The 72,089-nt window shown below is 47.6% G+C and overlaps 1 protein-coding gene across 1 annotated transcript; it reads right to left on the reverse strand.

The window, feature by feature from the left end:
- Window positions 1-2,691: 2,691 nt before the first annotated feature.
- Window positions 2,692-47,999, reverse strand: TMEM47 (transmembrane protein 47). Its single transcript, XM_061574900.1, has 3 exons — window positions 47,476-47,999; window positions 21,013-21,153; window positions 2,692-11,644 (listed from the first exon to the last, which is right to left on the reverse strand). Exons 1-3 carry the CDS (start codon window positions 47,675-47,677, stop codon window positions 11,457-11,459), a joined length of 531 nt encoding a protein of 176 aa, XP_061430884.1. The 5' UTR covers window positions 47,678-47,999; the 3' UTR covers window positions 2,692-11,456.
- Window positions 48,000-72,089: the final 24,090 nt, after the last annotated feature.

A 72,089-nucleotide genomic window follows, 5' to 3' on the forward strand; every position in this document is an offset into this window, starting at 1 on the left:
CGTCAATATATACATGTGTCGTTAAACCCACGACCACCCGACACAGCCAATGAGTAAGGTTTGTCACGTGAACAGAACGTGCCAATTCGTCACTAGTACAGCACACCGGTGTGTGTTGGAGAGTAAATCCACAACATTTACAGTCTGAGTACGACGTTTCGCCAGTAATTACAACCGGCATCATCAGGCGACAGCCAGATTTGCGGAGAAATCCTCGTTCCTTAGAGGGGTAGATGTGATGACTTCACGTGTGAGCTCTTCTTGTGCCAAGTGTGTGTGGGGGGGGGGGGGGGGGTAATGAATGCATATGAATAACAATGGTTTATCAATTACCGGTGGAGTTGTTTATATTGTAGTCAACGTGCATTATGCCTGCACATCATGCGAGCCCATTGTTCTTATACCGCCTGTCCGTTTGTGTGCACTAAAATAGCTGTTATTGTCATCTTAATATTCACAGTAAAGTACACAGCGAAGTATAAACTCGTATGCACAGTAAAGTATTCACACTGTAAAACTACCGGACATCTTTGAAAAAAAAAAGATTCGTAGCTCATCGGATTCTTGCAGTATAAAAAAAACATAAATTCTGAAAAAAAAAGTACAAGAATGTTTTATTTACCGGCACATCGCTTTTGTGGGAAGGAAAGTGCGTCCTTGTCAGCCCATGGCACAATCTCAATCTCAATGAAAAGGAAAGGAATTTAACGGCCACACATTCCAGGAGAAGTCCCTGCCCGAATGACACGTGACTCGGGGTGGGGGCTTTGTGCCCCCCCCCCCCCATGAACTGATCCTTAGGGCCCGTCCATAAATGACGTCACGCGATTTTGGACGATTTTTGACCCCCTCACCCCGCTTCGTCACACGGCGTCACAAAAAGTCAGACCCCCCCCTCAAGTATGATGTCACAAAGCTCTGCCCCCTCCCCAAAAAAAACCATGCTTCAAATCGCTTTAAACTATTGTCATCGTAGTGCGTATTTAATGTGGCGATGCACTCTGATGTTGTAGGAGAAAACATTTATTAAAAAGTATATGTAATTAAGTAGAACGTGTTGTCTATATTTATCGTTGATAGACGCTGCTTTTTTTTCTGGAAGACTTTGCAGTTTTTTCCTGTTCATGTTTTTGTTTTTTGTTTGTTGCGGTTGCACCCGATTAAAGAGCCGAATGGCTCACAGGGCTACACCAAATAAATGAAACTGAAAAAAACTGAATTTGAAGTTGCGCATTTTGATGTGACGTCACATTTCTCAAACCCCTCCTCGTCACACATCGTCACAAATGTGACCCCCCCCCCTAGGTGCGTGACGTCATTTATGGACGGCCCCTTATGGCGGTACCCCGGGGTACCAAATAACACTAAATGGCCGAGGCAATTAAATATTTTATTTCTGGGACACTATTTTTTTCCAGGGGTGTACTTCACTCCGCGACTGGGGCACCAATCAATCCGAAATCGGTGGTGCTACTCTGCGATGTCGAAACGCCAAACATCAGTATAACAAAAAAATCCGTTATCGAAAAATTCAACTCCGAGTCGTGCATCGTGTTCAGCTCGTCGAGATGAGCCGATTGCCGCATCGCCGACCATCGACAGACAAAAAAATTACTGCATCACGGTTCCACCATGAGGTTCACGTGTAAACGTGGAGCCCAAGGAGAAGAACGTTCATTGGGCGAGTAGCGAGCACCCCCCCCCCGCCCCCCACGACTTGTAGAACACGCGCTAGATGATGACATTTGACCCCCCCCCACACCAAGTGAACCGCCGTTCGTCACAAAGTGACGGCGACGTCACCACGTCGCCTGTGCCAGGCCAGGTGCACTTCGAGGCTACCACGTGTGAAGTGTCAGAGGCTCGCCGACACAGACCCAGGTGCCATGGGTCGGCTGAGATGACCGGTAGATGCACCAGCTGTAACCCCCCCCCCCCCACCTGTGCCACCTTGCTATGATGTATCCGGCCGGGCGCTCCGCTCGTTGTTGTGAGCGTCGCTCCTCCGTTGGTGCTGGAGGGCGACTGCCTCCTACTGCCCAGCAGCAGCAGCGTCCTTCACGAGCCTTCTCCACAGAGGCCGATCTTACCTGCACGCACTCACTCACTCCCCATCTCCCGATTGGCACGGGTGGCTTCGTCCCGTGGCGTGCGCAAGAAGAAGAAGTCGTCGTTCGAGATTTGAAGTTTTCGTGACTGCAAGGATCCATACTCTTTGGTTCTTTCGGTAAAGTCACGTAGGTGAAAATTAAATTAAATACAAATAAATAAAATAATTCACGCCGTTTCTATTGCAACACAAGCAATCATCATCAGGTGTGACAACCACAGCAATAATGTTTTTATACTGAAGTGGGAGAGATGCCGGAGTTAAGGGGTTAAACGTCGTGATTTAATTAAATTTGTATTTAATTTTTTCACCTACGTGACTTTACCGAAAGAACCAAAGAAGAAGTCGTCCAACCAGCGTACAAATGGCGCTGTAGGACGCAGCTGTTGAGGAAGCATTCGTGTGAAGAATCAAACGAATCGCCACCACGACCGCCAACCTCTATCGGTGTCGTCACAGTTTTTCGCATTACGCAGCGAACGAAATTCTGCCGGCAACACAAAATATTCATCCCGTGACGCAGTCCGTTTTGTTCCCATTTGTTCCCGTGTCGCTCAACAAAACAACAGCAACCAGGCGACGGCTGTGAAAGGGGTTTTATTTTCTCAACACGCACGTTCACAACTGTTAGGAAGCAGACAAAGAGGACGGCGACTCACTCGGGGAAGAAAGGTGGAAAGAAAAGAGACGAAATACAATGCACGACGCCTCTGGCAAGCCGTTAGCAGCTGCGACAGACAAGATCCAGTCAAGAGTTGCGCTTGTGTCGTTCACTCTCCGCCTGCGTCGTTCACTCTCCGCTTGAGTCATTCACTCCGATGCGTTTTTTTTTCCGTCAACCGGGGGGGGGGCGTCCCGACGTTCCGCGCGTTAGCCGAGCAGCAGCTCCGATCGGGAGCTGGAGGCACCGAGAACAGGCTCCCAGCACGCGGACCGAAACGTCGGACAACATCGTGTCCGTGGGAACAACGACAGCGCGGCGGACATCACGACAGAGAGCCGTGGCAAGAGGGACGAGCGCGAACACACGCAGGAAACAGCTCCGCGGATTGACTCATTCCCTCCGTTAACAGTTCAGCCACGAGTCCACGCGACCCGTCTTCCCACCGACAACGAGACAACTGCCGATCCCTCCGCGCGTTCCATCTGTTCCGCCTCTCACGCCGACCGCCGGTCATCGGCCTGGCTCCCAGGAGTGTGCGCCCGCCGTGACAATCTGGCGGCTGCCTCGCCACGTCTGCTTGGACGCTGTCACTGCGGAGGAGGCGGCGTGGTGACGTTGTAGATTTTCCCCTTGGTTCTGCGTGGTTTGTTTGTTCATTTTGCTCCGTTAGATGAAAAAAAAATCCCAATGTCGATCGGTCAAATTTGGACAAAAAATATCCGCCAATTACTCAAATCGTGTAAAAATAAACATTCCGATTCTGTTTTGGATGGCGAGTGACCACGAAGTCACCTGCCGCTTGTCAAGGCGTCTCGGGACGCGTGGCCATGTGACCCTCCCTGCCTGGCGTCACGGGCGTCGATTCGAGAGGTCGCTCTGAACGTTCAAACTTCGAGTCTTGGGGGAGCCCTGCCCTGGGAGGAGGTCGTTTCGTGCGAATTCGCCTCCCCGTGTCGGGGCCCAGTCGAGAAAGGGATACCCCCCCTCCCCCAGACCGACACGAGGACGGTGGCGTCGGCTGTGTCCGTGGGCCGTGTGGCTCTTTCTCTGCGCCATCTCGCACCCTCCCAAACTTACACACGGACAGGCAGTCGCCTCCCCGTTTCTCCAAGCAATTTAAGATCCACCGACGTCGTTCGAGTGAGCAGGCAATCGTGAGCCGTCGTCATCTCTAAATTTTTCTCCGTATTGCGAGAGAGAGGAAAACTAAAATTTACACCGCAAACTATTGCGCCCCCCCCCCCATCACCAACTTACTGGCAAGACCCGTCCTGAAGAAGAGGAGTCATGAGGCTCAGCGAAGCTTTGCGGATGCGCAAGAGTTACGCAAAAAAAACGCTTTCAAACAATCATCCCATGAACTCTTTGGCGAGACCTCGTGGTGCAGGATCAGTGGCGACACAAAGCGAATTTCACCCCCCGCCCCCCCCTCCTACCGGGAGGTGCAAGTGTTGCGTACAGATGGTGAACACACAGCATGCATTTCCGAGTGTGAAAACCAAGCAAAGTAAAGTCCCCACCACCAGCCCAGATGAAGCATTATTATTATTATTAATAAGCCCCCCATATGTATATAGTTAACACTGCAAATATATTATCCGGATAATATCGACAGCAGATACAAACTGCGGAAAATAAAGTAGCGTCTTGTGCAAAACGTAAATTCAATATATAATTCTCAACATTTAGCTCATTCAAAATTATTATGCCGCCTACACGTCACCAAAAGTGCTAAGTTGGATACTTTTGGCATTAACATCGTGGTTATTTATGTAAAGACCGTTTAGCTACGGAAATCACTTTATATATATATAAACTTTCAAAAGCCAAGACCTGAAATGGCCAAAGTTTTTTTTCGGTTATGCGGTAGGGCGATTAGAGAAGGCTTTAACACTGGCAGACACGTGGCCAGGGTGACATACTGACATTTACAACGTCGCCTATCCGACCACATGGCCACCCGAGTTACAGGTGGACGTGTGTTAAACTCGGTCATGTGAACATCGTTGCAAGATTAGTTATACAGATACGGCACTGGGTGGGTGGCGGTTAATTGGTCTGGGCGGATGGATATCCATTTCAACTCTTTTTTAAACGAAACTATGTTTTACTATACCAGGTAAAGCGCCCTGAGCTATATAGGGGTTTTTTTAAGCTTCAACATTTTTTTCACTTACGTTCTGTGTGTTTCAGGGTGGGTCCCCCCCGTTTACCGCCGAATTTCGGAACGCGTCAGCGGTTCAGCGTCGATTTTAGAGGCGCAGTAGTGGCGCCGTTGTTTTTATAGACGTTGTTACTCACCGCAGTGAACTGTCACGACACGTCCGCCGCATTCTATGATAGCCGGCGCCAAACTGCGCTCCACACCCTTCCGCGTGGCCTTGTGGGGAGCGCCTCGGTACCGATAAAGTGATTTTATTTTAGCTTTTCTTCGCGATAATTATTTTCTTAATATTTCAGCGTTCCCACTCCTTCCCAACCTGGCACCCTATCGTAGTATCGCCGCGTCAGGGAGACCCTACTAAAAATAAGACGCGTGCGGCACGGGTCTCGCATAATCCACTGGGTGTCCAGGAATAAAACGCGGCCGAGTTACTGGCCTCGCAGTGACCGCCAGCAACACTTGAGATGGGTGCAACAAAAAAAGAAGTAAAAAAAAATGAACACGCAGCCGTGGGAAGGAATCTATCTTGCGGAAGGGTGCGCGACAGTTTTTTTTAAAATACTTTGCTCCCGTGTCACCCAGACACATCTCAAGTGACGCATCTGTCCAGGGTATTTCACACCGCGTTCTAAGAAAGCCGATTCTGCAACGGGTGTAACATTCGCGCGGTGAACTCGCAATTCAGAGGGCCGCCGGTTGGAGTCGGATCTCCAGGCGTGGCGGTTGAAGCAAAGGGCCCCATCTTAAATCCCCACTCGCCATCTCTGTCCACCCAGCGGCATAAATGAGGTGCTACAGTGGAGAGATGTTAGCTACCTCGCCTGGTATACAGGAGATCGTGGGTTCGATCCCGACATTGACGCCTGCTGTATATGTGATTTGCGTGTCTCTCTCTCTCTCTCTCCCCGTGGTCGCGTGGATTTTTCTCCGGGTCCTCCGGTGTTTCCCTCCACATTTAGAATCAACGTCACGCGTTTAGAGCATTTGGCTGATATAAATGTCCACGTGATGATGATAAGCCACTTCGTTGAGCTAGCATTTGTGGCTTCAGAAAAATAGCTAATATAGCTCCGTGGGCCTTACCTGGTAAAATAATAATCGATAATAGTTCCCACCTCTTCCAAGACTGTCCGCCCAGCGTGGAAGAGTAGGCCAAATACCCTCTATTTGAGGGCCTCATGTCAGCCAGCCATGGTGTTGCGCAAGCAATTGCAGGGCTGCACCATGTACTTCTCGTACATTCATTCTATGGTCAGCCGATTCCTCTCCACAGCCCATTTGGGTCCATTGCCAAAGTCCCAATGGACGAGGGAGAGAGAGGTCAGGATTCACGTGAAACCGTCTTGCTCACTCCGCGCGCACATCTGCTCGACAATAAACCGCAAGCGTTTCACGCCAACCGATGGAACCTTCGTCCGATCGGTTCGAATGCCCTAAACTGCAAAGAAAAAAAAATTAACGGGTGTCTGTTCCGCTCGACGTCCACGTTGTGTGTGGTGCTCTACCACACAACGAAGCGGGGTGGGTGATCATTCCCGGCGACAAAACGTCACATCGCGTACTCATCACCGTCGTCCACAATCCTGTCGCGGCAAATTTCGTGCCGACATTGGGGGGGGGGGGGGGGCGGGAAGGAGAGGGGAACGAACAACCCCCCTCCCCCCCCATAGAATGTGTAGAAAGCCACCCACGCTCCTCTCCGATCTAGCCACGTTTTCTATCAATGCAATTCCGAGCACGCAGAAATCTCCACTAAACCCTCTGCAGCGTTTCATCTCTCGAAATTCCATATAAAACCACAGGCTTTCCCAACCAATATCGTCCGTAATTACAGGTGTTTTGGAGGGGTTACATCACGTAACCCAAAAAAAAACTCCATTATTGACGAAATTCCTTCGTTGATACAGCTCAACGGATGCGCGTGCCGACGACGAATGGCAGTATTCACGCTTCGACACTGACCGCACGGCTGCAGCCCCCCCCAGCCCTCATCCTTCCCTCCCTCCCCTCCCTCCCTCCGCGGGCAGACGACGCCGTCTGCCACGCCAATGGGCAAAAGGTAATTTTTTTTTTAGCAGCTGGGGGGCACCAAAACGGGCTGGCGAGGTTTGGCGAACGCCTACGTTAAGGGCCACAAGGCGTCTCCTTGTTAACTAAAGATCAAGTTAATAGTTCACGACGGTAAGGGGATGGCCGTAACATTTTTCACGCCACTAAAAGCGGTGTACATTTTCACGGTGTGACGATGCTTAAATCGAAATGTCAGTTTTCCGTAGCTTTGCCGATGTGTTCAGCATTTTTTTAATTGTGCTTTTTAACGATTTGCTGTGCTTTCATGGCATTTTACTCGGCCCAAACCGTTGCAAACTATACACAACCCTGCGAGGCCAACACAACGCACTTGGCCGTCGGTCACAGAAGAGTTAATTAAACGCGCCACAATCCAATGGTCACGTCGCAACACCGTGCCGGCAATAACGTGCCGGCAATAACTCGATGAACGTGGTTTTGTGCCGCATGTAAAATGATGTGCGATGAGCATTCATTAAAAAAAACTTACAATTTTTGTGCTCGTTGTCTCCAGAGTGTCTTGTCAGAAATATCAAAAGTTTCGAATGAAATCACACGACAGCCCAAACCAAACCAGGGGGCGGGGGGCATGACGATAAAGTGGCAAGATGTTAACTACCTCACCTGATTATACAGGAGGTCCGTGGGTTCGAGCCCGACCCTGATGCCTGTATATTTGTAGTTTGCCGGTCTCTCTCTCTCCCCGTGGCCGTGTGGATTTTTCTCCGGGACCTCCGGTTTTTCCCCCTCCACGTTTAGAATCAACCTCACGCGTTTAGAGTATTTTGCTGCTATAAATGTCCACACGATAGGCCGCTTCGTTGAGCTATAATTTGTGATTGCCAGATCGCTCTCCCCCCCCCCCCCCCCCCCAAGTGTGTGGGCTGTACGGCCTGGCACACGCTGGCTTCACAAAAGACGGGACACCCCGGGACCCCCCGGGACCCCCACCGATGTTGTTATTGTTGTTTTGGAGAGTCGCTCCACAAGTCCCGGCTTTGGAGAAAAAAACAACAACACACTTTTAAAAAGGATATCCCGCGTACGGTAGGTTTTTTTTTCTTTTGTCCCCCTAGATCTTTCAGAATTTGGCACAAAACCCCCGTACCAATGGTTATTTTAAACACGCAGGTTTTTGGGTTAGATCGCGTAAATATAAATGCGTCGTTAAACCCGCCGCCACAAGCCAGTGAGTAAGTTTGTATGTCACGTAAACAACGCGTCACGACCACCGGTGTGTTGGAATTAACCCACAACCCACGACAACATTTGCAACTCGAGCACTGCAAATGTTGTAGGTTTACTCTCCAACACAATGGGTGCGCGCTGCACTAGTAACGAAAATTGACGCGATCTAACCCAAAAAAAAACTCCATTATGAACAATTGCAATTGTTATCCGTTTAAAGGAATTTCCGACCGGCATGACCATACCCCACCCACCACCACCACCTTCCTTTCTCCCCCCCAAGGTACTTTTCCTCCACGTAATTGTAACGGGTCACAAAAAACACTTCTCGCTTTCGGGACTGCGCGCGAAAGCCGTGGTCATTAATAAGATCAAAATTAGGCGGGCAAATAAAAACACATGCACGCACACTCTCTCCGTTAACTCGTTAATTAAAAAAGGCGTGCACTTATTGTCGGCGACGTTTGAAATACCTGCTCCGTACGTTTTCCATAACCACCACAGCACCACCACCATCTAAAACCAGTGCCATCTTAACCTCCACCCCCCCCCCCCCCCAATTTGTACAGAAACACATTCCTCCGAAGGCAGAAACGTTGGAAAAAATAACAAAAAAAATACCTCTAATAAATTACACCTAACTATTGATTTAAACGGAACCCGACGCAACGTTCAAATTACTCTTGGGAGTCAAAAAATGTTTTGTTAAACATGCCTGTCTTGTAAAACCTGCCAGTAACCAAACGTAACCGCAGAATGTTTCGAGCCATCTTTGAAGTCACGAAAAGACGCCACGACACATCCGATTTCACAAACAGTCCCCCAAGGTTTCAATTACTCCCAGTATCATCAGCAAGGTCGTTGGTGCGAAAACACCCACGATGATTTTGTTAACAAACGAAAGGGACCACAAAATTATTTCGAGCTCCGAGCAGCGTGGCTCAACATTCCCGGCGTCTCGTTACAAACTCTCAAATACGTCGTCAAAAGGTGCTTTATTATTAATATCATTACACGCAAAAAGTAACCGTTCCTCCAAGCGAAATCTCCACATCAATTAGGGTGCAAAGATACGTGCCGACTTTTAAGAGACGGGGGGGGGGGGGCCCGTCGGTGTCTCGCTCACTCACATCTCTTGCAAGATCTCCACCCGCAAAAAACACGGAGAGAGAAACTTGGACGCTGCGCTAAGCGTGCGCACGCACCTCGGTTGACCTTCTTTCGCCCCCCCCCAACACAACTCCCCGTACGTAGCCAATCGGAGATGCGGATTGGGGGGGGGGAACAAAACGCAAAAACGTAGCGTCGGCCGTGGGCTGAGATGGGCACCCCGCGAACACCACCCCCCTCCTTCCCCTCCACCCCCCCACCACGTTCCCGTCAATTACAACCGACGGGCACGCACGCGCTATACCCCTAACGTGCCCCAACGGAGCCTCGGGCACACGCACGCACGCACACGCACGCACACGCGCACGCACACAAACGCACGCACACAAACGCACGCGCGTACACATACGCATCGTAGCACAGGCGCTCGCGTTCCATACCGCGAGGCACCGCTCTCTGCCTGCACGTCACCATCCACACACCACACACACCAAGACAAAGATCCCCCGTATAGCCTCGACAGACTGTAGGGGCAAGTGCCGTTAGCGAGCAACCTATGAAGGCCGGCACGGCACACGAGGGGGTGGGCGGCCAACACCATGCCCGGTCGCCTTTGTCTTCCTAGTGGCGATGTTTACACGTCGCACCAGGTACTGATTTGAGGCCGAGTCGACCTAGGGGAGGCCCGGAAACAGGTTCTTATAATCATCACTGGGCGTTGGCCGCGAGTGGGAAATGAACCCGCGTCGCCAGGTTTGTAGCGTAGAGCGCTATTCACTACACTACCGCTCCCCACACACACACCACACACACCACGCACACCAATACTTCTAAAACTCGCTTCAAGTCGAGGCTTATTGGACACCGTCCTTTCTCCCCCCGCCCGTCGGCCGACCGTCTCCCGTGTCTCTTACCCCCAAGGTGGGATTTAATACGCGCGAACGGGTTTCGGGATCCCCACTCAATTACCCGTGGACAAAATCGTAGAATTCGGCGTCGTTGGCCACGTGAAGGAAATTGAAACCGCTGAATGAACGCCACCACGGGCGCTAGGGGACAAGCGAGATATATGCTCCGGGCTCACGGAACCAACGTGCATCTTTATTCAGCCGTAGAAACGCTACGTTCACATCTGGTATCATCCCGGCCGCCGCTATCTCCGCCTCTGCTTAATAAAACTAACCCCCCCACCTCCTTCCCTGTAGTGTTACCATCATCGTGCTCATATTTGCGCCAAGTGTCACCTGATCGCCCCGCAGACCACTGTGTACATTGTCAATTGAACTGCAAATGCGTTTGTAAAATGAGCGAGCCCGAGCGTGTGCATGCACGTCAGCACGTGCTCATCGCCACTGGCCCAGTAGTGGGGGAGAGGAACGGTATACGAGGGTGATGGGGGGGGGGGTGGTCAGTACCACACCCGGCCACCTTTATCTCCCCAGTGGCGATGTTCACTACGCACCAGGTAACTAATTTGAGGCCGAGTCAACCTAGGGGAGGGCCGGAAACAGGCTCAGATAATCGTCACAGGGTGTTGGCCGTGAGCGGGAATCGAACTCGGGTCGCCGGGTTCGCCGTGCAGCGTGCTGACCGTTGAACTACACGCACGCACGGACGAACCCAGGGCCGCGCGTGAAGTGTGCACCGCAGGTTAAAAACCAGAGCTAAAAGGCCCGGCGCATGTCTCCTTTGATGAGGAAGTCAACCGCCATGCCCCCCCTCCCCCCCAAGCATGTCGAGGTGGCCACCCTCGGCCTGCAGGCCTCTCGCTCGGCACGGGCAGCGGCACGCGACCTTCAGTTTCGGGGGTTAACGCGTTCGCACAACGGGACCAAGGACATTGACGGTGGGGGGGGGGGGGCAAGTCCCTTCAGGGCAATGCGACTTTCATAACTAACAAAAAAAACACTTCAATTCACATCGGATCACGTTTAACGAAAGTTATCCCCCCCCTCCCCCACACACAGACACGCACAAGGAGAGGGCTCAAACGCGCTAACACTTTGAACCCCTCGCGACAAAAGGCCCCCCCCCCCCTCCCTTCCTCTCTCTCTGACCTCGCTCTGTTTTGGAGGCTCGCCGACGACTAGTGGACGAGGTCAACAGTTCCCACACGTCGTCGCCGCCACTGCCCCCCTCCCCCCCACGGCTCAGTATGGGTAATCGTGGTCTTCCGTCTTGGGGTTGATGCAGTAGAGCACACCGGCCCCGATCATAAAGATGACGGCACCCCAGGCGACGCCGTAGCCCCAGTTGAACTCGTAGTAGGTGCTGCTCTGAGCGGGCGCCTCCAGGAACTTGATGGGGTAGAGCACCAGGGCACACACCTGCAGGACGGCTGCACGCGTGCGGACAGAAACAGGCACGCGTGTCAAGCAAGGCCGCGCGTCTTCTCAAACACATGCAACTTATTGAACCGGAGAGGGTTGGTTTGAATGAATGAATGGTTGCATCGTCGTGCACCGATCATCATAAACGTACACCGCAGGCCATGTAAATGTCTTGGCTGGTGAAGGAGATGTTAACTCCCTCGCCTGGTATACAGGAGGTCGTGGGTTCGTTCCCAACCCTGAAGTCTGCTGCTGTATATTTGGAATTTGCATGTTTCTCCACGTGATCACGTGGATTTTTCTCCGAGGTCCTCCCGTTTTTTGTTTCACCTCCACATTTACAATCGACGTCACGCGTTGAAAGAGGATTTGGCTACCGTACATTTCCACACGATAGGCCATCTTCGTTGAGCTGTCATTTGTAGCCAGGTCACTTCTGAAATAGGAGCGCTGGACAGCTCAGAGGGCCTTACCTGGTAAAAAATAACAATAAAAAATTGTGTGACCAGAACCAGTTTTGACACTGCCCGCCACTGCGATTGCGGCCAAGAATCTAACTCGGGTCGCCAGTTTCACAGCGTGATGCGCTAACCACTGCGCCACCACTCCACTCCCACATTATCTCTCTCTCTCTCTCTGGCTTCTGTACGTGCCGTGAAGGAGGGCCATTGCCCGAAATGTATCGTACACTTTATATTTTGAAGGCGACAATGTGACTTGAATGAGCTTCAACACGTAGGCTTTCGCGGTCAACATTATCCATAATTCTAGATTTGAAGCTTTCGTGACTGCAAAGATTCATATTTAGGTTTTTTCGGTAAAGTCACGTAGGTAAAAAATGTAAATTAATAAAAGTAAAATAAAAATAAAATAAAAATAAAATAAAAATAAAATAAAAATAAAATTATCCATAATAGGTTGTTGGGTGAGATCGCGCAAATATAAATGTGTCGTTAATTCCACCACCACCTGACACAGCCAATTAGTAATGTTTGTCACGTAAACAGAACGTGCCAATTCGTTAGGAGTACAGCACACCGCTGTGTTGGAGAGCAAATCCACAACGTTTACAATTCGAGTATGACGTTTTGCCGGCTGTTACAACCAACCTCATCAGAATTCTGGCTGTCACCTGACGATGTCGAACGACGTTGTTTTTACGTTTAATACAGATCACCCCTTGCACCCCCCTGAATAATTGACAGTTTACGGAATTCCCTCTACGGGATAACGAGTCAACAGAATCCTCAAAATAGTTATTTACATATTACCATTGGCAGTATTTTGGAATGAATTAATAAATGAATAGCAGCACCCTCCTTAAGGAATTTTTGTTGTTGTTTGCTAATGAGATTGTGCGCACAATTTTAGCCATTTGGAAAAATAATTATTTACACAATTTGGCCAAACCGTTCGCATGTCGCCGTGAATTTAACAGGCAGGAAGGCATCTCGGCTGAAGATCGCTACCCGGCTGTTAAAGCATTTGCTAATTGCGTGGATACGGCACAACGCGTAAAACATAAACTCGGTTTGTTTATGAAGCCAAAACGTCTCGGATCAAAGTCTACACCGTGAACAAGAGGACACCATTGCCTCTCTTCCCACAGCCTATTCCGCACCACCTCTCTTCCCAACCGACGTTAAAGAAGATCCCGTGTGACATTATTCAAAAAACACTCGGCCATGCGTGCCAGCATCACGGCCCAAATGTGAAAAAATATTTCTGTACTATTGTTTATATTACGTTTACCAGGCAAGGCCCACTGAGCTGTCAAAGCTCTTTTACAGAAGTGACCTGGCAATCACAAATGATAGCTCAACGAAGTGGCTTATCATCATGTGGAAATTGATAGCAGCCATATACTCTGAAGGCACGCCGATTCTAAATGTGGAGGGGAAAACCTGAGGAACCTGGAGAAAAATACACGTGACCACGGGGAGAGAGACACACAAACTCCAAATATACTGGCATCAACAGGGTTGGGATCGAATCCACGGCCTCCAGCATACCGGGCAATGGAGATAACATCTCACCACCACAGCACTACTCGCTGTTTACTCAAATCGCTTGAGAACACATCACAACACAATCCCCAGCTTCCCCCTTAGCTACTAAGAGACTAATTCTCACACGTTGTTGCCACACAGGGACAGCTGCCATCAGTGGGTCCCCTAGGATAATGTTTTAGAATAAAACTGCCGCTGTGTATCGGAACGACCGAGATGGGAGATGCAAAGCGCGTTTGTATGCGTGTAGAACTTCTTTCGAACAGTACTTAGCCAAACGTGCTAATTGGAGGTGCCGGGGGAAAAACGCAAAAAGCAGTTCTCAAGAAATGAATTTTCAATCTAAATTTAAAAGTGCATGGCTCCAGTGGCCTCCTAGTTAATAATGGAAGGAAGAGCGTTCCAGACGGCCGCAGAAGCGCATCTGAAAGCATCGCACGATGCGTTGACCACCATCTCTTTGTTCGATGGCCGAGCCAAAATCCGCTGCTGCTGCCGCGAGGATGACCGTAGTTCGTGTGACGATTCACGCTCTTTAAGGAGATGCTCCAATAAATGCAAATTTCCCTTACCCTCGTCCACCGAGGGACGTAGCAGAACAAGACGGTGGTTTGTTGCGAGCACAAAGCTTGGCGAGATCATAAATCTGCATTTCCGGAGACCAATCCGTCGAATCCCCCCCCACCCTCCCCGGAGTCACTTTAGCAGGCACGCAGGCACACACGGAGGGCAGGAATATAACAAAGGTCCCCTCTCTCTTCAGCCGTGAAGTATGAGCATGGTGCTTTTTGCACTGTAAGCAAACCTTGGTCTCCCCCCCCCTCCCCCCTATGAAGGACTGGACAACGGCCTGCACGGCATGCTGATGAAGACGATGGCGGTGGCGATGGCGATAAAAAAGGAGAGTAGAAAAATTATCTCTCGTGATCCGAATTTTATTTTAGGGTTGGGCGACCACTCGGAGAGGGTGAATAGATGTGAATATTTGGCATAAAACTACCGTGTGGCCTAACCAACGAACAATTGCTGTTGGTGATGATGGGGGGATGATCCGGCGATGGTGATGATGGAGGTTGATCCGGTGATGGTGATGTTGGGGGGTGATCCGGCGATGGTGATGATGGGGGGTGATCCGGTGATGGTGATGATGGGGGTGATCTGGTGATGGTGATGATGGGGGGTGATCTGGTGATGGTGATGATGGGGGGTGATCTGGTGATGGTGATGATGGGGGTGATCTGGTGATGGTGATGATGGGGGGTGATCCGGTGATGATGGAGGTTGATCTGGTGATGGTGATGGTGGGGGGTGATCCAGCGATGGTGGCAACACTGGTAGTGGTGGTGGTCAAGAAGCTATACCGATGACGAGGAGGATGACGGTGGTGGAGAATTAATATTTTGAGAAGATTTCGATTTAAAGCTTTCGTGACTGCAGGGATTCATCTTCTTGGTTCTTTCGGTAAAGTCACGTAGAAGGGAAGTAATAAAATAATAAAAAATTAAACATAATATTTTTATTATTTTATTACTTCCCTTCTACGTGACTTTACCGAAAGAACCAAGAAGATTTTGAGAAGAGGTCATCAAAATGTTCCCGATTATCCACGCTTAACCATGCAGCTATAAGGAACAAAAATGTGAGGATTGACAGGCACAAACACACACGCGTTCACGTCCAACCAGGTCACCTGTTCAAAACAATCATCAACTAGATGAGCAGTTTCAATCTCTTATTAATTGCGAGGGCAATCAATGCATCCATCAAATGGACTACGGGGGCATTGATCCCCACTGAAGCTAATCACGAGTGGGGGGGGGGGGGGCATCCGTTTCTCCGACCGAATACGTAAGCGACGGCGGGGGAGCGGGAGCTTCCCGCACGCAAGCCGAACAACAACCCAGCCACGCCGTGTCCGTTTAAACATTTCTGTAGCTTACATTATTTTTTTGCATCGCGCCACAATCGGTCAAAAAGTAACCCGCTCGAGCCAATCATGAGCTGCAGGCAGGGAATGAATTATTCGACGGCGATTTGCGCCCGTGTGATGTCCCCCCCCCCCCGACGCAATCGCTCACGTGCCACGGTTTGTTTCTCTCGGCGATACATATATTTGCTTCGCTGCGACGCTTTCTATCACTCGCTTTGGCTTTTGATATTTTTTTGCCACCCCCCCCCCCCCCACCGTCACCCAACTCTTTGCGAACAAGACTCGGTCTCCCGACTTCTCGGCTGGTTTGAAAGACAACAGAAGAAGAAACACACACAACCAACGCGTAAGCGCCTTGTCCATCGGGGGGAGGGTGGCGGAGGGGGGTGGTGAAGACTGGACTTGCTGCAAGCCCGCCGACCATGGAATCCCGTTGACGGGGGGGACGGGAGCGATACAAGTTCGAAAACTAACGCGGCTGGCGCGTATTTTTCACACGCTGCTGTGACTGCGAGGACATTCCTTGAGTGGCGGGCGGGCGGTGAAAATGGGGAAGATGCAATGTGGAGAAAGGTATGGGGGGGGGGGGGGGTGCGAGCTGGCGGAGGCGGGTAAGAAGGGGACAGCTGCGAATCCGAGGCAGCGCGACGCACACATGCACACAAAGATAAAGATCCCCCATATAGCCTTTACAGAATGTAGGGGCAAGTGCTGTTAGCGAGCACGGTACACGAGGGGGTGGGTGGCCAGCACCACGCCCGACCGCCTTTGTCTCCCTAGTGGCAATGTTTACACACCGCACCGGGTACTCATTTGAGGCCGAGTCGACCTAGGGGAGGCCCGGGACCGGTTCAGATAATCGTCACTGGTGTTGACCATGAGCGGGAATCGAACCCGTGCAGCTGGGTTCATAGCGCAGCGTGCTAACCGCTACACTATCGCTCCCTACACGCACACACACGCGCACACACACACGTACGCATCGCGTGCACATTCATTCGGTCACTCCGAGGGCCATGCGGGAGGGAAGGACATTTTTTCTTGTTAACCCTTTCCCGTTCCCGAGACGACCGCTCCGCCTCGCCGAGCCTCAAAGACACTTGCTGAAGAGGGTCCTGCATTGGCGATGTTTGACAAGTTTCATTATCGATAATAAATTACAGGGAACCCGGCCATATGCTAAGGTGGGAGGGATGGTCATGAGAGAGTTCAAATCCCGCTTTGGGGAGGACTCAGCCCATCATCCCTCTGGGGTGCATAAACTAGGTACCAAATCGTGGGAAAGCCAACAGTGTTCCTGCTACGGAGAGGTTTCCCCGGCCATGGGAATGTGTAATTTCCACCGCTGGCTCTGGGGGGCTGTAAACATGAGATGAACGTTGATGCCTCAATGGTCTTTTGTGCAGGACGTCACTTGCACGCATACCCGTCACAAGCCAAACGGTTCACCCCCCTGCATTCTCGTACAGGGAGGTTGACTTTTCAGGTCCATACGGAAAACAGTCGTTTCAATACGGGCAAAATAATTGATCTTGTCTATTTTTGTCTATTTGTTTGTGTTTCTCCCTTGTGATGGGACTTTGTAGGATGAATGTTGAGGTTTATAAGGGGCACAGTGTGATCAATACAGTCTCAATTGGTCTGTAATAAGGTAGGGCACTGATAAGGGGTTGACAGGTAGGTGAATCTGACTTGTTCGGTTGTAAAGTATCGTTTTTGTGCCGAGTAACAATCTAATAACATCACATTTCATAACATTAAGCATCTTGCCAAGAACTCACTTCAGACGGAGTTTACCCGATATGCCCACAGAGAGAGAATTAAGTGATCTGCATAGCCAGGAATCAACACTTTGTGTTAAAGATTATATAGCACAGCGCAAGAACAAGCAGTGATGTCATTGTATCTACAAAGACAAAGATCCGACCGTACAGCCTTAAACAGACTATTCGGGCAAGTGCTGTTAGCGAGCACCTATGAAGGCCGGAACGGCACACGAGGTGTTGGGTGGCCAGCACCACGCCCGACCGCCTTTGTCTCCCCAGTGGCGATGTTTTTTTATTTTTTTTACGCATCGCACCAGGTATTTAACTTAAGGCCAAGTCGGCCTTGGGGAGGCGCCCAAGACTGGTTGAGATAAACGTCACCGGTGTTGGCCACGAGCAGGAATTGAACTCGAGTTGCGTAGCGCTAACCACTACGCTACCACTCCCCACACACGTGCACACGCGTGCGCACACACGCACCAGTGCAGCCGCGAATCTATATTTTTGCCCTTGGACATGACACTTATGGGAGCCATTTACCGTGGCAGCTCTGTGCAGCAGACTTGGAAGCAGAACGGGGGGAAAAAAAGACCCCAAAGACAAAGATCATCCGTGTAGCCTGAACAGACTGCTGGGGCAAGTGCTGTTAGCGAGTAGCACCTATGAAGGCCAGCACGGCGCACGAGGGGTTGGGTGGTCAGCACCACGCCCGGCCGCCTTTGTCTCCCCAGTGGCGATATTTAGGTACCGCACCAGGTACTCATTTGAGACCGAGTCGACCTAGGGGAAGCCCAGAACCGGTTGAGATAATCATCACTGGGTGTTGGCCGTCAGCGGGAATCGAACTCGGGCCACCGGGTTCGTAGCGCAGCGCTCTAGCTGCTACATCACCGCTCCCCACATAAAAAAAACCCACCAGGCACGCACGCACACACACACATAGATGGAGCGGACCCATAGGGTCAGTGTGGGTGGAATGATCTCGGGTGTACTTATAAAGGCAGAAGCTTGATGGTCCGCTGGCATTGCTGGGTAACAAACAACGTCTCTCTCTCTCCTCGCCACTCGTGCGCCGAGGGGTGGGAGGCCTCCGCCTAACCCCTGCAATCGGAATGCAATCATGTCTTTGGGCAAACTCGCAAACGTGGCCTCTTGAACTGCCCCGGCAGACGTGGCTTGCTGGGTTTTTTTCCCCCTCTTTTCTTTTTTACGGCCGTTTAATTTCCCAGGCGTGCTTGCTGAAAGCCCCAAAAATTGTTTTTGTCGGCCCATTTATTCATTCGCTCAATGTCCACTATTTACACAGCGTAGGCGTGTGGGCACGGTCTCGTCGTCGCACACAACGGTGTCGGCCGTACAACACGGGAGGCAATCGCATTACCACCGGAGTGATATTTCGGGTCCGAGTATTACACATCGCTGGCCGAATCAATGCTCTGTTTAGATAACCTTCTGCTGTCAAAATGCGCTCGAGTGCCATGCACCGCTGAACTCATGTGCCACGTGTATGTGCAGTAGATCATCGATCATCCAGCGGATTCGGGGGTAGTCACGAATGGTCATTGTTTAAAATCGCTTATCGATGCACATCCCTGTATGACATTCATTTTTTTGGGTGTTGTTATGTTTCTTTGTTGTGTTTTCAATTGGTTTACTGGTTGAAATTGGGATAAATAAACACAAACTAAATATCCTATTTTAAAAAGTTGCTGTATTTACCGTAACGTGCTTACCACTCCAATCTCGAAGACTCTGCGTGGGGTGATTCATACACGTGCAGCATTTTCATTGTTTAAGTTGTATGTGGTGTATAATGTACTGTACATAATAGTTAACACTGAAATCAAGCATAGACAATTTTTTCGTCACACACACGGTGACGATTGCTGGGCTGGTTACAGCCTTTGGCGCAGCTTTGGAACAATGGTGGAACTTCTTGCGTATGGTACGTAGCCAACCGTGCATCCTTTTTCCAGTATGGAAGCTTCAGGAACGTCCGAGATTTGGGCAAAAGCTAAGAAATGCTCCCTACAGATTAGGACTGACACTCAATTCGGCATCCCGGGCTTTGGAGGTGCCACCGGGAGAGAGATGATAACAAAAAAAATGCGGTTGCAGAGAAACGACAATTCCAATAAAGGATAAGGCCCTCTTTCTTTTTGCTTAAACCACTCGAGTAAAAATAACCGGCTATCTCAGCGCCACGGCACAAACCTGCCGCTCGCCTCTCTATTGTCTCCCGGCGCACGTCCGCTCTTTGAAATCCCGTCTTTCCAAAACGTGGCGCTCAACGATCGTTAAACGCGGTGGGAGACACCGGCATGGAATTGCCCACGGGTGCGAGGATTCAGTCGCCGGTTGAGCAGCGACTGATCCGCAATTCCCTTCGCGGGCCTCCAAATTGAGTGCCCTCCAAATATTTTTTTGTCCACCCCCCCCCCTTCCTCCTACAATTGTATTGCTGCAAGATCCCGGCGTGAAGACGTCAAGCGGCGTGGGACTTTATCGCCTGCTCGCCCGATGGGATACGGGTTTTTTTTTTTTCCGACGAAACCAAACGTAGAAAATTTAGCGGTATGCATTGGTGAGAACTGCAACGCGCCGTGACATCCGTGAAATTTCATCGCACGGCTTGGGTGCGTTCTCCCACCCGCTCACGTGTCGTTGTCGATGATTTTTATTATAGATAAAACATTTTTTAGCACGGGTCAAAGGACTCGCGCGATCTTCCCTGGTATTAGAACGGCGCGGGCAGCTACCCCTGGTACCAGTGGTGGGGGTCGCTCACGCTAACAGCGATAAAGCAAAACGACTTGCATATTAACGCCGAAAATGCCAACACAGAATCATACATTTCCCGTCCGTGATATTAATATCTCACCGTGGGTGACTTTTATTTCACTTGGCACATGTCCGGGATCGGTGGACACAAAGCTAAATGCATCGATGCTTCCAACTTCAGTTGTAAAGCATAAAAAAAAAGCTGCCTCCAATTAAAAAGTTACTTTTAATTCAGAGGCCTGCAAGTACGGTATTGTGAATCGTAGATTATTTTGGGTTTGAGCTTGTTGGCATAGGTGTTGATGTTTTTGTTAGTATAACCCCCGTAATATTGCAACATTTTGCCTGCTTTCCAACATCTCCAACATGCCAACTTGATTTGACTGGCTCCGTCACATCGCGAAAACGTATTTCTCACCCTGTCATTAGAGACAATATCGTGGCAACCATACTCGATACAAACAAGACTTCCTTTTGAAAACTGGGATGGAGAATTAAAAAAGAAAACACGCACGCACGCAGAGAACGCACCTTCCCATACGGTCTAGTGTGGGTAGGATTCCTGGTTTTCACCCAGGCGGTGACCTGGGTTTAAATCCCGTTATGGGAACTCATTTTTGTTCCCGCCACCTCCGATTAGCATGGTTGGCTACATAACAGTGCTCAAGAATGTCAACATACATACATATATTACAATACGCACTACGATAACACTACACGACTAAACCGAATTGAAAATGTATTTCTTTCTAACTGCTTGTCGTTGTGTTTACTTTGTTGTCCTTCTCCCGGCACCACCGAGAATCACGGTTGGCTACGCAACGGTGCAAAAGCTCAACGTACAAACAACACACGTCCATACGTAAACAGAACCGCGGAGCGGAACGCACCAGCAAAGAAGAGCAGGGCGGCAATCAGCTTGTAGAGTCGTTGGGACGAGTTCCTGCAGAGCGAGACGCATCCCAAGATGGTGCAGATCAGGGCGAGCACGCTGGCGGTCAGCACCAGCGCGAGAGTGGCTACCAGCCAGTCTGTGGATCGCGCAGACACAGGCGAAGGCATCAGAATCAAGAATATTTGTTTATACTCCAGGAGGAATCCGATGAGCTATGAAGCCGCCCCCCCCCCACCCCCCTTTGAACAGATGTCCAGTAGGGACCACGGGGTCAGAACGCTACAACAACAACAAACAGTACAAAAACACAATAGTATTCTTGGGTTTTTTCGGTAAAGTCACGTAGGTAAAAATTTAAAATTTAAATAAAATAAAAATCACGACGTTTCGGAGGCAACACAAGCCTCCGTCTTCAGGTGGAACCGTCACAGCACGCTCGCTGTATCAAGTAATTTTAATTTTTTACCTACATGACTTTACCGAAAAAACCCAAAAATATGAATCCTTGCAGTCACGAAAGCTTCAAATCTAGAATTAACACAATAGTAGTGCCAAGTACAAGAAAGGTAACCAAATCACCCAAATCTAGATTTGAAGTTTTCGTGACTGCAGGGATCCATACTCTTTGGTTCTTACGGTAAAGTCACGTAGGTAGAAAATAAAATAAAAATCACCCAAAACACAAACAAATACAACACTAAACCAACCTCATCCTACCAGACAAAGCCCACCGAGGTATTAACTTATTCTTCAGAAGCGACCTGGTGGCCCACACATTATAGCTCAAATGGAAAAACCTTTTTTATGTTACCAGGTGGTAAGTGCCACTGGGGCGTGTAAGCTCTTGTTCAGAAGCAACGTGGTCATCACAAATGATGGCTCAACGGAAGTGGCTTATCGTCACGAGGAAATTCACAGCGGCCAAATTTTCTCGAAGCGCATGTCTTTCAATGGTGCAGGGGAAAATAAAATCAAAGCCAGGTGAAAAATCCACACACGACCATGGGGAGAGAAAACGTGTAAACTCGATTGTACCCACGACCTCCTATATACCAGGCGAGTGAGTTAACATCTCACCACCGTGGGGCGCAATCCACTGCTACTCAACTGCCATCTGATCACATCCAACTACAACACCTGCTATGTCCCGGGCACACGCCACCCAAACGCTCAAAACTGGGATTATACACAGAAGCAAATCATTGACCCGCTTCCGCAAAAAAACTTGGCAGGACCCTCCTGACAACGAGTCACGGTGACCCAACGAGGCCGTTCTTGGGCAAACGAGCGTGACGATAGAATAAGCAAATACAGTGCCCAACGGAGCCGGAACAATGTTACTAGTCAGGGAACCTGCCGGAGGGAGGGGGGCGCGTGCACTCAAGGTGAATTCTAGAATGTTTATTTTTAGCTGGAGGAATCCGATGAGCTATGAAGCTCTTTGTCACACGCATTCAGTATGGGCACGTGGTGAGCAAGAGATGACGACGACCTGGGGGGTGGCTAAAAAGCAAGGCTGCTATTGGTCTCTGAAGCCTCCCACGTCCAACGCTCCCAAAGATGAATTCTCACTTCAACCCATTTAAGGCGAAATCTCAAAGCTGCTTTAGCAGCGGCGCGCGCGCACGCTGGACTGACGAATTCCTTCCGCCACTTGCCAAAGATGATTATCTGGCCCCAGGAAAAGCTGTAAACGCACTGCGGGCCTAATGGCCTTCGGGCATTTAAATTTTCAACTGGAATTTAATTGTTTTCCATGGAGCTGTTGAGGAAGGGGTGGAGGAGAGGGGTGGTTTTCTGGGATTTTTCCCCCTTAATCAGCCCGTAAACAAAACGTGAAACATGGCAAGAATGTTTATTTTTGCTAATTACCCATTCAAATGCGTCCGATGATGATGATGATGAATTACAAACAAGGGAAAACTAATGTATATGTAAAATAGCAGGTATCAAAAACGTTCATGTGCTGTGTCAACCTCATTTCATATCCTGTGTGTGTGGACCTGGATTGTCTTGTGACTAAAATACTCACGGGGAACTTTTTTTGCCAGTATCAAAGTATGAAAAACAAGAACAGGTTTTACGCTTTCTGGCAATAAAAATAGCAAGCGTTAAGATGTTCAAACACCAAACAGATAACTTTTTGCAGAGAGGGTAAAACCTATTCTTATGTTTTACAATAAAATACTTGAGAAAAACATTCCTAATTGGTAGGAGTTTTTATATATATTACAGATTTAAAAAAACTACGCTTTGTTTTTCAGACATAATCTCCAGGCACGTTGTTGTTGACTACCAATTCAAACAAAAAGTGCCGGTCTCACACCTATGCCGTAATTTCTTCCCGAATTGAAACGTCGGAAAGGATGCATTTGCCGCCAATCGTTCGGGGAAACATCGGGGCGGTCGTGACTTGGAATCGCAATGTTCCGTTTTATTTGCGGAGGCTGCAGAGTAGGATCCAAGTAGGAGTTTTGACCGAGAACTCGAGGAGGCCAGGGATGGGGTCTCATTTCCGGCACTCCATGAGTCTGCTAAGCAGGGATAGATGATTTTGCTGCTGCTGATGTGCGTACGAAACCCAATTGAGAAATCGGCGCGGATAATTTTCGAACTTGGCAATTTTGGACCGTGACGTCATTGGGGCCTACTCTTGCGAGTGGATCTCAGGGGGAGGATTTGCGTTTCACTCCGTGCATTAGTGTGTGCTTTGCGCAAGGCATCTTGCTTCACGTTGCGTATCAGCGCGCTTTGTAATCCACAACGTGCCGCCGACTGACGTTTGTTTCCCTCCTGCGCACGTTCAAAATTTCTCCCACACGGTACCCGCGCTGCAGCCTGCTCCCCCCCCCCCACCCACACACCCTGCGCCCCTTGCCGAAATCCTTCCCCAAAAACGTAGCGCGCGAGACATATAACACCGCTGCTGCAATGCTCATTACCACTGCAAGTCACTTCCCCACCGAAAACACACGGGGGGCGTGCCGGGGGGAAATCACGACAACACAAGGTGAGCTGAAGCCAATTAAATTTGTCTCAACAGTTAAATGCTGGGCAAATTTGGGAGGTGTCTTTCGCTCGACATCGATCTATTTAATTGCGCAAGGCATGAGCACTTGCAAAGGCTTCTCCGTTCAACAATAACGGACGCGTGGCCACTCCATCCATCCACTGCCTACGCTGCACCTCGGCTACCCAGACCACCCCCACTCACCCCCACGCCAGTCTCCCCGAGAGCAGTTCCCTATCCCCACTCATGAATTTAAAATGCCGCGCATATTAAACATCGGTTCACGACTCAAGTTTATTTTGTTTAACCAGGTGAGAACTCCAGAGACCAGTCTCATTTGTATGTACGGATGTAGGGTGAACTTATTTCGCACCGCGCGCAGCCAACCGTGCTCAAATCGGAGGTGCGAGCGGGAGGTACAACAAAGGAAGCACAGAAAGCAGTTCTAAAAGACATAGGATTGCTTATGCCAACGAAATGCAGAGGGCCTCTTCAACTCTCCGCATCCCGATGGTGTTTCTGACCGGATATCCAAAACTCGATCTACCCCCTTGTCAATGTTGCTCATCCCAAACGGGAGGAGAATATCGACAAAATAAATTAAAATCCGGAAGGGCACGCGCGAAGATGTTTCATCACGGAAAAAAGAAACACGCAAATCGGAGACCGCATTGAAGGTAAAGGATAAGCGGTCCTTTCGCGACCAACATTATCCATGACAGATTGTTTTTGGGTCAGATCGCGTGAATATAAATGCGTCGGTTAAACCCGCCTGCACCACCCCGACACAGCAAATCGTTTGTCACGTAAATGTTGCGGGTTAACTCTCCAACACACCGGTGTTCTGTACTAGCAAAGAATTGCCACGTTTTGTTCACGTGACAAACCTAATTAATTTGGCTGCGTAGGGTGGCGGCGGCGGGTTCAACGGCACATCGATATTCACGCGATCTCACCCAAAAACAATCTGTTATGGATTGGCAAGGACTCATCGCCAGACAGGAGGATGTTGATGATGATGATGATGGACGATAGCTGCGAGGGAATCAGCCTAAGAAGGGAGCGGAGCGATGACATCAGCTCACGCGCAGGAGTGAGTTGATGGGCAGCAGCAGCGGCGGCACCGGATGGGCGAAGGATGGCTGATGATCATGACGACAGCGAAGACTGTTTATCCCCCATCCCCCGGCTCCGTCCGTAAACGGTATCCTATCCAGCGGCAGAAACGGAGAGAAGGCCGGCAAACATTCCCACCACCACCGTTAAAATAAACACTCGACTCTTCTTAAATCTGCGGAAATACACTCATGTGAAACTGCGCTTGGCTTTGCATACCAACTGCCAACTCGGTCTTGGGGAAGATTAGCGGAACCTGTCGGCGGGCCGGCGCCGGCATGTTGCGTCAGCGAACGCCGAGCAAGACTCACCGCACGGGGGTGGAGTTGAGTGGCCGGGGGGGGGGGGACAATAAAAACTCACCGCCATCGCTGAACTTAGGAGATATTAACTACCTCGCCCGGTATACAGGAGGTCGTGGGTTCGATCCCGAGCCTGACAGTGCCTGTATATTTGGAAGTCTTCGTGTTCTCTCTCTCTCCCCGTGGTCGCGTGGATTTTTCCCTCCACATTTAGAATCAAGGTCATGCGTTTGGAGTATATGGCTGCTATACATTGCCACGTCATTAAAGTCCACTTTGTTGAAGCTACCATTGGCGATGGCCAGGTCGCTTCTTAAAAAGGGCTATGCAGCTCAGCGGGCACTTACCTGGTATAAAATGAAATTTAAATTGTTTAGCTTTAGCTTAGACAGCTAAAAGCAATGGAGAGCGACACCACTGTGGGTGGCAGCACCGTGCGTGCATCGATTCCCCGGACGAAAGATTCCTGGCCGGCTTTCTCGCTATTGTGAGCGAAAGCAACCCCGGCCGCTGTACACTCCAGAATAGGAAGCGAGGGTAGGAAGAGAACGGAGCGGGAGAGAAAAAAAACTCCAACTTCAACGCATTCACCCTACCCACCCACCCAACAAAACAGAGACACGTAACCATGTATGGAATTAGACGCGGACGGTGCCAAATTGCTCGCGTTCCGCTAACAATCAATAAACAGGGCCTCGCTCGCTAATGACAAACCGCTCTTCTCTCGCACGCTTGCGGAACGACGATTGACCACCGGAACGCGCACGCGTGCCCGCCCGTGCCCGCCCGTGCCTGCCCGCCCGCGTGCCCGCCCGTGCCCAGTTCCCAAAAAAAGTGGCACAGGAAAGCTGCTTGATCATCCCCGCGACGACGAGAATGTTGACGAGCGGGCGGGCGGGGAGGGGGGCGGTGGCGCTCCGGGACACTTTCTCCGCGAGTGGGAAAATTAACGAGAGCCCAGCGTGCGACTGCGACCGTGCGGTGCGACATCTCGGCACCGTTCAAACAAAATCGTCGTCAATGGACCGGCCCAAAAATCGGATCATTCGACGGCGATCCCAAACAAGTCCGCGCGGCGTGCTCTCGAAGCAGTCGAAATGGATGGCGAATCTCGACGTCAAATTGGCAAATCTGTTGCAACCTCCCCCCCCCCCCCAAAAAAAAAATGCCGTACGAAAGCAGGAGGGGGAGTGGGGGCTTCCTAATATACGGGGACCCGGTGGAAAGTAGGCACTGACAATACCAGAGTCAAGCAGATTGCAAGTGGTGCTTTTACAGACTTTAAAACACGAAACTAACCCCTGCCGCCCCCCCCCCCCCGCCTGCCCAACTCATGAATCAAACTAAAAAAAAGACACGTTTGTCCGTCCCTAGCTGTATGCACGAACATCTTGGCACCGTCCAAGACGTCCAATGAAAGACAAATTAATGGTATTTGGCACCAATGGACTTAAAGAAAAAGAAATTAATAATGAAACGCGCGGCCAAATTTCTCTACGTTCTATGTATTTCTAACAGTGCATGCAAAACCCCGGGGCAGAACAGAGGGGAATAGAGGAATGCCCGTTACTCAGGATGTAAGAAGCTACAGGCGCTCATGTTATATTTTACACTAGGTTACCAGTTCTAAATGGTTTCTGGCCCGTACATACGTACATACGTACGTACATACGTACACACGTACGTACATACGTACACACGTACGTACATACGTACACACGTACGTACATACGTACACACACGTATACACGCAAGTACATACGTACACACACGTACATACGTACACGCACGTAAATACGTGCGTGCAAACGGCACAAACGAGCTTCCACAAAAGCTCCGAGCCAAGTCACGTAGCACACTCGCAGACACCCCCCCCCCCCAGCGCCCGCCCCCCCTCTCCGCAGTTGGCACAGTATCGGAAGGGTGTATTTCAAATATTAAACTTTCTGACTCTGTAAAACGCTGCGACAACCCCACGCATTAATCGTGAGAATTGCCACGTGCACATCGCGGACTCGATGTTCGAGGCAGCCGGTGACACTTCTGGGAGCCTGCTGTGACGACCGCCTTTTGCACGAGCGCATCGACGCTCAAAAGTTTCAGTCTCCCGACCGCCATCCTCGCGAGACGATCGCGGCCCGTGGGTGGGTGGGTGGCAATGTTTATTGCAAAAACGACGCGAAGAGCACAGAGGCGAGTTTCTTCACAGCAGCCGTGCGCAAAATGAGAAAGGCCTCCCCCACCCCCCCGTACAGCCTTGCTGCCAGAGAGCACACCAACGAAGGCCGGCACACGATGCACGGCAGCCTTCGTCTCCCCCGTGGCGATGTTTTTACACACCGCACCAGGTACTCATTTGAGGTCCAGTCGACCTAAGTGAGGGCCCAGGACCGGCTCAGATAATCGTCACCGGTGTTGGCCGTGAGCGGGAAATCGTTAATGCGGGCCCGCTGGTTTCGTGGTGCAATGTGCTAACCACGACACCTCCGCTCCTGAACAATTGTTCACATGTACACACACACAAAGACAAAGATCCCCTGTATAGCCTTAACAGACTGTTGGGGCAAGTGCTTTTAGCGAGCACCTATGAAGGCCGACACGGCACATGAAGGGGGTGCGTTACCAGCACCACGCCCTTGTATCCACCAGTGGCGATGATTTTACACACCGCACCAGGTACTCATTTGAGGTCGAGTCGACCTAGGGGAGGCCCAGGACTGATTCAGATAATCGTCACTGGTGTTGGCCATGAACGGGAATGAAACTCGGGTCGCTGGGGTTCATAGCGCAGTGTGCTAACCGCTACAAAACAAAGATCCCCCATATAGCCTTAACAGACTGTAGGGGCAAGTGCTGTTAGCGAGCACCTATTAAGGCCGCAACGGTACACGAGGGGGTGGGTGGCCAGCACCACGCCCGACCACCGCCTTCGTCTCCCTAGTGGTGATGTTTACACACCGCACCAGGTACTCATTTGAGGCTGAGTCGACCTAGGGGAGGCCCAGGACCGGTTCAGATAATCGTCACTGGTGTTGGCCGTGAGCGGGAATGAAACTCGGGTCGCCGGGGTTCATAGCGCAGCGTGCTAACCTCTACACTGCCGCTCCCCACACACGCACACAAAAAACAAAGACACATGCATACACAATAACTTGTCTCGAAAATTACATGATCAGCTGAGCCAAGCGCTTTAATGTCGAGGCGAAATTGCGGAACACTGGCACAGCATGCGGATTTGCTGGTGTGCATGCCGCTGGTCGGGCAAATTTTCCGCGCGAAAAACATTTCCCGATTTAAATATTCTCAAAGTGGACAATGCAGACTCGACCCAATGCAATTGAGCAGTTATCAAAACGGTAACAGGTTACCCAATAAAAATGGGGCCTTTCTTGCCAGTATCAAAAATAACATTGTTATATTTTTATAACATATTGTTATATTTTATATATAACCAATTGTTATATTTCATCAACAAAGGTCCCACATTGTAGCTGCTCACCACGAGCTATAAATGCCCTGGTCAGTGGCATTGTCTTTGTGCTGTTCGTTTTTTGAGAAAGGAATGGTCTCTCTGGGTGTGGACAAATAAGTTTCAAAGAGAATGCATCATATTTTACCAGAGCATGTCTTTTGTTTGCATGTTCACCACAAGCACGTGTCGTTAACGCAGACAGGATTCCTTGAAAAAGGATTCTGTTTGGTGTTTTAACATCTTCACACAACTGTTTTATTGCCAGAAAGGGTAAAACCCATTGTTACAGGAAGCGATATATTCGCCACCGTTTCATACGCGGTGATTCGCGCCCCCCCCCCCCCCACATCCAAAACAACCATCCAGGTTCAACCCTGCCTCGGCTTACGAGATCTGACGCTATTGGGTGCATTCCGGGAGGGTGCTATAGGCTGCTGCGGTGGTGGTGGAGAACGGCGCTGCAAAAAAGCCAACGTTGGACTGAATGTCTATGCCCCCCCCCCCCCGCATCTATTTGCCTGGTAATGGAGGAGGTCGTGGGTTGGATTCCGACCATGACCTCTGCTGTATATTTGGTGTTTGCGTCTCTCTCTCTCCCCGTGGTGGCGTGGATTTTTCTCCGGGCCCTCCCGTTTTCCCCTCTCCACATTTAGAATCGGCGAGTATTTGTCCACAATAAATGTCCACGTGATGAGAAGCCACTTCGATGAGCCAGCCTTGGTGATGGCCAGGTCGCTTCTGGCAACAACAACAAAAAGAGCCGTATAGCTTCAGTGGGCCTTACCTGGGAAAATAAAAAAAAAAAGTTTATTTTGCTAATCCAACCGGCAGAGCATCGGACGAAAGAGCAGTGGGCGCGGGCACGAGCGCCGCAGCGTATTCAAACAGAATAAATCTCCGCAAGCGGCAGGACAGTCACGTCGCTGCGGGGGAGCAAAGGGTCCGGCGCGCTGTCGCCGCTGAGGACCGAGCACGGGCATTTGTCCCCCGAGAAGTCTCGCGTGCAAAATAAACCTCCCCTGCCTCTTCCCCACCACAGCCCCCCTCCCGAAATCCCCGAGGATTAACCATCGTCCTCCTCCCCTCTCTCCCCATCGAGAGAGCCAGGAGCGAAGGGGAGGGGAGAGAGCAACGCAGCCGTGATGTATTAGGGCCCAGTGCTGCTTGCACACACGCCGCGTGAATTGTCGACACCCAACGCGGCCATCAATAACGGCGCATTTTAGCGGCGCGAGTAACAACTGCAATTTTTGGCGTGGACTGCGGCCAAAACCGCCACCTCCCCCCCAGCCCCAACCAACCCATCATTTTCAAATACATTCCGGGACCCGAATATAATCCCAGAGTAATAATTGCAGCAAACGATTCCCCGGGGGGGGGGGGGGTGCTTCAAGAACAACATTTGCTCTGTTTTGCGTGCAAAATGCACGGGCGACGGGCGAGGCGTTTGTAGCCCCATTTTAAAAACGCAGCGGTGGGCGGACGAACGGGGAGTGCCGGCCGGCCCAGCCGGCTGCTGGGATGAGCTGCGGCCCTGTGACCTCGGCGGCTGCGAGCGAGGCCCCCACCCCCCCATTGTCACGGAGCGTCAAAATTGAAGACAGTCACCGTTGTCCCTCCCCTCCTCCCCCGGCGGAAGACAAAGAAACACTCCAGTAAATAAGGTGATGGAAAGAGTGAATCGGCTATCGAAAAGGGCAGGACAATGCAAGACGTCCTCCGGCGGACGTGGGGCGCGTTTGAAAGTTAAGAGCAGTCCGCGCCCTCCCTCGCTCCCTCCCTCCCTCCCGGGTCACGTAATTGTTATTATTGTTACCGCTTGACGACCCAGGAATGCGTCACAGTCTCAAGGCTCGTTTGCAGGAGGGGGTGCTGCCAAGTTTTTGCGCAGTCGGGGATGACTATGATGCTGCTGCGGTGTAATTTCAATTGAGTAAATTTCGATTTAAAGCTTTCGTGACTGCAGGGATTCGTCTTCTTGGTTCTTTCGGTAAAGTCACGTAGAATGGAAATAATAAAATAATAAAAGTAAAACATAATACAATTATTCTCACGACGTTGCGGCCATCCTCAGGTGGAGAACAGGTCTGTCGGGGAGACAGCGTCTGAATGACTGAACGACTGTCTTCTCGACAGACCTGTTCTCCACCTGAGGACGGCTGCTTGCGTTGTGGCCGAAACGTCGTGAGAATAATTTTATTATGTTTAATATTTCTTATTTTATTTTTTCCATTCTACGTGACTTTACTGAAAGAACCAAGAAGGTTCAATTGAGTAATTTTGAAATTGGGATGTTCCGGCCACTACCAGTGGCATTGTGTGGTTCTTGTGGAGGAAACAAGAGGACCTGGAGGAAATCCAAACAGATCAGGGGGAGAACATACAAACTCCACGCAAACATGCCCAAAACGAGAATTGAACCCAGACCTTTCTTGCTGTTAGGCGCAAGCGGTCCGACTGCGCAAAGTTTTGTTTGTTTTATTCGTGGGCGATGTTATAGAGGGTCTTGGGTTCGATCCCAACCTTGGGGCCTGCTGTATATTTGGAGTCTGCATGTGTCTCTCTCCGTGGTCGCATAGATTTTTCTTCAGGTCCACCGGTTTATCCCCCCTCCACATGTAGAATCAACGTGCGTTCAGAGTATTTGGATGCAGCTATACATTTCCACGCGATAAGCCACTTTGCTAAGCTATCATTTGTGACCATGTCACCTCTGAAAAAGAGCTACATTGCTCAGTGGGCCTAAACCAATAAAATGAAAATAGTAAAAAAAAAATCAATAGATGTTGCTCCGTATAATTGAGTCATTTGGACAATTTTCCCGCTTTGGAATGGTTTTGGCTTATTACCAGTTACATTTTGTGTGTGTGTGTTTAGCCATGGGAGAAAACAGGGGAAACCCAGACGAAACGCATGCAGAACTAGGGGGAGAGAGAGAGACCCATACATACGCCACGCAGAAAAGATAACCCGAGTCGCAAACCACACCAAGGCCCCCTCTTGCTGTAAGGCACAAGTGTTAAACATTGCTCTGCCACCCTGCCGGGTATGCAATCTTAATGAGGTTCACGTCGCGTACACGCGTAGCCGCTTCTCAAGACATACATACAGTCTGCGTACACACTACACGAGGCTCCAGCATTTCCATCTGTAATTTGATCCTTGGCGGCATATTGGGTTTGCGAGCAATGCGTGTGTCGCTTCTCTGATATTTACCGACCGAGTTAACAAAATAAAGCATCGTGCTGCGAGCAGGCGCGGTGGCGCACGACTGTAATTCAGCACTCTCGTGGCAAGGGGGGGAGGGTTGGTGGATCAAACACGATTTGTGAAACTCCCAAACCTGCCGGCCTGCGAGGCAACCAGAGAAAGGACAAGCCAATCAAGTGGGTGGGTGATTGAATTAATATAAACTAGTAAAACTAACTCAAGTTCATATTTTTTATTTTACCAGGTAAGGCCCACCGAGCGATATATGTCTTTTTCAGAAGCGACCTGGTTAGTACAAATTATAGCTCGGGTAAGTGGCTTTTCATTGTAGCCAAATACTCTGAACGCACGTGGATGCTAAAACGTGGAAGGAAAAACCGGAGGACCCAGAGAAAAATCCACGCGACCACGGTGAGAGAGACACGCAAACTCGAAATACACAGCAGGCGTCGGGGTGGGAATGGAACCCACGACCCTCCTGCATACCAGGCGAGGCATTTAACATCTCGCCACGTGTTGAGCTTTGAGCGCTATCCATCCTCATTGTATGGGTTTCACCTAAGCATTTTCACCCATGCGTGAGAAAAAAAACCCACCGAGAGATTCCATTACAACATCTCAATACCCCGTACGGAGGCAGGGCAGCGTGCCCAGACTCCCGCGTTCATTCCCTGCATGTACGTGAGTTGAACTTCTTTCGCCCCGACCGTAGCCAACCATGCTAATCGGAGGGTTAAGTCCAGCTTGTTACAGTACGTCATCCGTTGGTTTTCTTTAATTCCTCTTTTGAAATTCCCACTGCATTATGGTGTTCTTTAAAAATGGCGACAAAAAAATTCTTACATTTAAAAAAAAAATCTCAACGCAACAATCACGAGACACGGTGCGGACGATTCGAACGGGTGCAGGAATTCAAACGTCCCGAAGCAGGGACCGCTCCTGCAAATGAACTCTTTTAACCTCGAGCGGATGAAATAAATTAAACTGCGCGGCATGTCGACGTGCTGCAACGCTTTCGCAGGGAAAGGCTGCGGAGCCTCCGTCATAAGAGAGAATATCCGAGCAGCGTTGTAGCATGGTTGGCATGGTCCCCTGGTGCGAGGAATTAAAACGAGGGGGGAGGGGGGAGGTGCACGACCTGTCCATTTATCATCAGAATCTTAAATCGCAAAATGTATTCATACTGGAGGTATCCGACGAGCTATAAAGCTTTTTTTCATAAATGTAGAATAGTGGCGGGTCAGAACATCACAACAAGCAATGCAACAAAAAATAGGAGTGCAAATTATCGGATAGGTAAACAAATCACAAAAAAAATACAAATAAAACTGAACTGTTTTTATTTTTTCCAGGTAAAGCCCACTGAGCTATTGGCTTCTTTTTCAGAAGCGACCTGGCCACAAATGACGGCACAACGAAGTAGCTTATCGTGTGGAAATTTATAGCAGCCAAATAATCTAAGCGCACATTGATTGTAAATGTGGAGGGGAAAAACAGGGTGACCCGGAGAAAAAAATTCCACGCGACCACGGGGTGAGACGCATACAAAGCTCCAAATATACCAGGCGTCAGGGTCAGGGTCGAACCCCCGACCTCCTGCATACCAGGCAAGGGAGATAACATCACACCCCACCCATATCCCCCCCCCCTTCGTAGCCCGGCAGCTGAGCCTCTGAAGCTCCTGGGCCATGGTGCAATTGCGGCGCTTGCACGCTGGAGCAGCTACGCCACAGGCGTTTTTGGGAAGCCCGAAATCGCGTGCGAGCCAGCGCCAATCTCTGCAGCTGTTCGCCAAAACCTGCCGCGGTGCAACTGTGCCGCGGCACAATCGACCAACGGGAAGAGCAACGCGAGCCGTTGCCCGACGCTGCTGCAGCAGCTGTCCGCAAAATTTAGCGCGGAATCGCGAAAAGCCGGCCGGCTGGCCGCGTCACACACGCACGGTTCTAAAAATGGAGACAGCTTCGCGCATCCCCACGCTCCGATGCCTTCGGCAAGACAGCCCGCGGAATTTTTTTCTGGAGACGCGGGGAGGTAAGATTTGGAAAGGAATGGGTGGGGGGGGGGGAATGGCAGAATTTGTTTGACCGGCATCAGGGGGTGCCCGACTTGTCAACTGAGGCATTCTTGAGCGTGTGGAAAAGCCAGGTCTTCAACGGGCCCCATTTGAACACACCGACGCAAAGCAGATAAAATAAATGATAATCTTTGCCTTCACGTTCACCTCGCCCTCCGCTTTAAACATCGGAGGCCACCGCGTTAAAGATGACCAAACATCGCGCGACAAATTCTGTGCACTATGGGAACCTCATTTGCCAGTAAAAATATGATAATTGTTTTTTTACCCTTCTATCTGGCAACAAAACTGACACCTTTTTACAAGGAGTCATGTTTGCATAGACCGCAATACCTGCAGTCATAATACAAACAAAAGAACATAACTCTGATAATGTGCACTGTCCTTGAAGTTGATTGGTTCACACCCGAGACAGCTTTCCTTAGAGCCTCGTCTCACATGGGTTGGACCAGATGACGCCTTCGGGTGTGAACCAATCAACTTCAAGGACAGTGCACATTATCAGAGTTATGTTCTTTTGTTTGTATTATGACTGCAGGTATTGCGGTCTATGCAAACATGACTCCTTGTAAAAAGGTGTCAGTTTTGTTGCCAGATAGAAGGGTAAAAAAAACAATTATCAAATTCTGTGCAATTTTTGTTTCGCTAAACCGCGCTGACGAACAGCCGTTCACCGAGGGCGCTTGCCTTACAGCTTCAGGCAACCCGGGAGAATTTGTATAGCAGTCCATGCTCAGAATGTCCAAACCAGTCAAGAGTTTTGTCTGCTAAAAATGACGACGTGGGAAACTGTTGGTCCCGAAGGCAAATAAATGGGCGAATCGGTCGTGGCAATTTTGCTTACGGTGATTGGGACAATCGTCGATAAAAATCCACCTAAAAATTGCTGCCAACTACTACCGTGGTCATTTATGAGAGTCTCTAAAAATGTCGGCCACGCCAAAATCTAAGGAAGGAACTGCCCCCCCCCCGCCGGGCACCAGTGCACGACCTCCAGTCCAGAGGCACAAGCGAGAACAGAGGCAACTTTATTTTCCTCTCCAAAATTATTTTTCTTGTTTTGCAGTAGTCGAGATATAGAAACAAATAAATCCGTTATTAAATTGAGCGATCGATTTTTGACAAATCGGATATAACCCAGCTCTAGCCTCGTCAGACTACCCCATGAGCCACCGTGAAATCCCAGGAGCACAAACGATAGGACCAGCATTGCATTGCACGAGCAAGCCCCACCATCAGCGGACACGTGATCCCGTTGGGGAGATACGAGTGGCAATGAAAGCCGTTTCGAAAACAGGGGTGACTTTAAACAATACAGTCCTTGCGGACTTTTGAAATCCAATTATCTGAAAAAATTTGACAGCACTGCGCGTGTGTGTGTACATATATAGTAATTTGATGCTGGGAAACGGAGCAAAATAAATCCACGTAGATCAATAAAGAGTAGATGTATAATTTAACGCCGTGCCCTTTTATTTTACCGCACGAGAGGCGGCACATAGCCGAGGCATTATTACGACATAACCGTTGTGAAAATATAAATATTTTACACGGCATATTGGAAGGAATCAATAACGTGAGCGGGCTCCTGACATCTTCTCCGCAAATCGACACCAGGGCCGGTGGCGGGGGGGACAGATCGATGAGCTCAACAACCAATTATTATCCAGGCCATTTCACCAGGACTTCATGTCGTTTTCAATACGAGCCGCTCTTTCTTTTCTGCCAGCGAAGGGCAACAAAAAAACACTTGTAAATTCAAAATCCAACGACAGCCTTTCTCTCTGCGCGTGCATGTACAGCTCGTGCACAACGGGATGCCGTTAAATAAGCCGGGGCGCCCCGTGATAGGCTCCTCAGCGATATTTCTCAGTCCCGTCTGGCGCCCGAGGTCTTGATGTTCATCGTGAATAATAACCCACCATTGCCCTGTGAGAGTCGGTCGAATCGCCTTGCCGCGTTAATTGCTGCCTCAAGATGGTGAACGTATCAACGGCTTTATTCGTAGGCTTTCGCAACCAATGTCATGCACGTATGTATGTTGAACGTCTTTCGCACCGTACGTAGCCAACCGTGCTGATCGGAGGTGCGCGGGGGGGGGGGGGGGGGGTTAGACAACACACTAAAACACAAAAAGCAGTTAGAAAGAAATGAGTTTTCAATCTAGATTTAAAACTGCATAGCTGCAGTGGCTTTGAAATATCAGAAGGAAGAGCGTTCCAGACGGCCGCAGAAGCGCATCTGAAAGCACCGCGCGATGCGGTGGCCACCGTCTTTGTTCGCAGGCCAGCCAAAAGCTGCTGCTGCGAGGATGACCGAGTTCGCCTGATTGTTTACGATTGGTATCTCGTTTCTTTTGGGTGATATCACGTAGATACAATGTAAAATGTTTTAGCTATAAACCTCCACCACCCAACGGAACAAATAAAGACGTAATTGTTTTTTTACCTTTTATCTGGCAACAAAACTGACACCTTTTTTACAAGGAGTCATGTTTGCATTGACCACAATACCTGCGGTTGGAATGCAAACAAAAAAGACAACTGTGATAATGTATGCACTGTCCTTGAAGTTGATTGGTCCAACACCATGTGAGACTAGGCTCTAAGAAAAGCTGTCTCGGGTGTGGACCAATCAATTTCAAGAACAGTGCATACATAATCAGAGTTGTATTTTTTGTTTGCATTCCGACCGCAGGTATTGTGGTCAATGCAAACATGACTCCTTGTAAAAAAAAGTGTCAGTTTTGTTGCCAGATAAAAGGGTAAAAAACAATTATCATATTTTACTACTGGCAAAGGAGGTTCCAATGGTGAAATAAAGACATTTCTTGCTTGAAAGGCATTTTTTTTCATGCCAAACATTGCCTTCTTTTGAACATTCCTCCGGTTTGTTGAAAAACTAAAATCAATTGTCACGTGCCCATGTGACAACTGTCAGGTGGTGAAGCGTCAAAGTAAAAAAAAAACATCGACCTACCAATGAGATCGATCTCACCCAAACTCAACTAATTATGAATCAACGTATTTGCACAGCGGTCAGGAAAACACTTGAACCGCCCAAATACATACTGATGAAAAAATTATATTCATCCTAAAAAATTTAAAATAGAAGGCTGCATGATATTTTTACAGCTCTCCCTCAGCGCAGGGAAGGGCGGCCAGATTATAACAAAATAAAAACGGTGCCCTCCAGTCGGGGAAGGGCGCACCGCACATCACGACTCTTGCATCGGGATGTTTGACCACGTAAATCTATCGATGAGTGTTTTACCTTGCGGGAGAAAATCCATAAATAAAACCCATGCGAAGGGGATAACACCCATAAGACTGCCCTTACAGATTAATTCGAGAACCCATTTTTAGCTATAAATGCCATCACCTGGCTACACATCTCAGGTTTTCGGGGTTTCTCAAATGTCATGGACCCTCCACCACCATCTGGACAAGCTCGTCACGTCTACAAAGATACTATTTATACCGGGCCGAAGTAATGATCACATTCAATAAACGCTCCTCATCACCAGTGGACAAAAACTTTCCACGCCTGAATTTGACATCAGCATGCGATGGCATTTCACAAAATAATAACTGCTTTGAGATTCATCAGGCAGCGGCACTTGCGTCCCTACTGTTTGCATTAGCCCATGACGCCCTGAGCAGGAACAGCAACGTCGAATGTGGCACGTGAAGTTTTGATGTCCAGTCAAGAGCTTCAGGAAGATTTGTGGTGAATTTTCAGAGACGTTTCGGTAAATGACTTCCCAGAACGTATCCTCGTGAATTTTGACGTAGTTTCAAATGAACCGCCGTTTGATGAATCTTTTCTTGCGAAAATTGTTCAACTCACCGATGAGATGAAACAATCACAAGTGGTGCGTATCGAAACGCTTGTTACACGCGACAGTGGCCGGTTTTTGACGACACAGATATGGCCAGATCATTACGTGGCCCAACCCAAAAATGGATCACGAATAACAGTAGACCGTTGTTGACTGCAAGTACCCCTTGCTGATCTCGTCAAGGCGCATAAACGATCACTGAAAATATCCGGTCATCCTCACAGCGATGTTGGACTAACCATCGAACAAAGAAGGTCACTGCACCGCATGCTTTCAGATGCGCTTCTGCGGCCGTCTGGAATGCTGTTCCTTCTGATATTAGGAAGCCGCTGGAGCTATGCACTTTTAAATCTAGATGGGGAAAGTCATTTCCTTAGAACTGCTTTGTGTTTTAGCGTGTTGTCCTGTCCCCCGCACCTCCGATTAGTACGGTTGGCTACGTACGGTGCGAAAAGTTCAAACATTCGTACATACAAGTTCGACTGCTCGATATCGTTCATACGATTTCGAGCATTGGAGTGTCCCTCAATCCTCATTTGTACAAAATGCACATCTAAAGCTGCCCTTTGTACAGCAAGCGCTCTTCTTTCTTATAGCATTTGGGGGGGAAAAGCAACTGGGCTAAGATTTGTATTTTACTGGTAGGAACTCACAGGTTCCACCAGCCCACAGGGGATTATTGTGTCCATCCGTCCGTCTTGCAGGGAGGGGCTGGGTGGGGAGAGAGGGGCTGGGTGGGGAGGGGGGGGTGAGGAGGGGCTGAGTGGGGAGGGTGGGAGAGGCTGGGTGGGGAGGGTGGGGCTGGGTGGGGAGGGGCTGCTCATCCCATGATGACCTTATAAAACTCAACGTTTAACCTACTCACGCCGGCTTGTGCCCGCCCTCACCGAAAGAACCAAGAAGATGACCCGCCCTCACAGTCGGCTATATTTGCGGAATACACCACGCCGCCATTGACCCTGGCCATTGACCGAGCAACCCAACGTTCCTCCCAGCTCCCTTCGTAGCAGGAGTGTGTTACAATGTTGTAAACGATTCCACAGCATACCGGGTAACCGAATGGAATCCGCCTGTTGCACCCGAATTACGCGCGCTCTATCAGGCAGCCGTCACTGAAATGTCCGATGGTGTGCGCACGTCACAATTTGGTCGAGTCCTCGATTGTTCCATTCGCGGGAGGATAAATCCAGACCGCCCACGTCGTTGTGCGTACGTATGTTGGACTTCTCTCGCAACCGCACGTAGCCGAACGCGCTGAAATCGGGAGGCGCTTTTTTGCAGGGACAGTTGATAGCGGACCTCACACTGCCTTTCAGTGCAGCGCTAAAAGCCAGGGCCTTGTTCCCTTTGTTGGGTCTTCAATAAAGAAAGGGCGTCTCTCCGGAGCAAGCACGAATGACGAACGTCGAGAGATATTTCTCATGGGTTTTTTTTTCTGCTTGAGCTCTTACACGACCGCCAAAAAAAATTAATCGCGCAATTCACGTTGGCTCGCTCGCTCGCCCGCCTGCCCGCTCGCTCGCCCACTCGCCCGCCTGCCCGCCCCACCGTGTCGTTGGAAGTTTTTTTTTTGGAAGCTAACGAGAAGCGCCGTGGCGCTGCGAGGCTCCGCCGGAGGAGAGGGATCATTCGTCGGGCGGCTCCGGGGGAAACGGCGTGGGAGCGCCGGTGGTCAGGAGCGCCATCGATCTGCACGCGCACCACCACGGCTCTCAAGAGCAACACAGCCCCCGCGGCAAATAGGAAAAGCTTCCGGGGGGGGAGAGGGGAGAACAAACCGGCTACGGATCTCGCAAATCTGCCCTCACCCACCGGCCACCCACGAGTGCCAAATCGTAAAAAATAATCACAACACAACGCCCCCCCGCCCCCCGCCGCCAATGCAGACTTGGGAAAATCACGGATAATTGGAACAGGGGTTTGGACAGGACAATTTTCGGGGCAGCCGATAGCTCCCGTGGACAATAACAATAATAGAAGCTCTGGATTAAGTGAATTAGCTGGGTATTGGTGGTGACGCACGTGGCTGACTGTAATCCCAGCACAATGGAGGTAGCAGCGAGGGTTTCTGGATCACCCACAGATGGGGGTGTGAAACTCCCTTCCCGTGCGGGGGAGGGGGGTCGAGGAGCCGCATCCCGACTCGCCAGGAGGAGGCGGTACAGGAAAATTTGGGCTCCATCCGTTCCATCTGCGTGGGATAGAATGTTGCCCTCTCGCACGCACGAGTCGTCTCTGGGTGCTACAGTTTTCTTCCCACACACACACACGACACTCATTAAAACATCTTCATCGTATGCTCCGTGCGTGCGGGTTGCGCAGCATTGCGAGATGAAAGTTGCACAAACGCCGCCGCCGCCTTCTAGAATATTATTGCCGAACAGGCCACTCACCCAGCATGTGGGGCAAATAATGCGTCAGATGTCGTGTCAAACAACGAGAAACACCCTTCATATCTGTAAGACCGCAGAGCTTGGGCAACTGTTGGAAGTTACCGCCGGCTCCACCGCCTGGCTGGCTTTCCTTCCCACTCGTCTGTGGTTCTTCCTCGTGCCCACCCCCACCCCACCCCACGGTCGTTCTCTCTCGTCGAGAGCGAGCGAATTCTTCTCGGCGGCTCGCTACACGAGTTGACATTCGTGTTATTGCCCGTGTTCAAATTAGTTTTAAAGGAACGACTGCAAAGAGTATTCAACGCGCACCTCCGATTGGCACTGTTGGCTACGTACTCTGTGCGAAAAGGTCAACGTACATACATGTGCGTACAAGTATGCCAAACCGTGGAGAGTGCACCGCCAGCTTGAACATTCAAGCACGTTCACAAGCACACAAACACACATGAGCGGGAGGTTCAAGTCGGCGAAAATGTAAACAAGTGGCAGACAGATACTCGAACCCCGAGAGGACGCCGTTCAAAGTGTCACGTTGCACTCCGGGGCTTGCAGCTCGCGACGACGCTTACGCAAATAAACGCCCAGCGGCGAACTACGACCAGAGGCAGTCCTCCCGGTGAACGATCTCGCGTTCACGTCGCTTGCACACCCGTTGCTGTGACAGCGCCCGAATTTGTCTGTTGTGTGCCAAGCATGCGACGACTCACAAAGGCGACACAACGTGCCTGCCCCAATGGCTTCTCCACTCGCCCCCATCCCACCGTCCTTCGACAGACCTCCCCCCCCCCAACTTGAACAGGCAGCTACTGTAACCACAACAATGGGGCGGAAAAAAATGCGACTAGGCAAGATATGCCCGTGTCGTTTGTGGGCTTGGGGAACGCTATCCGCCACGGGGGCTTCCCCCCTAACATGGGGGGTGGCAGTGCCGGTTCAAGTTAGTGCGGGCGGCCTGTAGCACATGTTATAAAGGGGCCTTAAATAAAGAAAAATTAAGACACACATTTTTTACTTGCGTAGAAAAGTAATTGTAATTTTTTTCATTTGCTATACAGCCAGATAATGGGACAAATCGCTAACCTTAAACACCAGGTTGTTCAGAAAAGTCGAAGGCAGTATAGTACTATAGTAATAGAGCAAGTGCAGAATTAATGAAACCGGAATTGATAGCTTGAAAGCATTTAGCGCGGGGCCCTTGAAAGTGCAGGGTCCATAGCATCATATGTGCTACATATGTACTAAATATGTAGTAGCTACATATGTACTACATATGTAGTAGCTACATATCTACTACATATGTAGTAGCTACGACAGGCTGGGGGGAGGGGGGGGACCTTCCGCATTGGAAAATAAGACGACGACTTCTCTAGTAGCTGGAAGAAATGTCAGAGTGGAGATTATGAATAGAGTCGTGAATAATGGGGACTGTATCCAGCCTCGTGAGGGCTTACAATGACTGAGTATGTAATAAAAACATGTGTGTGCCCTGCGGTTATGTTTTGTGCGATAATGGAAAAATTAAGTAATAAATGAATGTTTGTTGGTACTTTCAATGGCCAGTTTAGAATCTTAATCGACCACCACGTCATAATGGTTATTTACATTTTTAACTCAAGGGCAAATCAAAACAATGACTTCAAGTTCAAACCACGGGCCACAACACATAAGAAGCAAATCGTTAAAACTCAACACAAGTGCCTAACTCAAGGTATTTTCTTAGGTGTTTCATTTTGAATCGATCATGACAAGAATCGATGTAACAATAATAATAATCGCGTTTGAATTGATTACAAGTAAAATGGGCATTTCGTCTCTGGAAAGGATAGTTAGTACTGTAGTGATGGTTTTAGCGACGAGGATGATGGCAGTGATGCCTATTACGATTGTGACGGTGTGAAGGTTAGTGGTGATGCACAACACTGTACAACTCATGAATTGTACGCAACTTACAGCACCCTCAAGGACCCCATAAAACACCGGAAAATCCGCACACCGCAATTATACGAGTATAAGCAATTACAGGGCCAAAGACTTTAGCTTTTTTTTTTAGTTCTGCAATTCATAAACAGCAACACGTGGCTAATGATGCAAATCAATCGAGGCAGGGCATTACCACACGCGTGACAATTACATGCATGCAGCCGTACGGTTTGTTTGGCCACACAGTAGGGTGCCATGCGTGAAGACACAGTGGACCAGTCTCTCTTCAATCTGCGCCGACCACGTTGCCACTCGTGGGGGTTCAATCATTCGATGGCGAGGCCCTTGCACGTTTTTTTGGGCCCCAGAATCTTGTCCCGTCGTTTTTAAATCCTTTATATTAAGTTTGCTTGCGTGCTTGCGTGCTTGCTTGCTTACGACCGTGCAAATCTTTCGGTCGTTTTTTAACCCACTTCCCGTGATCAAACCGAGCTGACATTTTGCACACAAACTCGTTGTGTGAGACAATTAATGTTCGTGAAATTTTTTGTTCCAAAATTTTACACTGTTTAGGGAAAACAAATTAAATATTTAATTACCAATTGCTTAATACTGGCAGACAATCATCTGACCCATAGGTGGCAGCCATCTCAAGCCAGAGGACGAGAGGACTCTAGCCGCCACGCATATAAAGGATTTATAGTGAAAAACTTTGTTTTTACTGGTTATACTTATTTGGGGGCTCGGCGTGGTCGTTGGACAACCACACCCTTGTGTGCTAAGCCGGCCTTCGTAGGGGCTCGCTAACAATACTTGCCCCAACAGTCTGGTCAAACACCGTATGAGACTAGGCTCTAAGGAAAGCTGTCTCTGGTGTGGACCAATCAGTTTCAAGAACAATGCATCATAATTGTTTTTTTTTACCCTTTATCTGGCAACAAAACTGACATCTTTTTTTACAAGGAGTCATGTTTGCATTGACCACAATACCTGCAGTCATAATGCAAACAAAACGCATAACTCTGATAATGTATGCACTGTCCTTGAAGTTGATTGGTCCACACCCGAGACAGCTTTCCTTAGAGCCTAGTCTCACATGGTGTTGGACCAGATGACGCCAAAAGGCACACTAAAAAGGTGTCAGTTTTGTTGCCAGATAAAAGGGTAAAAAAAACAATTATCATATATTTTTTTAATGGCAAATGAGGTTCCAATGGTGTAAACAATGCATCAATTATCAGTGTTGTTTTTTGTTTGCATTCGGACTGCAAGTATTGTGGTTAATGTAAACATGAGTTCTTGCAAAAGGTTTCAGTTTTGTTGCCAGAAAAAAAGGGTAAAAACCCTATTACCATAGTCTGATTAAGGCTATACAGAGGGGACGGAGGGGGGGGGGGGTATTTGTCATTCTATTTAGCGGAGCGCTGGTATTTAATTTGTGGGAGATACCGAGTTGGTGTGGATTTTCCAAAGGTCCCCGTCAGGTTTAGCTCGCGGTCCAGTAATAATTAAAGGACTTTCCATCGCAGCTTCAAAAACACAAAAACACTCAACAATGCTTTTAAGAGGACATTTTGAAAGCTGTTTTTGAATCTCCACGCTATTAATGATTACACTTCGCTTATTAACATTTTTGTACGAGTAATTTGTGCAAACCTATGAGTGGGTGTTTTTTTTGCGTATTTCGAGATGGACAACATTTTATGCATTTAGGACATGCGTTTGCACACTTGGGATACGCAGTATAATTTGCTCATGCGTCTTTGTAGCTTCCATCACAAAAGCTTAACGTTGTAATAGAATGGAGTTTTTTTTTTACGTCTGTCATGTATGTGGGAGATGGGGACAGGGGGTGCGTGGGAGAGGGGTAGGATTGAATGGTAGGGGAAAGATACCGATGGTGCCGTGCAGATGACACTGCAAAGAACTCTGGGGGTACAAAAGAAAAACAAATCTGCATATGCATGGATCATCTCATTCCTTTCAACGTGGGGATTTATCGTTCTGTGGTGTTTAATTGGCCGTCTGCGCGTGGGTTGGCTGTCATGGCCAAATGGTGGTTGCATATTTTGAAAAGACATGCAAATTCCTTGATGTTTTGTTCGCCTTTCTGGTGTTGTATCCCCACGTGTTTTGTTGTTGTTGTTGTGTTGTTGTTGTTTGCTGGGAAGACCCTTAGCTCGATTTGGTCAGCTTCATCAAACTGGGTTAAGTTCGCGAGTGCAGAGAAGCTGACCGGGCGTAAAAGCGCCGTCGCAAAAAGCTCCCGTTTTTTTGTAAACACAATTTTTGTCACGAATGACACATCACCAAGTGACGTCACCCACAATGTGCGTGGGTGATTTCCTGCTCAGGAATTGTCAACCAGAGCGGTGAAGCGACGCTAGCTTTTTTTTACTACAGACATGTAAAGAATAAACGTTCAGAGCCCATGTTTTTGGGGTCGGGTTCACTCCTCTGTAAACAATAAATCCAACTCCGCGTGCCTGCTCACACATCAGCCAATAAATCCATGCGAATCGTCCGCGTAATTATTTCGCAAAAAATGCTCTCCTTCAAACGCTTGTCATCACTCAACCGAAGGGGAATGAAGCAACAGATACATTATTCAGACGTTTTTTAAAGATTAACCCTGGCACGCCATCAACCAGCTTTTGTAAACACAACATTATCGCAGTCTCTGTTTTCATTTCGTCAGCCCCGTGTTTATGAAAAAAATAAAATAAACCCTATTTAAAAGGGAACCGTTTTGAGCAGATAAGTAAATATTTAAAAAATAAGTTTAAAAAATACCTTGCTAATTAAACTCTAGCTCAAAAAAAGCCTTTTGTTACACTTTGGTGGAAAATGCTGCCCTGAAATGGTGAAGTATAACAGGGGTTTTTATCTTTTTAAAACACAAACCCTTCTGCTTCAGCAGTTGAGGTGGAGGGGGTGCTAGCGAAGGTTGTTGAAGATTCCCATTGGTTACAAAAGCTCTCGAGGTCACTTGACCACACACCGAAACACGCTGTGTCTACTACTTTGCCACAAGACCCAATCCCTAAGGACAGCCCTAACTGCTTGCATAAGTACTTTGCTTCATACTTTTCACTCTTATTTATACATTGCCTTCAAAAGAATGCGGGTGGTGGGATCAAGGGCCCCGCGTATCTATAAGGGAGTTTTATTCCGGAACTTGTTTAAAAATGTAAAAAAAAGATATTTTTGGGAAAATTATTGAAAGTGGCCACTCTTAAATCTCAAACATCGAGTCGAAACGTCACGTGCCAGTAATCCTCTAATTAAGTACTCGAGCAATTAGATTGCGCATTCCAGGATTAGCTGATAATTTTCGGTGGGTTTTCAGTGGTGGGGGCAATTTTGTACTTGCCTCTTATAATGGGTTGATATTTTTGTGTGTGTGTGTGTGTATATTCTGTATAACATAAGTAATGTGAATAGCTATGCAAAATCTAACTGGGCTACATTTAGCGTGTATGGACATACCCGGGTGTTTTTTTTGTGTCAAGAATCTCACACCTGCCCCCAATATTTCCAGGATACACAAATGCCCACCTCTCACACAGCTGAATGAACATTGCACCCTCTAAAAAGAAGAAAAATAAACCCTGTAAACAAAATCTATCAACACTTAGCCTTAATCTTGTACAAGTCTAACGGTAGAGTAACACTACCATGAACAGAACTTAAACCTGCTTTCTCAGCCTTAAAGCCTTCCTAATGTTTGATTTTCACGAGCCAAATGTGTCTCATTGTGCACTGAAAGAGTTTAACCCTTAGCCCGTATTAAAGTAGACACCGTGCAGCCCTCTTCGTCAACCCACTGCTGGATGACAACGGCTGGGGGGGGGGTCATTTGACCATACTTCACCACGCTGGTCAGCGTGTGGCGGGGGAAGGTGCGGCAGCATAGAGCGGTACGGTACAACCGTGTGGCTTTCTCGCTCGCAAACCACCACCAAAGCCCTCCTACAGCAGCCGATAGCAAACTCTTTTGCCTGGTGGGCGACCATCAAAGCACTAATCCAGGCTCAAACGCCTGCTTAGCTTTCAGGCTATGTATACACGTGGATGGAACTTCTTTCACACCGTACCTAAGATGTGAGGAAAACGAACGCAATTCTCACGCAGCAGCAACAACGAAATGGTTCTTAGCGAAAACATGGGTGGGCAGTGCGCCCATGTCCCCGAGTTGGTTGTGGACATTCCACGTTGCTATGGCGAGCACGGGCATCCTTCCACAACACACACGCTCGCCACCAATGTACCACAGTTAGCTTTAACATACTTAGAGTCGCACTGAAACTGCATGACAGTTGAGCACGGTGGATATCGCTACTGCACTTGGCACATCATATCCCAGTTGTTGTTTTTATTCTACGGCTCATTGGTCCGTCCACTGCTAGCCATGGGCGTTGACCATACTTCACCAAGCAGGTCAGTGCGGCTCGGTGAGTCAAGGGTTCCCGGGGAGGGAGGTGGGGAGGGACACGTTCAGTTAGCATTCGCCACTGATGACAGCCGCGAACGGGAATGCAACCGAGAATCCTCCGGGTTTTAAATCGCGATGCGCTAACCATTGCGCCACCACTCCCGTCAAGTTTTTTTTTCTTCACACTCTTAACATTGTAGACCAGTTTGTACAAAAAAACTAAACCTCATAATAGGCTTCCACATTTATTTAGTTTACACTAAAGCGTACTTCACGGGGCTTTCTACGCGATAAAGCGAACTGTTACGCGATAAAAAACTAAATTATAATCTCGATTTAAAGCTTTCGTGACTGCAGGGATTCATCTTCTTGGTTCTTTCGGTAAAGTCACGTAGAAGGTCCTTCACCTGAAGACGGCTGCTTGCATTGTAGCCGAAACGTCGTGATAATTATTTTATTTTATTATGTTTTATTTTTATTGTTTTATTACTTCCCTTCTACGTGACTTTACCGAAAGAACCAAGAAGATAAATTATAATCGCCGACTGCGGGGATCGAACCCGTGCCGACGAGCCCCGCGCAGCGGCCCCCACCCACCCACCCCCACCGCGCCTTATACGGAGCACGAATTCCAAACGGCGCCCGCCGATTGCTTTTCGAAACCCGCAGTCCGCATACGCACCGTGCGAGAGGGCGGAGACGCAGAGCCACGCCGAGGTGTGCTGGCGGCACGAGTGCCACAGCGAGAGGCTGAACTTCTCCGCGGTGACCCAGGCGGACGAGCCGAGCGACACGGCCTCGAGCGCGGCCGCACCGAAGGCACAGAGAGCCGCGATCAGCTTGTACGGCCGTCGTACCACGGTGCGAGTTTCGCCTCCGTACATTGTTCCTTGACGAGAGTTGGTTTTGTTGATGGTTGGTAATTTTTTTGTGCTGTTGTTGTTGTTGTACTCGCTAGCGGGTGAAAATGAAAAAAAAAGCTCTTCGACGAGATTCGCGCGAACGAGACTTTAACGAGGACGCTCCCAAAAAAATTGCGAAATTAATTAATAATTCCCGCGGCAATGGGGAAAGGCGGCGGTGCCGTGCGATGCTGAAAAAAAAGAATAAAATCGGTAGTTTTCTTTTAAAAAAATGGGAAATTTCAAAAAGTCGGAGAAGCGTGCGCGCGCGTGCGTGCGCTGCCAGCTGCCGGGTGGCTTTAAAAGCTCGCGGACCCGGGTATCCGGGTAGAGCAGCCGGTTCCACAACAATGACGAGACCACGCCCCTTGCCCCCCCCTCCTCCTCCACCACTGCCACAAACCGAGCCGTGCCATGTGGAACGTTAACCGTGCCAGTCCGGCGTGGCTCACGAACCGCGCCAAGTTGTTGGGTTTTTTTTTTTTTGGGGTGTCCACTGCTGAAGCTCTGGCCGTGCCGCTGTCTGTAAACAATTTTCATAGCTGTCAACCCCTTATCAGTGCCCTACCTTGTTACAGACAATTCAGACCTGATTGGTCACCCCCGTGCCGCTTATAAATCTCAACGTTCATCCTACAAAGTCCCATCACGAGGGAGAAACACAAACAAACATACTTTTTTTTTGCCCGCACTGAAACGGCTGTATGCCGTATGGATCTAAAAAACTAATTTTCTCCCTGTACAAGAATACGGGTTAACAGCATAGGTTGACAGGTATATGCTACTGTTTGTTATTTTTACACGGAACTTTTGTATTTTATTTCATCAGCTCTTTATCAGAAGCGACCTGCCCATCACAAACGACAGCTCAACGGAGTGACTCGTCATCGCGTGGAGATTGATCGCAGCCAAATAAAATCCAAACGCGCGTCCCTCAATAGAGTGCCACGAATAACATCGTGACCACCGTCTGTCCAGGCAGGACACACCAGTCGCACATGTTATCGACTGCAATATTAACTACAATAACATTGGGTCGACTGTGTGGTTGTTATCTTGGTGTGATCCGGGAATGTTTTTTTTTTAGCTGCCTCGCCCAATTATTGATACATAGGCATTGTATAACACACTTTTTCTGGCATAAGGTATCCCAACGGTTATAAGGTAATTTTGGGGTGCTGATTCCAAATCTGGCATCAGTTTTTTGTGTATCACATCAGGTTTTTGAGATATCAAATATTGCATTTTCAATAAAAACTGCAGAAGAAAAATATTAAATAAATGTGGATATCTACATAAAATGATATTATAAACACGCTATCCTAAACATACAGCACCATATTTTAACACTAAAGCAGTCACTGACTCGCAACAACTTGCAATCATAAATGACAGAGTTAATTTCGGGTAAAATCAATGAAAATTGGATATGCCGATAGCATAAAAATTAGATGTGATAGAGCAAATCTGAGATCAGATTTGGAATCAGCACCCTGAAATTAGTCTAAAACAGCTGCAAAAGTCCAGGCCACAATTTTTTTTTGTTGACCAGTGTAATTAATGTATTAATTATAAATTTTATTTTAGTGACTTGCTTACCGTTTTCTCTATTTTGCGCTCCTATCGTATGTGTTGTATTGTTTCGCTGTTGTAACTTGCTGACCAGCCCATACTGTACGTCTGTGAAAGAGATCTTCATAGCTCATCGGATTCCTCCCAGCAGCTTAAATAGAATATTCTGATTCTGTTTGGGGTCCAGAATGCCAGCAATGGTGAAGTATGGTCAAATAAACCACCCGAGGCGTGGGGAATCACCTCATTCAGCAGTTGAGCGGACTGATGGATGGCTTGAATTGCATGCACATGCCTAGAATGCGGTGGTGGATCATTGGATCAGATTGTAGATTGAGCTGCATCAATATCTATACATTCTCTCCCTTCTGCACCTACGTAAGGCAAACCCAATTGGTAGAGTGGGGGAATGTCACACCGATGATGACGATAATTATGATTTTGCTGACTCCGAACACTATAAGGTGTCACGGTGGCTATTAGATGTTAACTACCTCGCCTGGTATACAGGAGGTCATGGCTTCGATCCTGACGCCTGTTGTATTTGGAGTTTTCATATTCTCTCCCGGGTCGCGTGGATTTTTCTCCGGGTCCTCTGGTTTTTCCGTCCACATTTAGCAACAAGCGTTTAGAGTGTTTTTTGCTGCTATAAATGTCCACGCGATAGGCCGCTTTGTTGAGCTATCATTTGTGATGGCTCAATAAAAATAAAAGTTTAGTTTCGCATACCACTTATGTAAGATGGTTCTTGTTTTGCTCCCATGAGCATAATATATGTACGGCCGTAAACGAGGTGTCAAGGGTCAACTTTGTTTTTTATTGTGGTGCGTTAAAATCTGTCCGTCCAGGCAGGGCACATGCCGTGACATGCCACTGACGTCGTATCGTTCACAACCCGTGCGTTTCACGTGTGCGCCATCTATAGCTTATCAGCGACAAAACAAACCCAAACAAATGTGCAAAGAAGCATTGAGAGGCATACGCTTGGAATCACCGAAAGAGGAACTGGTGAGAGACATTTAGGGTTTTTAAATCCTTTATATTAAGTTCGCTTGCTTGCGTGCTTGCGTGCTTGCTTGCTTGCTTACGACCGTGCAAATCTTTCGGTCGTTTTTTAACCCACTTCCCGTGATCCAATCGAGCTGACATTTTCCACACAGACTCGTTGTGCCAGACAATTAATGTTCGTGAAAAAAAATTCCCAAAATTTTACACTTTCTAGGCAAAAAAAAATGTATTTTACATATATTCAAATAGAACTCATTCGTCGCTTTGGCTGAACCTCACAGTATAAGAGGCCAGAGCGTACGTAACCCCTCCACAGGCCGTGGCGGAGTAGCGCAGTTGGTAGCGCCCTCGCTTCCCATGCCGAAGGTCGCGGGATCGATCCCCGCGTCCTCCACAGGCGTATATATTTTTAAATCCTTTATATTAAGTTCGCTGCCACGCATATAAAGGATTTATAGTGAAAAACTTTGTTTTTACGGGTTAATTTTTTTTAATCCTTTATTTTAAGTTCGCTTGCTTGCTTGCGTGCTTGCTTGCTTGCTTACGACCGTGCAAATCTTTCGGTCGTTTTTTAACCCACTTCCCGTGATCCAATCGAGCTGACATTTTCCACACAGACTCGTTGTGCCAGACAATTAATGTTCGTGAAAAAAAATTCCCAAAATTTTACACTTTTTAGGCAAAAAAAATGTATTTTACATATATTCAAATAGAACTCATTCGTCGCTTTGGCTGAACCTCACAGTATAAGAGGCCAGAGCGTAACCCCTCCACAGGCCGTGGCGGAGTAGCGCAGTTGGTAGCGCCCTCGCTTCCCATGCCGAAGGTCGCGGGATCGATCCCCGCGTCCTCCACAGGCGAATATATTTTTAAATCCTTTATATTAAGTTCGCTGCCACGCATATAAAGGATTTATAGTGAAAAACTTTGTTTTTACGGGTTAATTTTTTTTTAATCCTTTATTTTAAGTTCGCTTGCTTGCTTGCGTGCTTGCTTGCTTGCTTACGACCGTGTAAATCTTTCGGTCGTTTTTTAACCCACTTCCCATGATCCAATCGAGTTGACATTTTCCACACAGACTCGTTGTGCGTGACAATTAATGTTCGTGAAAATTTTTTTCAAAAATTTTACACTTTATAGGACAAAAATATTATGTTTAATTACCAATTGTTTAATACTGCAGACAATCATCTGACCCATAGGTGGCAGCCATCTCAAGCCAGAGGACGAGAGGACTCAAGCCGCCACGCATATAAAGGATTTAGAGTGAAAAACTTTGTTTTTACGGGTTTACTTATTTGGACTGATAATTAACGTGGTGTTGGGCAGGACACGCCGCAACAGCGAGAAGGGTGGATGGTCCAAGGTCAAGTGCAATAATGGAGTGGCAGCCAAGGAATGAAAGGGGTCGTGCACTATCACCTGCACACCAAATGATATCAATTGGTGTGCAGGTGATAGTTGGATTATTACATCGCCACTAGGGAGACAAAGGCGACCGGGCGTGGTGTTGGCCACCCACGCCCTCGCATACCGTGCCGGCCTTCATAGGTGCTACTCGCTAAAAGCACTTGCCCCAAAAGTCTGTCAAAGGCTATACAGTGGAGGGGGGGGCGGGGTCTTGTTTTTCTTTTTATATTGCGGGATCGTGAAAGATTGCGAAAGATTGAAGAATGCCTTCATCCGGCAGTAGATTGACCATCGCTGACAATCCGGTCCTGCTTAAGCTATATTCATAATTGCTTATGCTGTTTATACAAGAGGGTGGTCCAGATTTATTGTGACCCCCAATTAATTGGTCCCCAACATATTTTTCCTTCACTCATTCAATGTTTGTTTTAACGCCGATTTGTATACAATTTTGTTTCAGTTTTATAGATTTAAATCGGGATCACAACACATCTGGACCACCCTGTCCTGTCAATAATAAGGGGGGGGGAGCTTTTGTTGGGTTAGATCAGCGTAAATATAAATGTGTCGTTAAACCCGCCACCACCCGACGCAGCCGATTAGTAAGGTTTGTTTTTGCGTGTCGAGTGGTGGCGGGTTTAACGACACATTTATATTTACACACTCTAACCCCCAAAAAATCCCCTTTATTATGTGCAATATTGGTCGCAAGAGCCTACGTGTTAAACTCACTGTGCTTGTATTGCCAGGGACTGACTCACTTGCACTCTATTGTATCATGCACGTAGTTTGTGGCGTTGCTACGTTGGCAGTGGTGCACAAATAACAAACGGAAACGACTCATCGCATTCGTCAATACCAGTGGCATTAAAAGGAACATTTATTTTTAATTGGCGACGTTTCGGGTAATGGCCCTTCTTCATAGCACACGCAGACAGAGGTCTGTCGAGAGACAGAGTAGATAATTAGAGTTGGAGGCTCCACTTGTTTACAACATCGGGCTTGCTGAGAATTAATGTTAAAAAGAGCAGCTGTAATGTAACAATAGATTCATTAATTATACATGAATGCGAAGAATGGAACCCGAGGAACTGGTTACCAGCCACCCGAGTTGTCAACGGTTGCTATGGCGACCAGGGTATTTAATTAAATCAAGGGCTCCTTAATACGTTTCCAGCTGATGCCATATTGTGCTAAAATCCATAAGAGTCAGATATAGTAACATAAGCAGCAGGTTGAACAATTTAAAAAAAATTGCCACTGATTTCACCTGAGCCACAATTTATCTACTGCTGGATGACAGCCTCCCCCTCCCGAGAATTCGGAATGCCTCTCAAGCTCCCCATTGTGGCAATCCATCTGAGACCGACATTTAATCGCTCCATCTCCGTGGTGCACACCCTCTTGGGCTGTGATCCCACCTTTAGCTGCCGCTCCGACCGTAGCCTTGACCACCGCTGCCGTTCGTCCCTCTCTGTCCACGCCTGCCCGTGCCCAACTTGTTTTTATTTACACGCTTTCATTTAACTCACTCTGTCTGTTTTTGTTGTTGTCGTTGTTGTCGTATCCTCAAATCTTGTAACTCAATTATAACCCACTTCCCAATGTGGTATCGACTGCAAACTTGGTATACTTATGTCATACTGATGACAATACTATATTCTATCATAAAAAAAACAATATTTTAAACATACTTTTTACACGCTTTCATTTAACTCACTCTGTCTGTCGTTGTTGTTGTTGTCGTTGTTGTATCCTCAAATCTTGTAACTCAGTTTTAACCCACTTCCCAATGTGGTATCGACTGCAAACTTGGTATACTTATGTCATACTGATGACAATGCTATATTCTATCATAAAAAATAAAATATATATTTTTTAACATTTTTTTTACATGTTATGTTTCGGCTTGGGTCTTATTGTCCACGGGCAACTGACGTTGGCTGTAATTGGCCACGGTCCCTTACGTCTGGTAAGCTTCAGGGCCACTCCTGGAGTCGTGGAGTTCTGCCATTACTAGTACAATTCATAAAAGCGTGTTTATTTTTTTTTTTAATATGACTTATTTATCTGCGCATCGGTGTGAATAAATTCCGTGCGGCCTTTTGTTTTTGCCATTCCACTGCTGGATGAACTTGTGCATGCTGAACTTCTTTCGCGCCGTACGTAGCCAGCCGTGCTAATCGAAGACAACAAACTAAGCACTAAAAAGCCGTTCTACAGAAAGATTTGTTTTCAATCAATAGTTAAAAGTGCATAGCTCCGGTGGCTTCCTAATAGCGGTAGTAAGACGGCCTCCCCCTCAGTGTCAGTGGGGGGGGGGGGGGGGGGAGTGTGCGGTTGTCTGACAATACTTCACCATAATCTCGAGCATGATTTCGCGATCGAAATTTCTCTATGCAATACAGTATTACAATTATGATTCATGTGCAAAGTCCGATTTTGCAAACCCGATCCCATATTGCTATTTTATGGCACCGATGTGCAAGGCTATAAATGTTTGGCGAGATATAGGTTGTTCCAATACTAAGATTGCGACTTTTGGTACCGTCGTTAATAAATTGTCATATTTTGGGTAAAACATTACCCATACGTATCAAGCATAGTGAAAAAAAAAAATGCGGTGTTTCGTGCAATAAAATTACAGGATATTCCTCCACATATTTGTCCCTTCACATAAAAAATAAGATAAATTAAAAGAAAATGTTTATTTTATTCTTTATCCTAATTATGTTTACGTTGTCTGCAGGAATACTACATTTAAGATGTTGCAGCAGTACTCTATTTCCATTAAAGCCCCTTTAATGACAAAGACGTGTTGCAATACTATGAGCCACTTTCGTGTTTGTTTACATGCATTAGGGCGACCTTTTGTTTGCAAAGAGTAACTCATCATTAGAAGCAAGCCCGGTGTCTTGAGCACAAACACTCAGTAATTGTCCCGTAATTTTACAATTACTGCATTGTTCGCTTCACTGCCATAAAACTGACACCCAAATATATTCCAATTAACTCCGCACATTACACTGCTTTATCTTGCACATATAATATTATTATTATTTTAAAATCTAAAAAAACCCAGCTCTGGCTGACAATGACACACTTGCAATGTAGTACTAATGCCTTATGCTGCACAGTATGCCATAGATAGTAGATCTACGTCACCGCTATAAATAGTACGTTGTGAAATGCAATGTATGCGTCGTGTCAAAAGGCGAAATATTTCCCTGCATCGCTACGAGGAAGGGCAGCACCATTCTAACTCGGGGAGAAGTAAAATGTAAAAGCTTTCACGTGGTAGAATTTAAACCCATCACTTCCTTCTTGCCTAGGCAAGCAATACAAATGTTATGATCTTCACCAACGAATTTGTATTCATTATTCGTATCAATGCGGTCCCACACGAACAATGCGGTGAAGGGTTAGATTGGGCTTGTTTGCAGATCACCTCTAAGTAGCACATTGTGATGCGATACAGTAATAACAATTTATGAATGAATTCACGATCAGCATCCCCTTGGCTGTCGTCCAGTGTTTCATTACCGACCTGCAAACACATTCCTGCCTGCGGAGGGAGCTGGTAGGAACGTTGGGTTGCTCGGTCAATGGCCAGGGTCAACGGCGGCGTGGTGTATTCCGCAAATATGCCCGACTGTGAGGGCGGGCACTAGCCGGCGTGAGTAGGTTAAACGTTGATTTTTATCAGGGCACCACGGGGTGGCCAGCCCTTCCCCACCCAGCCCCACCCCTCCCACCCCCCACCCAGCCAAACCCTCCCCACCCAGCCCCCCCCAACCCTCCCCACTCAGCCCCTACCCACCCATCCCACCCCCCACCCAGCCCCATCCTCCCCACCCAGCCCCTCCCCACCCTCCCCACCCCCACCCAGCCCCATCCTCCCCACCCAGTCCCTCCCCACCCTCCCCACCCAGCCCCACCCTCCCCACCCAGCCCCTCCCCATTCTCCCCTCCCCACCCAGCCGGACACAATAATCCCCTGTGGGCTGGTGTAACCAGGAGGTTCCTACCAGTATTATTCAGGTCTCTCTCACGAGGTGGGTGGGGGGAAGATAGTACGCGAAGCGGGTGAGGCCTGGATGGTTGCTGGGTGACATCATGGTTCGCAAGTGTGGCACTCGTTACACACTCGGAATAAACTACGAGGTGTTTAAAAATAAAACTAATTAGACTTTGGCATTTGATTTAATCTGGAAGTATCCGACGAGCAATGAAGCTCTCTTACTTCTCGCAGCTGAGGTCGGCCACGATGAAGAATTGTAAGAGAACGTTAGCCCGAGAAGGGAAATTTAATAATCGCAACGTAAACTCAGAACAACAAACGGATGTCGAGATACTTATACGAGCAGGATCATGATCGTAGCCGCAAATCACATTTGCAATCCGAGGGTTGCATTTGACATGCTAAATGCACCAAATTGAGACGAGGACACATGAGGAATTCCAAACAGCGGGTGCCTCATTATAAACGCATACTTGCAACCGAAGAGATCCGGGAAAACGCCAAGGATGGTTTAAAATGTTTCGCAGGATTTTTTTTGGGGGAACATTCCGCAAGTTCTTAAGCGCTATGAAAACGTTTAAGAATATTTAACGTTTTTTTTTCTCTTTTAAGGCGGTGTTGTTGACGAGTGTGTTGAGCAATGAACGTTTGAATAATTTAACCTTATGGCTACCATAGTACCCCGGCTCTCGTACAATGTCCGTGATGCAGTCATTTTTAGTCTGTCGATGGTCGGCGATGCGGTAATCGACTCATCTCGACGAGCTGTACACGATGCACGATTCAAAGTTGAAATTTTCGATAACGGATGTTTGTTATGCTGATGTTGGCGTTTCAACATCGTGTAGCACTGATTTCGGATTGATTGGTACCGCAGTCGCGGAGTGAACTACACCCCTGGAAAAAAATAGTGTCCCAGAAATAAAATATTTAATTGCCTCGGCCCATTTGTGTTATTTGGTACCCCGGGGTACCGCCTTAAGGTTCGAATGACGTTGTATGATTTAAGCACAGGGTTTTTGATTTTAGTATAGCGTTTGTATATTTAAAAAAAATGATGGTATTGGCAAGGGAAGTGCACAGCAAAACCACGATGTTAAGGAAATCTGTTTCATAACACGAATTGCATTTTAATAGCACTCACTGAACACTGTGCAATAGCGGCGTTTCTGAAAATGGACCCATAAAATGTACGAACCTCAGTGACTAGCAAGGTCACCTTTCGTCTATATATCCAATCAATGGCACATTATGTATGAATGTGCGTAGATCACAAATATATTCTCAATAATTCAAACAATCAACACGTGTACACGCACACACACACACACGTTTTAATTGAACCTGAACCACCAACTCTCATAGACTAGTGTGGCGAAGTATGGTCAATGTCCCATGGAATGACACGGCGTGGAAGCTGGGAGGCCCTCATCCAGCAGTTGATTGACAAAGAGCTGTAAATGATGTTTCATGAATTAACAACCAAATTATAGGGTGAGGGTCCTACAATCTCTGGCGCATATGAAAGCTTATGTTTCAGCATGTGCTAATGTTCTTTCTACATATTCTACCAAATGCCGCAAAAAATATTTTGACCAGTAGTTCTAAATTATATGGTCATATTAGCTGATCTCATCGGATTTTAGCAGCAAGCTAAGTTGGCCTTGAGCCTGGGGTTTGGGAGACCTTCCTCGTCTAGCAGTGGACTGACCAACGACGCGGCACATGTACAATTCTCGATAAGGACAGCTCTGTGCAGTGACCGCTAATGAACACTTGCTGCTGAGCAAGGTGTTATGTGATCAGCAGACAGCAGCATGCGGCCCTTGGCTGATGTTAAATCATCCTGAGATGCGTGGGCCATCTCACGGTGGAGGTCATGTGAGCATGTCAAAGCTTTTGACGCTTCAAACGCAGCAAGTAGTGGAATATACCATGCGGAACCTCATTTGCCAGTAAAAAATATGATAATTGGTTTTTTACCCTTCTATCTGGCAACAAAACTGACACCTTTTTTAAAAGGAGTCATGTTTGCATAGACCACAATACCTGCAGTCATAATGCAAACAAAACACATAACTCTGATGATGTGCACTGTCCTTGAAGTTGATTGGTCCACACCCGAGACAGCTTTCCTTAGAGCCTAGTCTCACATGGTGTTGGACCAGATGACGCCAAAACGCGCAAAGAACAGTGTGCTATCCCTATTCAAGAGTTTACAACAACAACAACATCACACCATGAGTTGTTGGCCTGCCCACACAACAGCAGGGCATACGCTTAGTTTTACTTATTTGCTGTGCTGTGCCAAATTATATATATACAAAAAATAGATCCTTAATTAAAAAATATATCAGCACAGATGTGAAGTTAGACCACGTTGGCTATGAGATGTTATCTCCCTCGCCTGGTATGCAGGAGTTCGTGGAATCGTTCCCGACCCGGATTCCTGTACATTTGGACTTTTCACGCTCTCCCCCGTGGTCGTGTGGATTTTTCTCCGGGTCCTCCGGTTTTTCCCTTCATATTTAGAATCACGCGATGAGAGTATTAGGAGGCAATACATTTCCGCATGATAAGCCACTTCGTTGGGCTATCATTTGTGGCCAGGTCGCTTCTGAAAGAGATATATTACAGCTCAGTGGGCCTTATCTGGTAAAAAAAAAAAAAATGTGGGTCGTTTGGTAAAGTCACGTAGATAGGTTCAAATTAATAAAAACTAAAATAAACAAAAAACTACGACGTTTCGATCACAACACAAGCGATCGTCATGTTTCCTCCTGATGAGGATCGCTTGTTTTGTGATGGAAACGTTGTAGTCTTTTGTTCATTTTATTTATATTAATTTGAACCTATCTTCGTGACTTTACGAAAAGACCCACAGAATATGAATTCCTGCGGTCACGAAAACTTTAAGTCAAGATTAAAAAATATAGTTTTCAAGGAGAGCAGGCGATTTTATTCCGGATGAAAGCAACGGCAAGAGAAATGCATCCGCATTGATGCGAATGTTTATTTTTGTCGTCTGATAGGTGGGCGAGACCATTGAAGAGGCAACACAAAGGTACACATTGGAATGACCTGTTTATAACAATAGTACTGCCATTCACATTGGGAATTGTTTCGCAATTAAATAGCCTCATTTAGTGGCCATGACATGGGAATGAAAAATATGCCCGTTTATAATAAATAACAAAAATGCAATTTAAATAGAAAATTATTCCAGCGGTGGGGCGGGAGGGTGGGGGGGCGGGGAGAAAGTACATCCCAGAATTTAGCATTAATTGTAATTGATTGTAGATTTACAACACTGCGATTTTGCGGCGGCAATTTTCAGTCATTATCCCCTTGACTAAATGAATGAATGCGTGACGAGGCCAACACGATATTCTTCAAGGTAGAAAAAAAGAGAAAACCTCACACTCGTATTCGTCAAATAACACCGATGCCTTAACATTCTAATTATATCATGGGCGACGATTCAGTCAAATTAACTCAATTTTATTTTTACTTAAACACGCGGCACCTTTCAAGGTATAAATCTGTGACCCAAAGGTTCAGGCACATGGCCCTTCTACATAACACATAAACAGAGAGGACGGAGATATGTAATCTATGTTTTAGTGTAAGGGTATTATATACTGTATATATATATATTTTAAAACATATACATTTATCTGCTCCACAAATTTTCAGTTAATGGTCCATCTACATAGCACTGAGAGAGGCCGGAGACAAAGCATCTATTCGCGATAACATATCTCCTGCATCTTCTGGGGTTAGGGTTTTGTATTTATATATATTTTTTACTTTTACTCCCACAGGGTTACTGATGAAATGTGCTTAGCTTTGTTGTGCTTGTGCACCAACCACCACCACCAACACAGCAGCAGCAGCAGCATCATCAGCAGCAAATCATTTCCGTCGACAAGCAGAGGCAATTCCGCAGTGCGGGACACAGCCGCGGATTTAAAAAAAAGAAATTCACGAGACGCGGACGTGATACCTCTGCCAGCCCACAATTTCAGAGATGTGTCGCTCGGTGGAGCGAGCACGATCATCTTCCAAAATAAACACAACACGGTCGGATCGTGTTGCTTGACACGCGGGCCTCCCCCCGTGGCCCTTATGGTACCCGTGCGTGCCGTGTCGCCGCCGGTGTAACCGTAGCACTGCTCCGTGTTGTTGAGAAATCAGAGGCGACCTCGCCTCCTCCCCCTACTCCTCCTCCTCATCCGCGCCGCATAAACGACCGTGGAGATGATGACGGATTCCTCGCGTTACGCGTGGAGCGTCTGAGCAACACCGTCCCGAGATTTGATATTCACGCCGTCCCGTATCTTCATACCCGTCCAATGTGTTGTTTACCAGGGCTCCAAATAACGCGGTGGCTCTAAGGCAGTGGTTCTTCGTCTTCTTAGCCTGGGGTGCACGCACCCCCTAGGGGTGCACGCACCCCCTAGGGATGCGAGATGCCCTTCCTGGGGATGCGGCACATGGCCAGGTTTTCTTTCGAAGGTAAATCATGGAAAGACAAATTATGCACGGTGCACGTCCCTACAACTTACGTTTTCTTGGTTATTTCGGTAAAGTCACGTAGAAGGGAAATAATAAAATAATAAAAATAAACATAATAAAATACAATTCTCACGACGTTTCGGCCACAACGCAAGCAGCCGTCCTCAGGTGAAGAACAAGGGGACGGCTGCTTGCGTTGTGGCCGAAACGTCGTGAGAATTGTATTATATTATGTTTCATTTTTATTATTTTATTTTTTCCCTTCTACGTGACTTTACCGAAAGAACCAAGAAGATGAATCCCTGCAGTCACGAAAGCTTTAAATCGAAATACAACTTACGTTCTTTCATCAAACCCTACGTGTAAGCATTAACATTATACATGAGAACCAAATGGTTGCACGGCTGCAGTAAATGTTAGTCTATAGGGCAATGTTAGTTTATGGGCAATGTTAGTCTATGGGCAATATTAGTCTATGGGCAATGATAGTCTATGGGCAATGCTAGTCTCTCTCTCTTTATATATCATGTCCTATCGCACGGACGTTGGTGCTCATTGCTTTCGTTCCACTCAGCTCCGCCCATGATATTTACTCAAGAACTTTGCATCGAATACTCCCTACCCCCAGTCGCATCCAATTGTTCGCCTCGCTTCTCCGACTTCTCGTGCCCATTACAGTTTTCCCAGTCAAAACACAGTAAGCGTGGCAATCATTGTTTTAGTTTGACTCCGTATATACTTGTATTTGTTCAGTTACGCAGTCGTTGGCGGGCAGGCTGCTGAGCCTATTGACTCACTGCAATGAAGAAGCCAGTTTAGCCACCGCCTCCACCCCCCCTATATGATTACAGAGGACACAATCCACAGATTGCCCCCCACCGAATGCCCCCCCCCCACCACTGTACCCCACGCAGCACCGAGCCCCTTGCCGCTTGCCAAACTCACCACAAGACAAAGATCCCCCGCGCAGCCTTAACAGACTGTTGGGGCAAGTGCTGTTAGCGAGCAGCACCTACGAAGGCCGGCACTGTGGCACACGAGGGGGTGGGTGGCCAACACCACACCCGGCCGCCTTTGTCTCCCCAGTGACGATGTTTACACACCGCACCGGGTACTCATTTTGAGGCTGAATCGACCTAGGGGAGGCCCAGGACCGGTTCAGATAATCGTCACTGGTGTTGGTGGCCGTGAGAGTGGAATCGAACTCGGACCGCCGGATTGATAACGCAGCGCGCTGACCGCTACACCACCGCTCGCCACACTCACCACGCGACACGTCCCCACTCACGGCACATGTCACCACCACCTTTGACTGTTCAACACCCTCGCCGCCACCTCCTTCGCTGAGCCCACTTCGAGCAGATGCGCTTCTTTGGCCGTCTAAAACGCTCTTCCTTCGAACATTAGGAAGCCACTGGTTTCCCGTGCACTTTAAGTCATCTAGATTGAAAACTCATTTCTTATAGTCTGTTGTCCTTTTCACCCGGCACCTCCGATCAGCACGGTTGATTACGACAGTGTAAAATAAGTTCAACATGTATAAATACGCAATTGGTAAAAGAAAGAAAAAAAAGCCAGTTTAATCATACGCAGTGGCTGAAACCTGGATTCAAACCCAGGCCATCAGCGGTGGCCGGCCCAGCGTCCCATGACAGTCTGAGCCACGCGGCGACCTCGATGGCACGGAAAATGTTGTCGTCGTGAACTCTGCTGTCCCCTCCAAGGCAAGCCGGCTCGCTGTCTATCGCTGCAACAACAGCAGCAGGAGCAACAGGAGGAGCAGCAGTAGCAGCGTGCTTGCCATTGCCGTGTCCTCTACCGAGCTGGAATAGGGGAAAGGGGGTGAGGGTTGGTGGGGGAGCAGTGTTGAGTTTCAACCCAGGGAACTTTATCTTTTAGTTGCTGCGCTGTGGAGTTGCCCCCCTCTTTCCTGCCCCGCGACATTCCAAGTCGACATTTATTTCGTTATTCTCTTGCTGGGTTCCATTCACTCGAAATCATTCCGGTGTCGCGAGCCGACGGGTGACGACATTTGCAAAGAGAAGACATTCATCGCTATCGGAAGTCGCCAACGCGCACTGACCAGCGTGGTGAAGTATGGACGAATTACCCCCCCTCCTCCCCCCTCGACGATGCACGCCGGGGTGGGGAGGCACTCATCCAGCAGTGGATTGACAAAAAGTGCCGTCCGCCTAGATGTATAATAGCAAGGTATCGTTCCATGACACTATGTAACACGATTTTTGTCCGTGGGTAGTAAGTGATATTTTTTAATTGCTTAATTGATATTTTTTAATTGCTTATGCCTGATGTTCATTCAGACGCTGTCTTTCCGACAGACCTGTTCTTCACCTGAGGACGGCTGCTTGCGTTGTGGCCGAAACGTCGTGAGAATTATTTATAATGTTTTATTTTTATTCTTTTATTATTTCCCTTCTACGTGACTTTACCGAAAGAACCAAGAAGATGAATCCCTGCAGTCACGAAAGCTTTAAATCTAAATTTATGCCGAAAGAGTACAGAAAATGGCTATTATTCCCCACAAACTTTGCTTTTGTGACCAAGACTTTACGTGAAGGAATAACACAAATTTGCCAATTTTCTCATTTAAAAAAGGTACATTTCTAAATATCACTGTGCTGGTCACAACAGCAAAGTTTGTGGGGAATAATAGCCATTCTCTGTACTTTTGAGGCATAAGCAATTAGGAAATAATTGCTACCCAAGGACATATTTTTTGTTACACAGTGTAATTAATAGCAGTATTCAAATCCAAGTGTCGTGTTTATTTTGGGGGGGGGGGGGGGGGTTGGTTGCGTTTTGAGAAATTTTTCTTCAAGCAAAAAAAACCACTCAACACATTTGTCAGTAACACGCTGTCGCCTTAAAAAAGATTAATATATATAATTAGGCGACTTTTCGGGCAAATGCCCTTTTTCATAGCACAAATTTTCTCTCTGAAGTCTTCGCAACGCACTGCTGCAGGCATCTTTACTTGCCTGCGAAAGCTTAAAGTGCTAAAATAACCGGGCAACCGGTTGAACGGGATAATCCATGACACAAATCAAATACACTCAAAACTAAAGCTCAAATTAGGCCGTGTTCAGAGTACATATCTTGCTCAACCGAGCATTGTGGCAGCGCTTACTTCCATCGGCAAACAGGGGGGGGGGGTGGAAATTCCACCTTCCCATGGCAGGAGCCACATTTTCCAGGGGACAACGACTGTGAACTTTTTGTGGTGCTAAATAGCATTTGGATGCCTCTGCGGTGTTAACGGTCAGCGCACGTGGACTTGCAATCTGGAAGTCAGAATCAGATTATTACAGAACGGGAATATGTATTTATACTGGAGGATTCATTGAGATGGTGATTGGGCCCCGGGAATTCATTTGCTCTGTGGATTGTGCCATGAGCTCACAAGGACGAACCTTCCCACAAAAGCAATGTGCTGGTGAGATGTTTTTCATCATTTTTCGGAATCAGAATACTTATTTATACTGGAGGAATCCGATGAGCTATGAAGCTATTTTTTTTCCACAGATGCCCAATAGTCAATCTCCATGCACTGCAGTCGAAACAATGGGGCGAGTTTCTTCAAATCCACCCTTGGCCTCTTGTACACCCATCGGTATGTTGTGGGGCGTGGGGGGGGGGTAAAGTGTGGGGTTACTCTCAACGTCCTTGAGACGTCAGGCCAGCGTGGATGAGAAGGCCGAATCCAACTGTAGAGGAGGGGAGAAACAGGAGAACCCGGAGAAAAATCCACGTGAGCACAGAGAGAGAGAGAACATGCAAACTCCAAATATACCGCAGGGGTCACGGTCGGGATCGCACCAACGACCACCTGTATTAATTCTAGATTTGAAGCTTTCGTGACTGCAAGGATTCATACTCTTAGTTCTTTCGGTAAAGTCACGTAGGTAAAAAATGAAATAAAAATTAATAAAAATAAAACAATAAAAATCACGACGTTTCGGAGGCAACACAAGCTTCCACCTGAAGACGGAAGCTTGTGTTGCCTCCGAAACGTCGTGATTTTTATTGTTTTATTTTTATTAATTTTTATTTCATTTTTTACCTACGTGACTTTACCGAAAGAACTAAGAGTATGACCACCTGTATACCAGGCGAGGGAGATGACATCACGCCACCGTGGCACCCTACCGCCAAACAAGATTTGAAGTTCAGTCATTTATTTTATTCCTAGATTATTATTAATATTCCTAGTTTTTTTTTACAATTCACATTGAAGTCAATTTTCTTTTTTTTGTTTAAGATACCGCCGCTCAGGATTTACGGTCTTAAGCTGCGAATGCATTTGTCTTGATTTGACTCGCAATTAAAATGCCTCGAGTTAAATTGCGACGCTACAGCCTTGCATTGCTCCACTCGCCCATCGAACATTCCTGTCACGACCACAGATGCATACTTAGCAGACTGTACAATACGGCCACGTCTAGTGGCAAGCAATTTATTTCGAGCACGATACATAATTCATAAATCCTATCCAGCGCAGTGCAGAGGCGTAAATAATTGAAATAGACTTCTCAAGGACATCCGTATAGTGTAGGCTTTTTTAATATATATTTTTTCTCACAAACGTTATAGCATTACTCCAATAAGTGGAGAGTATTGTACACAAGAAGAAAATATTAAAATATGTCAGAAGTGCATTTCCCCAAACGGAAGCCCATGCAGCTACACGGATCTTATTCCATTGACGACACAACAGCGGCGGCATTTAACGTGTTCTGAAGTAGGACCATGCCCCGAAACGTCGCCTGCCACATTCATTTCTTTTTCAGGCCACAGTGTTGTTGACGAACGTGTTGATTATTGTGCTCGCGCTGCCAACACGGGGATGAATCAGCGTCGCCAAACAATCTGCGGAAAGGTACACGTTTGCAAAATTACAGGTCTACATTTACGCTCGGATGCTACTTTGAAATCGCACCCGAGGATGGGTCTCTGTTCAAGGGAGTGCAGTGACGGGCAGATTGCAGATCCCAAGAGGAGCACCCAAAGTGGTTCCAAAACATTGCAGCAACGGCAGCAGACAATCGGACATGCGTCACAGGTTTGTTTGGAAAGCAATGGTTACTTATTATTTTAATAGGTATATTTCGTGACTCACTGACTATTTTCTCTATTTGGGCACTCCTATCGTGTTTTTTGTTGTTTTTGCTGTTGTGCCCGTGCTGGACATCTGTTCAAAAATTGCTTCATAGCTCATCGGATTCCTCCGGCAGACTAAATATTCTGATTCTAAATGCATAGAGATATTAATGTGAAGTTTATTTTTACTTTTGCTGCCTCGTCAAAAGATAGCGAGGAGCTGATGGACAGTCGAAATTGTCCATGAAACGTTTATCGACCAATTTGCCTAAAGACGAAAGTTTTTTACTCGGGGAATATTTAATTGTGCCGTTAAACCCCGCCACCACCCGACACGGCCAGATCGTAAGGGGTTTGTCACGTAAACAAAATGCGCCAATGCGTTCCTGCTTCGGCCCACGGGCGTGTTGGAGAGTAAAATCCACAGCGCTTGCAAAGTCGAGTGCCGTGACTTTTCGCAGTTAATCACACCCAGCGTCATCGGGCGACGTTGCTAGGATCGTGAAGGGATCCAACTGAATCCGGTCTAAAATATTCCAATTCTGCCCTCGCACACCATGGCAATATGCTCAAGAGCCGAATGCCAATACTCATCTCAACATGTTACGTGTCTTCACTCGCGAAGACAGAGAACGGCTCAGAGGCATCGTCAAGCTCTGCTGTCCTCAATATATGAAGGTGTTCTCAGCCATCTTCTTGGTTCTTTCGGTAAAGTCACGTAGAATGGAAATAATAAAATAATAAAAATTAAACATAATAAAATCATTCTCACGACGTTTCGGCCACAACGCAAGCAGCCGTCCTCAGGTGACAGACCTGTTCTTCACCTGAGGACGGCTGCTTGCGTTGTGGCCGAAACGTCGTGAGAATTATTTTATTATGTTTAATTTTTATTATTTTATTATTTCCATTCTACGTGACTTTACCGAAAGAACCAAGAAGATGAATCCCTGCAGTCACGAAAGCTTTAAATCGAAATGTTCTCAGCCAATTAATGATGAGTGTGTATATGTAGGAGAGACCCCGGAGAATACCCACGTCGTGTGAGGGGGCAGCACTCCATCCCACACAGATGGGACCAAAGTGGAGTCTACATTTGCTGTATCTCCTTCTGGCGAGCTAGGGTATGGCTCCTCCCTCGACGCTCACGGGAAGAAAGTTTCCCAACATCTGTGTGTGATTCACCAACCCTAGCTGCTGCCTCCACAGGGCTGTGATTAGAGGTGTGAATTTCCGTCAGAAATTCATTCAGGAATTCAGTTGTTCCTGAATGAGCTCCCCGTGCATACACAAACGTGTCACGTGATATGGGGAAATGCTGTGGACAGCAGGGTGCAAAGCAGCAACATCAATTATTGTATTGTATTTCTATGGTCCCGTGTAAATGCCCACCGCCTTTACCAACCCACGTGGACTGGCGTGGCATGATCAAATAGGTCTCGCACACCCCCGCATGGCGTAGAGTGGTCCTCATCCAAAAGGGCTGTGCATGTACACATCTAACACATGCCATTCTCATCATAATGAACAGCTACGATATATCCACTGCTGGATGAAGGCCTCCCCAAGGCACCTCTATGCAGCAAAAACAAAACCCCCAGAAATCACATTTCGCTTGAGAGAATGCTAGTAATTGAAAGACACGAGCAATAATGCACCGAGGCATCGGTTACAGTAGAAGCTAACTGGGGCTCATGAGTTAATTATGAACTTTGACAAGCCGTTAATTGCTAAGCGGCGCTGATATCACCACAGCTGACGCACGCGGGTATACACATTCATCGCGATTTGTCTTTAGACTTTTTTTTTCTCCGCTGCAACATTTTTACAGCACCGTTGAATCGATGTCAAGGTGTTTGTTTCGTCCGTTTGCTAAAAGTTGTTCGCGGTCTGTGAATCATTCAAAGCCCAATGGCAAACATCAGTCGGGTTTTTTTCCTCTATCTTTTATTGAACTTATCGTGTTGTCTGTTTATTTTCTTCGGCATCTTTGACGCTTCACATCTTCGAATCTTCGCATCTACGAAGCCGAACGAGCTGAAATCTTCTACACAGACTCGCCTCGTGTGACAATTCAAGATTTGATTAAGAAAAAAACACTGGTCCAGGTCCCACACATCGTGGTCCTATTCGTGTCCTTAACTACATTTTACGAATTAATAATAATGTTGGGGGTGGGGGGGGGTAATGTATGATTAGAATCCGCTACTTTTGAATGCTCGCGCCCACACCCTATGACGACGAACGGTCTGCGTCCATATTCTTGGTTCTTTCGGTAAAGTCACGTAGAAGGGAAATAATACAATAATTAAAACAAAACATAATAAAATAAAATTCTCACGACGTTTCGGCCACAATGCAAGCAGCCGTCCTCAGGTGAAGAAACAGAGCTGTCGGAAAGACATCGTCCCAATGAACACCGCCAAGCTTGGCAGCGTATTTTAAGCTGGGTGGGAGGAGGAGACCTCCTTGACAAAGGAGTTTACATATCAACAGAGGAATTTAGCATATTGATGACAAATGCAGATATATGGGGTGAGTCACTCCTTGTGGAATGTGTAGGTGGTGGGGGGGGGGGTCTCAAAGTCATATTATGCTAGTGTATTATGTATGATTAGCAGTAATAAAGGGAGGGAAATTTTAATAATAAAGAACTGCGTCCAATCACGACGGCTATTGCTGGCCAGCCTCTGACCAACGAGACACTGACGGCTGTCTGTGCTTCTAGTGTTCAGAGGCCTGCTTAAGGCGCGGCTCCGGCTGGAGCATGCCATGTACCACACACAAGTCGGTGATGTGCACGTCTTCTTCGAACGCTGGGGAGCCGGAAAGGCCCCTCTCTGTACCAGCGTGGACGGCACCCTCGTGGTGTTCACCTTCTGAAGCGCTCGCTCGTCACCGTGGCGTGCGCGATGACACCACCACCACCACGTGACTTTTCTTTTGTGTTGTGCGCGGTGCTTTCAGCACCACAGCGCGTCGATTTGTAACGATTTGTAACGTTTGTTTTCTTTTGTTTGCTGGTGACTTTGTGTATTTCATATTGAAATCGACTCCAGTGCTTTTGCTGCTGGCGGCAATAATAGTTGTTTGAAAGTAAAAAAAAAAGTCTGACCAACGAGAGGGGCGCTTCTATGCTTCCGGAGCGGCAGCTGTGGCTCCACTCTTATTCCTTCGCGCGAGATCAACAATTACACGAAGATTATTCGGTGGAAAAAAACAATGATTTGTTTAATGCACACAATTTAATTTGCACTCAAAAGTTGAAAGTACATTCTTTTGACCACCCCCCCCCCCCAGAATGAATAAAATGTTGAACGGGCTGGTAAAAGTGGGTGGCTTTCGATATGTTTAATTTATTAAGCACAACAACATTTGATACATTCCGGGGGTTAAACTTATTTACTTTCTAATTTTGAGTGCAAGTAAAATCGTGTGTTTGCATTGAAAAGCTTTGTTTTTCAACCAATTTTTTTCTTTCTATCAAAGCAACAACACGATTGTTTATTTTGGAGACTATGCACCCTCCTTGCTTTTGGGATTCTGTGCCACGATCACTGGTGGGCTTTTACGTATTTCCGTATAGTGCAAAGTTGGCTTTGTCAACGTTATTTTACTCGATGTTTCTCAGAACAGTAGTCTCAAATTAACCACAATTCCCACCTCCCTCCCCCCTTCTCCAGACCCCACACATCAGGGACAGATTAATCGTCGTTTTTTTTCTGTAAAGGAAGCAGCTGAACAGGAACACGAGGAAACCCCTTTCTCCATCAACATATTTTGGGATTAAGCTCCCCCAAATCCCAACTACCCCCCCCCCCACCCCTTCAGTGCCACGTCCTGAAATGCGTAGTGAAGACCATCTGAGTGGCTCCCATTTAGATTTTTTAAAAAGGAACCATGAATGTGGACGTCAAAGTAACGCGGCCACTGTGGCAGTAATGGCGGGATGTCCAGACACCCAGAACCCAAATGAATCCGGATTGCGTTTTGTGCGCCAACTGAAGTTCAAACTGCAGCCCAGTTTGAACTTCAATGGGCGAAGGTCCCGGGACCAGCCCACAGGTCATGCTGCTGGCAGGGGCTGTGTCGCTCGGCTGGCCTGGGTACGGCTGGGAATTCCGCAGGGAAAAAAAATAAAGTCTGTATAGTGGTGAAGTTTATAGTGGTGTAGTAGTGTATAGTAGTGTAGGTGTGTATAGTAGTGTAGTGTATAGTAATGCATAGTAGTGTAGTTCTGTATAGTAATGTATAGTAGTGTAGTTCTGTATAGTAATGTATACTAGTGTAGTGTATAATGTCTATAGTAATGTATAGTAGTGTATAGTAATGTAGTGCTAGAGTCTGTGTATAGACGTTTGGTGTATAGTGTAGTAGTGTGTAGTGTAGTAGTGTATAGTGTAGTAATGTATAGTATTGTAGTAGTGTATAGCAGTGTAGTGTATAATGTAGTGTAGTGTATAGTAATGTGTAGTAGTGTATAGTAATGTATAGTAGTGCAGTGGTGTATAGTGCAGTGGTGTATAGTGCAGTAGTGTATAGTAATGTATAGTAGTGCAGTGTATAGTGATGTATAGTAGTGTAGTGGTGTATAGTAGTGTATAGTGTATAGTAATATATAATAGTACATAGTAATGTATAGTAGTGTATAGTAATGTATAGTAGTGTTGTAGTGTATAGTAATGTATAGTAGTGTATAGTAGTGCAGTGTATAGTAATGTATAGTAGTGTATAGTGTACAGTAGTGTATAGTACTGTATAGTAATATATAATAGTGCATAGTAATGTATAGTGATGTATAGTCGGGTAGTGGTGTATAGTAGTGTATAGTGTATAGTAGTGTATAGTAGTGTATAGTAATATATAATAGTGCATAGTAATGTATAGTAATGTATAATAGTGTAGTGGTGTATAGTGGTGTTTAGTGTATAGTAGTGTATAGTAGTGTATAGTAATGTATAATAGTGCATAGTAATGTATAGTGATGTATAGTCGGGTAGTGGTGTATAGTAGTGTATAGTGTATAGTAATATATAATAGTACATAGTAATGTATAGTAGTGTATAGTAATGTATAGTAATGTTGTAGTGTATAGTAATGTATAGTAATGTATAGTTGTGCAGTGTATAGTAATGTATAGTAGTGTATAGTAATATATAATAGTGCATAGTAATGTATAGTAATGTATAATAGTGTAGTGGTGTATAGTGGTGTATAGTGTATAGTAGTGTATAGTGTATAGTAATGTATAGTGTATAGTAATATATAATAGTACATAGTAATGTATAATAGTATAGTAGTGTACAGTAGTGTATAGTAGTGTATAGTAATATATAATAGTACATAGTAATGTAGTGCTAGAGTCCTTAGCCAGGGGGGAAAGGAAGGTTGTGGACTGCCACTATTCGACACGCTGCGACCCTGGGGCCAGGACGAGCGGATCGAGAAACAACACGAACTGCGGCCCAGTGGCTCCCTCTACCGAAGCCGTCCGCGTGACGTTGCAGAGGAACTGAAAGTGCTCAGGAAACTCAACTCGTTCGTCAAGACGCGCTTGTGGCCTTACAATTAAAACATACGACGTTTCGGGCAATGGCCCTTTTTCATAGCATGTGTGGCACGGTATAAATGGGCACTCCCCCACCCAATGAGTTATGCTTGTAGCAATAGTTTTTGGTTTGGTTTGTTAATAAAGCCCATTTTTGCTAGAGGTTCCAACAACACGATTATTTTTTTATTTAAAGCTTTCGTGACTGCAGGGATTCATATTCTTGGTTATTTCGGTAAAGTCACGTAGAAGAGAAATAATAAAGTAATAAAAATATAAACAATGAAATTCTCACGACGTTTCGACTGCAACACAAGCAATCGTCATCAGGTGACCACCTGATATATATATATATTTTTATATTTTTTATAATTTTATTATTTCCCTTCTACGTGACTTTACCGAAAGAACCAAGAATATGAACACGATTATTGTTTCATTGTTTCAACAACACGTGCAGCGAGAGGTTTCAACAACACTGCGCCGTACACGGGTGGTCAGTATTGATTGTGACCAGCAGGTAGCTGGAAGGGCTCTTGAGGAACCTTGGAAGGTATTCGGAGCAGCAGCAGCAGCAGCATGGAACACGGAGGCCTGACGCTCATTGCAATACAGGGTGGCCCAAAAGTCAGGGCAACCCGTTATATTTGGTCAAACGTTTAATTAACTCACCCCTAATGCGATGGCTGGAACTGCTTCTCTTTGGTGAGGCGTGTGATGTTAGCTGGTATCGATGATGTTGTTGCTACTCGCAACTGCTTTTCCAGGTTTGCTCCTAGATTTATTGAATTTCGAGTCCCGCCTGCGGTTGGCAGGGCCACACCAAATGATTTCGCGGGCCTTACACGGCCCGCGGGCCGGACGTTCCCCACCCCTGACTTAGCGAGATGGCCCAGCGGTAGCGCGTTCATCGCTTGTTGCAGCTGTTCGCGGTTTTAATGCCCGCAGGCCCCACCCTTCTTAACACATTCCTGCGGAGGGAGCTGGTAGGAACGTTGGGTTGCTCGGTCAATGGCCAGGGTCAACGGCGGCTTGGTGTATTCCGCAAATATGCCCGACTGTGAGGGCGGGCACAAGCCGGCGTGAGTAGGTTAAACGTTGAGTTTTATAAGGGCACCACGGGGTGACCAGCCCCTCCCCACCCAGCCCCACCCCTCCCACCCCCCACCCAGCCCCACCCTCCCCACCCAGCCCCACCC

This window comes from Lethenteron reissneri, chromosome 56 (genome assembly GCF_015708825.2).
Source record: "Lethenteron reissneri isolate LAM-NWPU_2019-01 chromosome 56, ASM1570882v1, whole genome shotgun sequence".
In the NCBI taxonomy this organism is placed as follows: domain Eukaryota; kingdom Metazoa; phylum Chordata; class Hyperoartia; order Petromyzontiformes; family Petromyzontidae; genus Lethenteron; species Lethenteron reissneri.

Excerpts from the sequence above, each read along its gene's own strand:
- TMEM47 (XM_061574900.1), bottom strand. The coding sequence starts at position 47,677 with ATGTACGGAGGCGAAACTCGCACCGTGGTACGACGGCCGTACAAGCTG. Across the intron at positions 21,154-47,475 it reads CGTCTCCGCCCTCTCGCACG|ACTGGCTGGTAGCCACTCTC; the intron begins GTGCGTATGCGG and ends CGCGATCCACAG. Across the intron at positions 11,645-21,012 it reads CGCCCTGCTCTTCTTTGCTG|CCGTCCTGCAGGTGTGTGCC; the intron begins GTGCGTTCCGCT and ends GCACGCGTGCAG.